The following is a 67,400-nucleotide window of genomic DNA, read 5'->3' on the forward strand; positions in this document are numbered from 1 at the left end:
CATTTATAAAAACGCCCCTAACATAATTTTTTCATACTGAGACTTGAATTCAAGATCTCTAATTAAGGGTGAAAAGATTTATCCATCCGACCACAATCCTGTTGGAAAAAGGTTAGTTTTTGTCGTAAAGAAACTAATGCATGAAAAATAAAAAGCTATTAAGAGTATCGTTTTAATTGAAGTGTCTTGTTTTTATTTTTAATCAGCTTTAAAAGAATACTAGTAGTATCTCTTTTTATATTTGATAACTCTCTAACTACAGTATTTATGTGACTTGCTTAAGACTATAATATTGGAAGAGAATTTTGATATACTTACACACATCTTTAATTTAAAATTATAAAATTCAAAAAAAAAATCTTTTTTATTTTCTTAAACCTCATGTGATTAAAGTCATTTAAATTGAAATAGAATGAATATATTGTAGTTAAAAGCATATAAGGATAAGTGAGCTAGAACAGCCAGCTCATTAGTTAAATAGTTTTCAAGATTACCAAAAAAGTAGAAGATGGACCAATAGTGTGTTCATGAGATTGTCCATTGGTCTCAGATGTAAAGATGAGATTTTAGCTCGAAGATAAAGAGTATATAAACATCACTCAGCTACTTGAGAAGAACTCAAAATTAGCCACATGCACTTACAAGATTTTCAAATGAAACTTGATGAAGTATTTATTTTGAATTCTCAATTTTTGAAACTCTTTCTTTGGTGGGAGCTCGCCAAATTAAAAGGATTGGTAATCCCCTACCAAAAGTAGAATCATTAGACATTTTTTAAAACCTAAATTATAGTTGAACATAATCTTGTTTTAACAGAAATAAGTAGGTAGCAATCCTTTATATTTGCTAATGCTCTTTGCTCTGAAGCACTTACTATGTAATTTTTTGATTAATACCAAGCACACTAGATATGATGCTTTAGAACTTTTTTTTCACCTTTATTAAGCACTCGCAATATTGTGAAACAAGTTAGAATTTACATATTTATATTTTTTATGTTTTTTTTCTCTTTCATTATATATTTACTCATAATATTAGCGCCACAAATTAATAATATCATAGGAAGAGTCATACCATAAGTTTCAAAAGTCTTACAACCACATATATAGAGAATGATGTATTTAAGACTATAAATTTCATTTTTTTCATCTTTTAAACTTTTTATACTTCATCAAATAGGTTTTGTATATTAAAATCGAGAGGGCGGATCGGTGATTTAAATTTTATGGGTTCAATCTTAAGATTTTAGCATTGAGCCCATTAAATTTTTAAACTTAGGGGTTCATATCTACTATTTAATGCAATTTAATAATTTTTTAAACATAAATTTAGGCTCCGCATCGAAAGTTTGGGATTCAATTGAACCCCTCCCTTGTAGGATAGATACGCCTCTTATTGAAATAGAAGAAATTAATTTCTTTTACTTTTCTTTTTTCGTGAATTAAAAAAGAGATGGAATTGCACCACAAGTCTCATTAATCAACAAAATTAGGGGTGCACAAATTTGTTGAAAACTTAAATGCTAAAGCCTAAAAGTAGGTGAACATTAACATAGGTCGTTGGCTCTCCATCCAAAAAATACATTGACTTTTCTGTGAAATTAATCAAACTTCTTCATTCACATAAATTTAATCAAATTGATTTTCCAGGTATATTAGAGAAAATGTAAAGGTTTTTATTATTTTGTTCTTAACACTCTTAACAAATCGTGTTAAAAAATGTAACACGAAAGATCATCATTCAAATTTCAAATACCAGTTAAGACAAAATACTATTTATATATTTTATCTGCATAAGCTTGGGTCATAAATTACTTAAGGTGCCGTTTGGCAATAAATACTAAAAACTTTTTCACTTTTTTTGGAATTTTTGAAATTGGAGTTGGAGTTGGAGTTGTGTTTGGCCATAGTTTTTGAAATTGTAATTTTTGGTGAAATGTAGTGTAAAAAAGTGAAAAAAAATTTGAAAAACAAGTTTTTCTTGTTTTTGGTATTCCGGAATGCAACTCCGGAAAAAAGTGAATAATTTTTATGGCCAAACGCTAAAAGTAAAAAAAAAAAAAAAAAAAAAAAAAAAAAAAAAATGAATAATTTTTATGGCCAAACGCCCACTAAATAACATTCAGACATAGTTAAAATGCACGCAAACTGACAGAAGATATAAATTATTTTGAACAAAAAATATTACTCCCTCCGGATAAAAAAAAGAGTCCACTTAGCCATTTGCACACCCCTTAAGAAAATACTAACTCTTAGACAAAAATAGGTAATTTGACTAAATTACCCCTAATTAAATAGGCATTGAAATTTGATCATATAACACTTAATAGGGGCAAATATGGAAAAATAAGGTTAATTCTTTCTTGATTTGCTAAGTAGACTCTTTTTTTTAAAAGGCTAAGTGGACTCTTTTTTTAATCTGGAGGGAGTACAAATTTTCAGAGATAGTAAGAGAGCCCAAAAGTTACTCCCTTAGTTCATTTTTACTTGTTTAGTTTGTATTTTGTACTTTTCTTTAAGAAAATATCAAGTAAGTGTTTATTTCATTATGCTATCTTTATTAATTTCACTTTACATATTTAACTACTAATCTTTCAATAAATTTAATAGTTAATTTCTTAGGGGTCGTTTGGTAGCTGGTTTGCTGATGAATTATACAGATATTAAATCCTGCATAAGTAATAGTATCATATTTGGTAGCTGGTTAGGAGATAAGTTATTTACGTATAAAACTAATATCATATTTTGGTTTGCAATTTAAAAATCCGCATAATTGATCTATGTATTATTTTATGCAGGGTAGAAGGTAAAATAACTAAGCACATGAATAGCTAAACTTGAATAACTCAACCCGGTATAAATATACACAAATTTCCTCATAACTAATCCCTATGTATTACTAATAGGCATAATACATAAACATGCCATCAAACTTGGTCCCAACTAACAAGTATGCCCTCCAACGTTGGGTGTGCATAAGTAGGCACCTCAACTTATATAAAGTTGAACGCGCGTAAATATAATCACAACAACAATACAACAACGAGTGAAATCTCACAACGTAGGGTACGAGGGAGGGTAGAGTGTCGCGAGACCTTACTCTGCAAGATAGGACGGATTTGTTTAGAAAGATCCTCGGCTCAAGTTAAACATAAATGCTGATGTGCCACATAAATTTTGAAGGTGTTTAGATGATCATTTTGTAAGTTGGAGCGTTCAGCTGACAAAGTGGAGACAAATTGAGGTGCCTACTTATGCACACCAAAAGTTAGAGGGCATACTTATTAGCTGAGACCAAATTTGAGGACTTGTTTATAGATTATGTCATTACTAATACACGCATAACTCTAACCAACTACCAAACAATCCCTTAATGTAAGAGCAGAAAAAGAAAATAATTAATCCTCAATAATTAGGGAATGGAGGGAATATTAATTAAAAAACTATATACTTGAAAAAGTAATGATTACAAGGGTCAACCAAACTAGCTTCTTTCCATTCTTGACTCACTCTCATTTTCCCTAATACTAATACTACTAGTATTTTATGGGACCTCTTTTTTAAAAGACTATAGTAATAATTTTCTCTTAGCTTTGAAAAATCATATGGAATTGATCAGGACTTGATTCCTAACTGTGGATTCTTCTGAATTTGTTATTATCAAGGAAAACCCATGTTAGATATCTGTCTTGGTGGTCTCATATCACATGATCTTGTCTCCTTTTTGCTTCAATCAATTCCCTTGAGATCTGTGATTATGAAGCAATAAAAATTCAGTCTTTCCCTTTATTGGGTATTGCTTAAAAAATCAAGATTCAAGCTTAGGTGAGTTAAAGGTTGAATCTTGACTGAAATTTGGATTTTTTTGCTTCACTTTAAGCTTGATTGGATGATTGATTGAGTTTGGTTAGTAAAGTTTATGTCTTTGTGGTTTTGTGATGTTTTTGTGGTCATTTCTATATTGTTTGTTTGAGTATGTGAATTCAGTCTTTCCCTTTAGAGGGTATTGCTAAAAAAATCAAGATTCTAGCTTAGGTGAGTTAAAGGTTGAATCTTGAATGAAATTTGGATTTTTTTTTTTGCTTTACTTTTAGCTTGATTTTTTGTTGATTAAGTTTGATTAGTAAAGTTTATTTCTTTGTGGTTTTGTGGTATTTTTGTGGTCATTTCTATATTGTTTGTTTGAGTATGTGAATTCAGTCTTTCCCTTTAGAGGGTATTGCTAAAAAAATCAATATTCTAGCTTAGGTGAGTTAAAAGGTTGAATCTTGAATGAAATTTGGATTTTGATTAGTTTTTTTCCTTCATTTCTATGTTGTTTGATTGAGTATTTTAGCTTGATTTTTTGTTGGTTAAGATTTTTTTTTTTTTGATTGATTTTTTTGTTGGTTAAGTTTGATTATAAAAAAGTTTATTTCTTTGTGGTTTTGGTGACCTTTTTGTGGCCATTTCTATATTGTTTGTTTGAGTATGTGAATTCTTGATTACTGAACTAATACTATGTGCTGTGAGCCTTGTTATGAATAATGATTTTGCTTGAGTTTGATCATTGTGAATTCTCTCTTTCCCTTTACTGGGTAATGCTTAAAAATTCAAGATTCCAACTTGGTTTCCTTTAGAACAGTTACTGAGTGAGGTAAAGGAAATTTGATTAAAATTTGATTCATTGGTTCACTTTTAGCTTGATTTTTTGTTGATTGGATGATTGATTGAGTTTGATTATTAAAAATAAACTGCAAAGTGAGGTAAAGGTAGAATCTTGGATGAAATTTGGATTTTTTTGCTTCACTTTTAGCTTGTTTTGTTGTTGATTGGATGAATGATTGAGTTTGGTTAGTAAAGTTTATGTCTTTGTGCTTTGTGATGTTTTTGTGGCCATTTCTGGTTTTGTTTGTTTGAGGAAAGATGGGAATGGTAATATGTGAATCCTTGACTTTTGTTGATTTAAATTATGATGTTGGTTGAAACTAATACCATCTGCTGTAAGCCTTGTTGTGAATAATAATATTGCTTGAGTTTGATTGTTAAAGCTTATGTCTTTGTGGTGTGTGATGTTTTTGTGGCTTTTTGTGTTTTTGTTTGTTTGATGAGAGATGGGTTTCCATCAGAACAACTACTGAGTGAGGTAAAGTTTGAATCTTGGATGAAGATTTTGGTTCTTTGCTTCAACTGTTGATTTTATTTAGTATGATAATGATATGAACTGAGTGAAGAAGTGGTCATTTATATGCCAGTAGTAAGAAGTGTTAAAACTTTATATTTGTCTTGAAATATTTATTGAATATGTATAAATTGTTACTTTAGAACCCGGCAACTTAAACGAATTAAGAATCCCGAACCCATAAGCTTCAAAGTTTAACGAGTTTAACTTGTTTAGGACTGAGGCGTAGTAGTTGTTGTATTTGTTTGTGGATTCTCTCTTTCCCTTTATTGGGTCATGCTTAAAAGTTAAAGATTCCTGCTTGGTTTCCTTCAAAACAGCTGTTGAGTGAGTTAAAGGTGGAATCTTGGATGAAATTTTGATTCTTTGCTTCACTGTTAGCTTGACTTTGATTATCAAAGTTTATGTCTTTGTGGATTCTCTCTTTCCCTTTATTGAGTCATGCTCAAAACATCAAGATTCCAGCTTGGTTTTCTTCAGAACAACTGCTGAGCGAGTTAAAGGTTGAAACTTGAATGAAATTTGGATTCTTTGCTTCACTGTTAGCTTGTCTTTTTTTTGGAAGGATGGTTGCTTGACTTTGATTGTTAAAGTTTGTCTTTGTGGTTTTTGTTGCTATTTCTAATTTTGTTTGTTTGATGAAAGATGGGTTTCCTTCGGAACAGCTGCTGAGTGAGCTTAAAGGTTGAATCATGGATGAAATTTGGATTCTTTGCTTCTGATGATTGCTTGACTTTGATTGTTAAATTTCATGTCTTTGTGGTTTTTGACCTTTTTGTGGTCATCTCTGATTTTGTTTGTTTGAAGAAAGATGGGAATAGCCGTAAGCAATTCTTGATTTTAGTGATTTAAATTATGATTTTGATTGAAATAATACCATCTGCTAAGTGAGTTGAAGGTTGAAACTTGGATGAAATTTTTGGATTATCTGCTTCAACTGTTGGTTGATTTTTGTTGAGTGGATGATTGCTTGAATATATTATTACAGTTTTTGTCTTTGTGGTTTGTGATGTTTTTGTGGCCATATTGATTTTGTTTGTTTGAGGAAAGGTGGGAACAGTGAGTGAATTCTTGATTTTTGTTGAGTTAAATTATGATTTTGATTGAACTAATTAATACTATCTGCTGTGAGCCTTGTTATGAATAATGATTTTGACTGTTTGCTTCCTACATGAGGTTAATTTGGTAGTTTGTGTATGGTATCTCAGAAGAGCTGCTTTTGCTGAGTTATTTCAATTGTTTGGTTTGTGTTGATTGGATAATCATTATCAGTTTGATGTAAGTATTTGTTTACTTGTAGGTTGGATTTTTTTTGGGTAATTTTGGTGATTGTTTCTGGTTTGTGCATCTGTGGACTAGTACGTGCTAGAAGCTGAGTTGGTGTTATATTTTTCTTCCGTTTGCTGGATTTGGGTAGAGTTAATCGACACCAGTATCATCTGTTATCATCCATGTATGTATAATGATTTCTGTAGGACAGAAATATATAATGAGTTTGTTTTTGAGGTCAGTTAAGTGGTGTATAATTCTCAGAAATTGCACATGTTCTTACTAAAAAAAAAAAAAATAAAAATATATATACATATATAACATCTTTATATATCTGATCTGGCTGTACTAAATGTATCTTTTAATTTTTTTGGCACTTCTTAGCTATGCTATGTGGAAAAATCCTTAAAGAGTAACATATCGGCACTACTTAGTTATGCTTTTCTGAAACATGATTTTCATAAATTTGTAGGCCTGTTCATACTCGATATACCAAAACCACTTCATTCGATTATAGCTGTTGCAGCTTTTAAGAATTTGAAAGGAGACAGTTCTGCTTTCCTTGGATATGCAATATGAAGGACGCTGGTAACATCTCTCAGTACCGAGATAAATTGGATCAGACATTATTGTCTCATGATCTTGTAAACAATGATTTACTTAAGAACCTTGTCAAGAATCAAATGCTACGCTCGTCCGAGTGTGATCTTCAAGGTTTGTTCGATGTCACTTCGAATCTGGATTTTACCTCAATAGCCCCCCACCCCCACCCCCTTTTTTTAAGGACAAGTTACACATTTGGCTGGTCAGCCAAAAATATACAATATTATGGATCAAAATGTATACTTTATGCATGTTATACATTAATATACAAAAATTATACATTTGTTGGCTGTTATTTTGGTGGGTGGCTATTTATGTCAATTTCTCTTCTTCTTTTTTGCAGAATGCAGTGACGATCTGGTAGAGAGAAGAACCAAGGAAGTGGCAAACTTCCTGAGCATGTTAAGGAGTACATCTGTAACTGATAGTGAGCAGTCAAAATCTTCGGAAGCAGCATATGGTGCTTGGAAAGTAGGCTATCTGTCACATTCTTAGATTATCTTTTTCTAGTTCTTGAAACTCCCGCTTACCAATGTCATTGTGGCTCTGAAACTTATTTGAAGCATCACGTGCTGGTTGCCTTTAGGGCTGGCAAAATGGTTGGAAAAAAAAAGTAACCATCCGATCCTACCCATTAGATATGGGTGGGATAACTCACCATTTAAAAATGGATCAAATATGGATATTATCCACTAAAAAATGGATATCCATATTATCAATACCCTTTTGTCTGCTTGTTATTCTTCATGAGTTGTTGCTTCTTGGTAGTCTAAGCTTATTCTGGCTTTTAGCTTGTGTTCGCACCTCACTCTTGAAACCATGGATAATATGAAGATCCATATTATCCGTAGGTTAACCCATTTTTTATCCATGTTAAATATGGGCGGGCGAAATATTTTATCCGCTTTTGTTTAACCCATTGTCGACCCGCTCTATCCGATCCAACCAGCCGGTTTGCCACTCCCAGTTGCCTTTAGTAGCACTAAAGTCTGGTGCTTTTTGGAATGCCGATATTTTAGTCTCGCGATTCATGTATGTATTGCAAAAGTATTTCTCCCCATCTGTTATTTACTGTATGACTAATGCTGTCTCTCCTTCTTTTGCAGGTGAAACAAGATACTGAAGAATACCGTGTTATGTATCGAGAGGGACCAGAAGGCACTCCTTTCCATACCCTCCTTGTTGAAGGCTATGTAGACGGCCCAGCAGATGTTTGTAAGATAGATTAAAATCTCAACTCTTTTGCCTTATACTAGTCAAGGTCACCTTCAGAAAGTTCGTGTTGCTTTATTATTGGTCAATGTTTATGATAAGAACTGTTTGTTTCAGGTTTATGCATCTCATGGGGGGCAGAGTTCTACAAGAAATGGTGAGGATCCGGTATGCTAAAGAGACTTGCATTTTATTTTTGAAGGGGATGTACTTCTAAAAACAGTCTAAATATAGCATATTTCCTACATAAAGTGACCAATAGCACACATTTAAATTAATTGAAAGTTAAATGTGCTGAGTCATATATTACAAGGACCAAAATCAGAATTTACCTATAATTGAGGGACTAAAAGTGCGATTATCCCAAAAAAGAATTGATCTGCTAGAAGAAACTTAGAGCCCGTTTGGATTTAGTTGCCTATAGCTGTTTTCAGCTTTTTTGAGTGTTTGAGGGACTAAAGCCATTTTGTGCTTAAAATAAGCAAAAAATTAATTGAGCCCGTTTGGCTTAGCTTATCTAACCAAAAAAAAAGAACTTATTTTTTTTGAGTTGTTTTCTGCTTATAAGAAGAACAGGCTCTTAATGCTAAATAAAATGTCAGTAAAGTTTCAAAATTATCTTTAACATGTGCATTGGGTGATACCGTAATTTTTCTTGGTTCAAGAGATAGTCCCAACAACTTGTGTTAATACCCCCATTTTCAATTCAGGTGGCCTCAAACCGCAATTCCTACATTTAAGATTGTAGCCTCGGAGTGCGTGCAGAAGGTCAGAGAGGGTGAACAAATATGTCTAGTAAGGTCTGTCATCTTATAGTAGTCCATAGATGTTTATTATTTTGTTCTTATTATATCTCTAATATGCTGATATATGTTTAACTACTTGTAAGAAAGGATGAAGCTTTCATGGCCATTGTCAGCAAGGGAGGCCCTTATACATTTCTTTGTATTTGAGTACATTCAAGACGGTCTGATAGTAGTGCTTCTAAATTCGGTAAGCTTGTGAAAGTCCACGACACTTGTCAACGTTTTCATCTTTGATACTCCCTCAGTCCATATTTATGTGACACTCTTTCCTTTTCAGTCAATCCCAAAAAGAATGACATCTTTCCATATTTAGTAACAATTTAAATTCGAACTTCCGATTTTACCCCTAATGAAATGACTTATAGCCACAAATTTCTATGGCTTATTTTAGACCACAAGTTGAAAAAGTCTTCCTTTTTTTCTTAAACTCAGTGCCAGTCAAACACCTTCACATAAATTGGGACGGAGGGAGTAACTATCTATATTTCCGTTATCATATTTTGTTCTCATCAACATTAGAGAAACTGATAGCAAGCTACATTTAAATGTTTGTTTTGTGAACGTCTCCAGATCTCTGACGTAGATAGTGTTGACAGAAGTACGCATGGGTACTCGAAAGAAGGAATACCACTCCCGCAGGATGTAGTACGAATTGATGTGGTGGGAGGTTTCGCTATCCAGAAAGTTACTGATAATCGTAGCTACTTCAGGTATCTTTGAATTACTGCTGAATATTGTTGATATATAATTGAGTTTGCTAGAAGTCTAGTGGATCTAATATATGCCTCATGAATTGATTTTGATGCTGTGAAAAAAGAGTTTAGCTGGGAGCTTTTGAAGATACAAAGTGGACAATCCAAAGTAAATTCTAGAATTTATTGTGAAGTGAAGTTGGGTGAAATTGTGTGTCTGTTGTATAGATCGGATACTGTCTATAGCTATGTGCCCGGACTCTCCAAAAATGTTGCCGTACCCTTGTCGGATCCTCCAAATATTGCTACTTTTGGAGGATTTGACACACACCTGAAGACATTTTTGAAGATGTATAGTATTAGTCGTGATCCTCTACTTCTCTTTCATAAAATAGAACCTAGTTATTATTGAAAAGAAAGAAAAGCTTAAAGCTGCGCGCAGGATAGTTAGGGCGACATCAAATTCAATGTTAAAAAGAGTCTGCCACTCCTATTATTTATTATGAACTCTGTTTTTGTGCTTTCAAATTTTACAGGACTATAGCAAACATGGATATCAAACTGGACTTGATTCCTCCTTCATTCATCAATTTTGTCTCAAGGCAGCTCGTAGGTGCTGGTTTCAAGCTTTATAAAAAGGTTAATGCCAATTCAATTACCACTTCTGTTTCTGATTGTTGATTTTTTTTTGGGAAAATGATGCTGATATAAACCGATATGTAAACTCTCTGGATAGTAATATACTGTTTCATTTTTTTGCAGGAAGTAGCTTCAGTTACCAAAGGTGACGAAGATTTCAGCAAAGCTCTAAAAGATCCACTATATGCTCGCATACGAAAAGCTCTTTATTCGGATAATATACCTAATGGCAACACGGCTTTGGAACTGCTAGACCTAAAGAAAGATGTGGATCAGCTTGATGAAGAGAAAATTAATGGCAATGGGGTTTTAGAATTGCAAGAGTTCAAGGAAGAAACATGTGTTAGTCTCGATGAACGGACAGGAGATGGAAACGGTGCTTTAGAACTCCAAGATCCAATAAGAGACGCCTATGTTCAACCGGGACAAGTAGTACAAACAAATGTTGAAGATAAAATCCCAGAGCACAAGGATGACTTTGGGGCTAAAGATAACAAAATTCATAGTGAAATTGAGGAAATTAATGAAGACACAGGTGATATGATTGAAAGTTTAGATGAGAATGATGAAAAAGTCCGTGATTTTCCAGCTAATCAACTCGTAGATGTGCCTACCAACAAGAAGGAGGTTGTGATTAGCTCTGAGGTTCGACAAGCTCTGGGAACTTTGGAGAAGGCTATCTCTATCATTAGAGATTTTGGATATAATTTGGAAATTAGGTCCGTTCCCAGCAACACTACTGTTAAGTCTGTCGGTGTAGAGGACAACGGACAGAAAGATAGAAAATCATCAGAAACTGATCGAATTCATGGAAGTGGCAGAGCTTGTGCTGAATCGCCCAAAAAAGAATTGTTAGAGGGGATTTTTTATGAACACAGGAACAGCTCTGCTAGTCATGGTTCCAGGTAAATTTTGTTTGCTTAATAGTAAGAGGCTTCATTGGAATAGTGAATGACGCTATGCTTATTCTGTTCTACGCTAAATGTGTTAAATTGGTTTGCGAGAAGTTAAATATTTATTTGCCAAATGGGCACATAGAATTGGCCAAACATGCTAGCCATTTGGCATAGTAACACCTAAGAAATTTCTGCAACTCCTTTAAGAAGGAAATCTCAAAGTTCGAATTATGTATGAAAGAAAGGTTGTTCCGAACTATGTTGCTCGGACTATTCAAAAGTATTGTCTGGTGAGTGTCGGATCTTCCAAAAGCCATTCCTTTTTGGAGGATCTAACAGGGGTGCGCCAACATTTTTGGAGGGTCCAAATAATATAGGTTCCAATTGTTGAAATGGCATGATTTGATGCCTATGCATTTCCTATGATAATGCCTTTGATCTGCTTGATGAGTTTCTACTACATCGATTATCTAAAATTGGGGTAATTCTTTTTTCCAGGCGTACAAGTTCTAGTTTGTGCATGAGGGAAGCTAACCACAACAAGAAGATTGCTCCTGCATCACCGGATGATTATGTTGAAACCTCTGGCGAAGCACGACAAGTTGTTGTACGTACCTCAGTAGACCAAAAGAAGGAAGATATCGTCACAGCTGTCCATGCAGATAGCGTCCACGGAAAAGAGAATGGTAAAAGAAAAAGAAAGCTACCATTTTACTGCTGCTTGTATTTTCTCCCGGGACAAGTCATGAGTTAAGTAAGAGAGCAATTTGTTTATAGGAAAGCAACTATAGATTACCTGTTATTACGTATGTAAAATTCTCATGGAATTAAGGTCAATACCATAGTGTTCTATACAACACAATGTAACTAACATGCTTATATTTATGACACTAATTTGATAGTGACAGTACCACAAATACCTGAGTAAATGTAAGAAATTCAGAATAAGGAAAAGGTAAAAGGGGAGCTAATATTTTACCTTTTTCATTTGCTTGTTATATTCTCAAGAGAAAAAAGAAGTATGACTTTTCTTATGGTACTCAGTTTTTTATTGCATGTTTCTTGGGTATACATTCTTTGATAATATTGTTCCAGTAAAGTTCTGCCATGAAATTGTTTGTTGAGTTGTCACTTTATGAGCAATCTTAGCTAGATGAAATATTTTAGTAAACTTTTTGCTTCCATCTTGTGCACGGTATTCGCTTTGGGACTCGACTAATGGGAATTCATGTCGGGAAATTTCAAGGGAAAATACGTCCTACCAAATGCTACTCTATGCAACCGCACTATCCCACCCCAACTTTTGGCAATGTATTTTAGGACTAGTGAGGTTAACCCGTGCTATGCACCTGGAGTGTGGTGAAACTTTTTCTAGTCCCATTCATAATAATGTAGTATATCTCCCCATACTTGCAGGTTTCCTCTAGGATGCTTTGTTAAAGCAAAGCACCAAAGAGTAATGGGAGACGTAAAATAGTTAACATTCATAATTATTACAGTATTGTCACAGCTTTTTGATTTACATTATGATCATTTAAGAGTATTAACAACATGATTCACTTAATTTAAGAATATTAACAACACGATTTACTTTTTAGTTATTGTTAGCACATATCATAGAGAATCAACTACATGATTCACTTAATTTAAGAATATTAACAACACGATTTACTTTTTGGTTATTGTTAGCACATATCATAGAGAATCAACTATGAAATATATTGCTGCCGTTACGTGCACTAACTAAGGTGGTCATTAACATGATAATTGTAGTAACTTGCATAAAAGATGATGAATGAATTATAGAAAATTAAAAAATAATTTTGTGTTATTCCTTGAAATAGTTTCATTTTGATAACAATATTGCAGGTATGGGGGCCAAGAAACAATCATAAATTTAAAAAATAAAAGAACAAGTATAATGTATCTGGTTGAAAATAAATTTGATGAGCAACACAAACTACTAGTTCTGAAGTGACATCATTTGAAAGGAGGGTTGGTGAACAAATGGCGCCATAAGGAGAAGGATTTTGAGATTACTGTTTGTAATGTTTGTAATTTTTAGCAAGAATTTACAAGTGTTTGGATTTTGCAAAGAGGAGGTTAACTTCATTAACGTGGGCATGAAATAGAAAACGAAATTGCAAGAAAATAACATATTTACTTTTGTCTTTGTTTGGACTCTATCCTCTATTTGTAGATCTAATAAATAATTCTGAAATGCCGCATAAAATCATTCCCAAAGTAATAAAAGTAGCCGCCATTTTGACATTCAAAGATCCTTATCTAGTAACCGTCTTTACTACAGTGGTATTGTATTTGGTACTTGCCAGCTGTAAATCTAGACCGTTATACATAATTTAGGCAAATTTGGATCTTTTCTCTTCATTTAATATTATTTACTTGAATTATAAAATAGAAATAAAAGCATGGAAAAAGTTAGTATAACCTTTTTCGTGTTTGTGCTTATAATTTATAACTATAGTATTCTTATAAGAGTTAAAATCTTCAATAGTTTCAGAACAAACATATATTAGTAATGCTTATTGTAAGAGTTATTCTAAGTTAACAAAATGTTAACCATTTGTTTCAATAAATTACCTTGGTTTTTGTTGTAAAAAAACTCATTGACAAATATGAAGACTTAAAGTTGAGTTCAAAGTTCTAAAACGTTAGATAAAGTTCCACTGTTGAGAATTTAAAAAACAAACATACGTGGTGCTAATTAGGTGTTTTTTTTGTAAAAATTTACTCTCACACACGTTAAGACATGCAATGTGTCACGACCCAAACTGATGAGTCGTGACGAGTGTCTGACCTCTAGTGACCAAACACCCCTGTACTCATATCTAAACCATACTGAACATCATGGCCCATAAAAGTTTAAACCGATCTCATCTTTTGCAAGAAGGGGTGACATCATGAAATCTGTACATTTACATACATAAAAGCTGAAAGAACAGAGCAAGCTAACTAGGCCGCTACATATACTGTACACAAAAGAATAGGAGCCGACAAGGCTACATCATCTGACATACACATAAACTGTAGAAAGGATGGGACAGGGCCCCGTCATACCCATTTCCATATACATCTCCAAAAGAATGGCATACCAAAATAGACTGCAACTCCAGATAAAATGGAGCGCACCAACTACTGCTGAGTAAAGGTCCTACTGAGCGGGACCGCCTGTTTGTCTACCTGTGCCTGCGGGCATGAACGCAGTCCCCCAAGTAATAGGGGAGTCAGTACGGACAATGTACTGAGTATGTAAGGCATAATAATCATGAACGGAATCTGGAACTCAAAGCTAAACTGACTGTTTGCATAGATTTGTATGAACAAGTATCTGTATAACTGACAATGCCTCTGTGGGCGCACAATCTGCATGCTCTCAATGATAATCATGCTCATGTATATAAATATAGGTCATAGTGCTGAGGAATGTTCAGCCCGATCCATATCCCATATAGTAGTGCCGAGGAACGTACGACCCGATCCATATATCATATAATAATGCCGAAGAACGTACGGCCCGATCCATATATCATCTAATAATGCCGAGGAACGTACGGCCCTATCCATATATCATCATCAAGGTGCACCAGCTGATCAGGTGGTAATGCGTATATAACGCCTATCCATTTTCCCATACCTCATGTACATATAATATACGCGTATATAACGCCTTCTGGTCATGGGTCAATATGCATATGTATATGAATGCAATGCATAATTGAAATGTATACATAGAACTCTCGGAGTGACATAAGGTCATATTACCTCCGATGGACAACTTTGAGCTAACATCATCAACATCGTAATCTCAAGACCCATGAACGAAGGAACAATCATACGGGGTATAGGGACATCAAAGACTGAAATACTCCTAGTGCTTCTAAGAGTAGAGTAATATGAAAGCTCATTTAATCGCTTGTTGGCTCATAACATAGGATCATGCCAAAATGAAGAAGGAATAGCCTTAACATACCTTAACGTCTCCTTAATCGTTTAACGTTCTCCTTCCACGTTCACAAGATCTACATTTAAAAGGATCATACTAAGGTTAAGTCTTAAAGACACTCTTAAGTTCAAACTAGAATAATTCATGAGCTAGCAAAAAATCATAAAGCATTTCCCCCGTTTTATCGACTTCCATTATATCATAAAACAACTCCCAATCAACAATGACATTATCATCAATTTCGCAATTAAGAGACTTCATTACATGCCCAAAACTCCTTTTCATAACCAACACACAACGACAATTTTAGTACAACTCTATATACACTCGTATACCACACTTCCTCATCATCATTACTACCATTCATAGCAAGATTATACCCAAAGTACTCCAACAATTACAACTCAAGTCAATTTATTACTCATAACATCATCAAACCCACCTTTGAACTTCCTCTTTTGCTTTCTTTCCCTCAATCAAGTTATTCAACAACTAGACATTCTTAATAACATGGAAACAAGTATAAAAACTCACCTTAATCACACAAAGAGCAAGCTTTGAATCAAATCATTCACTTGAGTGAAACCCCAACTTCAACACCAAAGAAAATCTTGAGTTCTACAAACCCTAGTGAGCCTTCCAACACTTGGATCCCTTGATTCTTGCTATTTGATCTATGATCTCTGTTGGGTTTCTGTGGATATGCTTGGAGGAAGGTTCTAGAGCTTTCAAGACTTGGGGAAATGTTGGAAATAAAATAAATGAAAAAGGGTCTTCCATATATTAAAAAAAAATAAAAATTGGCCCGGTCCATTTATACGGTCCGTATAATGTATATACTGTCCGTATAAATGGACCGTATAATCGCACCATGGAATTACCCTTCTCTGGAAGGGTTATACGGACCATTATACGGGCCGTATAAATTTATACGGTCCGTATAAGTGGCCGTACAACTCAAATTTTTTGGAACTTTCTCTCATCGATTCGTTCAACCTCCAATCCTTATGGAACCTTATTGACACTTATATAACACTTCATTAACCATCTAAGAAGCCCTATAGTTCCTACTCAAGATATTACTAAATAATTATAGCTCACTAAATGCGAAACCTTCCCAAACATAACTTGCGTTTCACTTTCTTTGATGAACTTAGTCTCACTGATTCATATGACTTCAAGATCTTATGGTACGCGCTTAAAGTTATCAAATGCTCTCCTTAGTCTCATAAGAACTTCATGTTAACCTAAGGCTCGCGTTGTTCTACTCACAATGCAACAGTCCGAATCTCCGAGATATAACACAATGTTACGCCCCACACCGTAGCCTAGACGTAACACGACACACGGTGCCTTGGTACATGTGACTGAGCGAACCACATGTCTTGCTTAATCAACATGGGGCATGTACTGATGCGGAATGTAATACCAACATGCGTGGTGACAGTAAAACATGAGATCAAATAATCATAAGTCTGAAAATATATAATAAATACTGAGCTAATACTGGCTATACGACTCTGAACATCTGGCATGACATAATTGAACTAGTCTAGTCTATGAAACCTCTAACATGAGTCTAACGCACTAAATTGTTTACACGGACAAGGCCCCCGGCATATCTTAACTGCAAAACTGACATGAAATAAATAAAGATAAAACCCCGAATGAGATGGAGCTTACCAATAGCTGATACGTGCAAGGTCTTAATGAGCTGATCCGTCATCCTGTAAATCTGTATCGTGAAATGCAGGCCCCCAGGCAAATAAAAGGGGACGTCAGTACATTCGAATTGTACTGGTATGTAAAACAACTGAATGAAATAAGCATGGCACATGAAATAATAGAACTGAAATTGAAACTGAAACTGTATCTGTAAGCTGAACATGAATATGAGTATCATCAATGCAACATGAATAAAACATTTTAAGTGGGAGAGCCTTAGTATAACTGACATGTAACCTACGTATGTGGCGGCTGATCTCTACCCGACCAGCTAAGCCATCCTGTACCTTGCCAGAGTACAAGACATGAACATGAACATGAATGGATCCAATAACCCGCAATGGGTAAACATGAAGGAATCGTCCTAACTGGGCGAAGCGATCCTTATCCTGTGCTGGCATACATAGTTTCAGGCTGTCTGAGCCTTCTCGATAATCTGTGCAACTCCAAAAACATGAACATGGATATAATTGGCTTAGTAGCCTGTGAATTATATAAGTATGATTATAAACATGATTCTTGATCGTATTATAACTTGAAGATAGATATATAGTATAACTTGTATGAAAATATGGAAGCATGTAGAAGTTCATGAAATAAACATAAAAGTTCATATCTTGCATTTAAAAACCCATGGAATGCAAAGTATGGGTTTTCATGGATAACGGTCAGATTCTCAATAACCAAAATGGACTATAAAGAACACAATAACGAATTATTAATACGACATGATATATCATGGTACATGTACTTAGGGTTATCATAAACATGGCTGGAAACCCTAGTTTTGGTGAAATTTGTATAATCATATTGAAGAACGTGGCGTGGGGAAAAACAATGATGTTCCCACACGTAGATAGAAGCCCTACATACCTGTAACGCTCTAAAACTCGTATAAAAGTCTGAACTTTGAGACGAAGTCCAAAAGCCTTAATCTTGAATCCTTGTGATGGGTTTTTATGAAAACCCTAGGTTTAGAACAATGAATTCCTATTTAATACTCAACAATATATGTTGGAATTCACTCGAGATGCTTAGAATAGACTTACCTTAACGTATTCTAATGGTTGGGGGAGAAGTACTTCGTGCTAGGGCTTGGGAATATGAAAAATAAGAAAAAGAACTCAAGTCTCGTATTTATATTAAGAAGTACGGGCACAATGTACGGCCCGTACGTTATTGTATGTCCCGTACATTATGGGCGTACCTCATGTGTCAATTTACAGAAGCTACGATTTTTAGTCTGTCAGGTACGTGATGAAAAGTACAGCTCGTATAAATTGTACGCCTTAAAAAGTACGGCCCGTATAACTTGCCCGTACATGAAATGTCAAATTTCAGTCACTTCTGATTTTCCCTTGTGAGATAGTCCACGAAGTACGGCCCGTACATTTTGATGTAAACGTACTTTTACCATTCCAGGCAAATTTCCAATTTCAACACTTCTTGTCTTGTTTTCTAAGTCCCCGAATCATGAACGTAGCTTAGTTTAAGGCACGAGGTGTTACATGCAATTTCAGTGCAGTAGTTTTTTTTTCCAATCAAGATTAAAGACAAGGATCAAAGATTATAACTGATATCAGAACTCCAATTGACCTTTGTTGTAAACTAAATCTCATTAACATTTTATGACCGTAGAGTAGAGCTGACGAAAAGAAAAGAAAAAAAAAAAAAAAAAAAAAAAAAAAACTGGGAAACTTAGTAAATGTATCATTCGGTCAACTGGTTTATCAAATATGGTCAAAGTATACACTGTCTATACACTTCGATTGTATATGTTGTGTGCATATATGTATATTAAATGTATAGGCATGTATAGTATATGTATTTAGTATAAGCTATACATTACTTATATACTATGTACATATCTTGTAAATTAGATGACCGAATGATATTTGATTGTAATTTTCCCAAAAAATTAAAGAGCAACCCAGAGCATAAAACATCATGCATTAGCAGAGTTTGAAGAAAAGCCGTATAATATAGACAACTACCTTAATAGACAAAAATAAACTAATAGACACAAAGTGAGTGCGTGTCTGCTAGTTAAAACTACGAAACATAATTATTTTCAAAGGTAAATCAGAAATTTGCAGAGAATGCAACAAGGTCAATGAAAATTAAATCAATATCTCAAAAGGTTACTCAAGTATGTTGAGTTATCTAATAAAGTCATTTAATTTAATTTTTTACCAATAAAGTCATTTAGCTTATAAATTCTTTCTTCCAAAAATCTATTTCTCCCCCTGCAAAGTCACTTAAATTAAATTGATTTTCCCACAAAATCATTATAACCAAAAACTAAAAGAGATAATTACATAAGCCTCCCCAAGTTTGGTCATGTAATACTTACTTCCTTTAATCATTAGAGTTTGGTTAAATGTCTCAAAAATATCTTTGTTCCATTTATTGAATAAAAAAACCCTTAACGTATTAAATTCTTTTTGTATAATTTTTATTAAATTTAATAATTAAAGTTTGATAATATCTGATGAAGATCAAAAGTGCTCAATTTTGATAAACTTAAGGGGACCAAAACTTTTTAGTGATAAAGGACTATTTTACCAATAAGGGTTATGGTGTAGTGGCTGGTACTATTTCATCTTTAACCAAGAGGTCTCGAATTCGACGCCCTGCACGGAAGTATCCTTGTTAGGAGTCTTTCTAATGTGGAGTGATTATCGACGAATTTGGATTAGTCGCCCAATACATGATACCGGACCCCGAAAAAAAAAAAAGAAGACAAAGGACTATTTTTTTTTGAACCTACACTCAAACATGAGAGACCATTTTTATCATTTTCTCTCTCTCCTTTTCTATTTCTTCTTTAAAACTTTCTTTGCTTATCCATTATATATAGTTGAAGATTAAAGAAATTTCCACACTTCATCAAATTTCTCCAAAACCTCATTAAAATGTTGATGAAAAAGCTGAGAATTTTAACACCATTTTTATCACAAAAACTATTACTAAAAAGGGAAATAACAATTTCTTCTAAAACCCAACTAGATTTTCATGTTTATTCATCAATATCACCACAAGTAGAGACCCAATTTCCTCATTTTTTACAACCCCAAAGGCTTAATTTTCTTGAAAATAATTTGGGGTTTTCTCAAAGAACTCTTTTTTGTTCTGAAGCTGCTAAAAAAATTTATTGTTGGAATTGTAATTGTGTTTCTTCAAATATAACACCGTTTCTTGTTTGTACTGATTGTGGGAGTGTACAACCTGTGGATCAGTCTGTTGATTATTTCCAGATATTTGGATTGTAAGTTGTTTTTTTTTTTTTTTTTTTTTTAAATATATATAAATTGTGGTATTATAGCTGTAGTTTGTGGGCTCATTTGGTATAAGACATAAATAATCCCGGGATTAAATTTGAGATGAGTTTGTCCCACATTTGGTCGAGATAAAATCGCGGTGTAACTAATTCAAGGATTGTAGGGTTATTTTATACCTATGGGGTGGGATAACTAATCCTGGGATAACTTTTTCCCAACCAAACGACCCCTAAGTCTTTTTTGTTTTTTTAGTATTTGGAGCAAATGCGAATACAAGATTTGAACTTTATGGGTTTGGAATTTGATAATTGTACATACTTAGTAGAATTATTTACTCTCTCTGTCCCATTTTAACTGTCGCTTTAGCTCAAAAAAGTTATCTCAAAATAATTGTTACTTTAGGAATTCAAGACTAAAAATTGGCAACTGTTTCCAACTATACCCTTAACATTAAAAAACTTTCTTGCTGGAATTCTAATGGTGTTTCTTCAAATACGATGCCGTTTCTTGTTTGCACTGCTTGTGGGAGTGTACAACCTGTTGACCAATCTGTTGATTATTTCCAGATTTTTGGATTGTAAGTTGTTACCTTTTTTATACATGGTGGTATTATTGCTAATAGTATATTGTCAATGTTCGGATTCTTTTTAGTATTTGGAGCAAAGACGAATTAGAGATTTGAACTTTATGGGTTCGGGATGGGATACCACTGGAACCCACTGACCATTTTAAGTTACTGGGTTCAAAATTTGATATTTGTGCATATTTAGTAGAATTATTTAGTTGTTAGCTTTTATAAATTGTGGTATTATGGCTATAGTTTGTACTGTGTATATTGTTAGTCTTTTTTCTTTTTAGTATTTGGAGCAAAGGTGAATCAAAGACTTGAACTTTATAGGTTCAAGATTAAGAAATTTATTAAAATATGTATATATATTGAATTTAGACCTGAGTTATTAGCACTTGAAATGATCGTTCTGCGATACAAAACCCATAAAGCTGAAATCCTAGCTCTGACTCTGCGATGAACCCACTGATTGTTTGAGTTACTAGGTTTGAAATTTGATATTTTTACGTTGTTAGTAGAACTATTAACACATATATAGGATTCGAATCAAATCCGAACCAGTAGCTTCTACTGTTTCGTCCTTGATTTGGAGGTTCTAGAGTTCCTGGTACAGTATTTCAGGGTAATTGATTTGGACTTCAAATAGTACATGATACTTGATGATGTTTTTCTCAACTTTGTAACAAATAAATGTAGGGATAAGTATCAGATATGGCTTATTTAAATGGTTAACAGATTTTTGGTGTACTGAGAGGATCTTTAACATCAGGTTATAGTAATAACTCGCGAAATATGTGTGTGTAAATGTATTAATGTCAGTTCTTAACTATTTTTCAGTTTATTGAATTTAGAGCATTTAGGAGAGAGGGCAGAGGTTCCTTTTTATGGCTGTAAAACTATGACTGTATTCATATTGGTAATCTACACCGTGAAATGTTAGAGTTTTTGACGTACTGAATCTTGGTTTCTGATCAATTTACAAGAAGCAGCTTTTAGTTTGGTATACGGGAAAAGTACTAAATATAAACATGATATAGAGAAGAAAAAAGAGTTTTATCCTTGATGGCTGTAGTTGTAATTATAATATCAAAGGGGAGTGGAGCTGCTACAGTTCTGAATATCCAAGGTTGAAAAAGGAGTGCTAGGCACGTTTCCTATCAATTTCTTTTTCAACTTTTTTCTAAAGGTGTTGAAATTCTTTTTTTTAGTTCCATGGCTGGTAATATTGAGATGCTAAAGATTCTCTGCATTCTTACAGGGAAAACAAATATGGAATTGAGGGGGAGAATCTGGAGCGCAAGTACAAAGACTGGCAGAGGAAGCTACATCCGGACTTGGTTCATACAAAATCTCAGGTTCATAGAATTGTGTGTATATATATATATATATATGAAATTTCATTTTCCAGGCTCCCTTGTGGGTCCCTTTCTGCCAAAATTTTGATAATGTTTTCCTGTGGCTTTTTTGCTGATTCTGCTAGAAAGAAAGGGAGTATGCTGCTGAACAGTCTGCTCGTGTGATCGATGCCTATCGCACTCTAACCGACCCATTATCAAGGGCAATATACATTGTAGGTTACCTTTATTTAATATGTACTTATTGCTATTGTAGTTTCATTTCCCATTGGTGATTGTCCCTTGTTCAGAACATATTTTCTGTATGTCTGTGATGAGATATATATGTGCAAGAGACATTTGACAGAAGATAACTTTTATACTGCCTCCTTTTATTTTATTATTATTATTTTTTTTTTGGCTGAAACATGCTTAACAAACTATAAGGACAAGAAGATTGTATAAAGGCTAATGTTTTTATTAGCATATATCATCTTCTGACATATGTTTTTGTTCTTAACGTTTTGTCCTGGCTTCCAGTTGAAGTTGGAAGGTGTGCATGTCGATGAAGAGGAAAAGATTGATGATATAGAGTTGCTGACTGAGGTAAAATTTGTTAAATTGTTATTTTTGGAAACACTTATTGATAAGTGCTGCTGCCGACTGCTACTTGGACATGTTGCCTTTTTTGTGTAAGATAGAAATTGGCCATAGCCTATTGCTGACACCTTTTTTTGTCCCTCCCTCTTAATGGTAAACCTTTGTTGATGCTGGCTTGGTATGTGTTTATTTAGAGAAAATGACAAAAATGGTCCCTTACGTTTGAGGGTATGTTCAAATAGTCCCTTAAGTATGCATTGAACAATATTGGTCCCTTAAGTTTGCCAAAGTGTTAACTTGTAGTCTTCATCAAATAATTAACAATTTATGCTCGTTAGATTTGGGAACCAGTGAAAAAAAAGATTTAACCATAAACACCAACAAAGTCTCATCAAATCCTAAAATATGCAACAGAAAAAACTGCACTAGACACTAAAAAGATATAGCAGGAATTATACATCAAAAAGTTGTACCTCCAAATGTGAGTTCCTGCTAAAAAAATTTCTCATAGTTTCCGTCAAATCTAATAAACATAATTCGATAAATATTTTACGGAGACTAAAAGTGTTATCTTTTGGCAAACTTAGAGGAACATAACCCTTACGCACATACTTAAGGGACTATTTTGCTAGGTTGGTCTAACTCTTCAGAAATGTCAACGGGTGTGTGTGCTCTGTTTATTGCGTTATCTAAGAATTGGGAGTCTTCCTATGTGGGGTTTAACAACATTAGCGTTTATATATGATAGTATTGTAGCAGAATGGTGTTTTATTTTGTTTAATCTTCATAAAGGTGAAAACTTAGCGCCTTCCCCATGGCTTGCCTAAAATCTTTTTCTCTGACTGTTAGTCATCAAATTTTAACTGCAGATGATGGAACTCCGGGAAACTGTTGAAGAGGCTGCTGACTCACAAGCACTAAAACAAATCCAGGGGCAGGTACAAAAGGACTTCAACAATCTTCTTTGAATTTTATGCAGAATACCTAACTGTTTTACTAGCTGTTAGAGAAAGTATTTTCATGTTTTCTCCTTTCCTTTCTCCTCTTTTTTTTTGTTGTTTTTGCGCTGGGTGCACTCTGAGCGTCGGCTGAGTGGGAAAATTCTGGTGAGTAATAGTTTTTTATTGGATGCCTCCACAAAGTTGTCAAGCAGTTGGTGCTGATTGACATTACCTTGATATCATGGTGTATTAATTCTGTAATTATTTTTATGTAAAGCCATCTGACTTTTATTGTGTGAAATGAACTACTGCAAAGGCTTCTGCTAGTTTCAATTGTACTAACATAATTGAACAGTTTTATTTTTTGTATTTATGGTGTATGCGTAGCCTTGCAGTGGTGATAATTCTTAACAAAGCCAATTGCTGATGGCTTGCTTTTTATTCCTTTTGTCTATGCAATCTGGAATGGACTTGGCTTTGCTAATTCTATCTGTGTGGGCTCTACTTCATTTTTTTGCAGATACAAGCAAAGTTCGAACAATCATCCATCTCTTTTGCAGACGCCTTACAAATTAGAAAGTATGAAGAAGCTTTGGCTGCAATCCGTAAGATGACTTACTACAAGCGTGCAAATGAAGAGATTGTGAAGAAGCTCTAGTTCAATGGGTATGGAACCTTTCAATTGTAGCACAAGTATTTATACTTTCGTCCTTGATTATACTTGTTTAATAAACATAAACATCCATCCAAGAAGGGGAACCGTGGAGCAATGGTAAAGTTGTCTCTGAGTGACCTATAATTACGGGTTCGAGCCGTGGAATCAGCCATTGATATTTGCGTCAGGGTAGGCTGCCTACATCATACCCCCTTTGGGTGCGGCCCTGACCCTGCGTTAACACGGGGTGCTTCGTGCACAAGGTTTCCAACCCCCGCCGCGCCCGCCAATTCTTTTGATACATATTTGTTGGTTCAAATGCTTTTCGGATTTACCTGTGCATCTGTTGTGTTTGCTTGGACTTTTGTAGAAGCATGAAGCTGTGGTTTGGGAGTGAGATGCAACTAGACTCAATCAGATGAACGCGGAGCACGAGTAGGGCGCAAAAGACGACAATAAGTTGATCTGATGAAGTTGAGTTCGCTTGTTCCGGTGGATCTAGTCACCTACCATTCTTTCCAACACAACCCCAAAATGTGTACACTATTGAGTGTTGATGCACAAAATAATTGCCAAGAGCGACGATAGCAGTGTGGATACCTGATCTCTCTGTCATTGATGGATGATCCTGGTGGATTTTGGACTCCAATTTATATGAAATGGAAACAGAATAAGAATATATCGCGAGCAGCGATTGAAATGTTACATTTAAATTACTGAAGTTGACTTGGAACTATAGCAACTCCATTTTTATGACTTATAAGCTGGCTTCTATTAGTTTTCTTCCAAGAATATCATGAAATTGCACCTTATTAAGACAACTCAGTAACTCTGTTATCTTTTATGTTAACAGTTGTTCATAGTGTTACTATTTTGAGAATGCGTATTAAAGTACATAAATGATATACGTCCAGCAATCCAAATTGATGTGTGTGTGTGTTTGGGAGTTTATTTGTTTTCAACTCCTTGCCAGTTGCCATTCACATGATCTCAATTTGAACTATCATTAATTGCTTAATTTTGCTTTTATGAACTGCCATGTTCTTCAAGTGAGGAATAGGGAATATGAACCCAGAATTTGCACTTAGCAAGCTTCTAGGTTCATACTATTAGGCTACGAAGTTTGGTGGTGAAATCTTGGCTTTGTTTCTTTATTTTGAAGCACTCAATAGTAGTGACAGAACTAGGATTTTCACGAAGGCTATTCAAATGTAAAAACATAAATACACGATGGAGTCAAGGGGATTTAATATATATACACTCAAATAAATTGATTAATTTACACAATGTAGTTTTCCGGCAAAAAGGTGTCAATCGACTACCCCTTAGATAAGGTAGCGCTGCCCTTGCTCAACTATTTCAAATGATGAACATACTCAAAACGCATGTGCCTATTTTTTATTTTTTCAATTAGCATTGGTATGAATTTATGTGTGATCAAGGACCTAAAATGTCCACAACTCACAAGTCACATCATCTAAAGATATCTTTTAACTGGGACGGTGTAAATGCATCATTTGGAGGTTTAAACTCAATTTTACCCATGGCTATATACTCCACAGCATTTTTCGAAGTACTCCCACATATGGTTGGCTTTACTTCCTTCTAAGTAATTTGCCCGATTTTGTGTGATCTTGAAAGAAACGGAAAAAAAAAAAAAAAAAAGTAATAGCTAAATAAGCTGGATCATAATACAATTATGAACAAAAAATATCAAGTTAGAAACTTTCTTCTCCTTTTCACATCTAACTTCATATGTAATACAGTCTTTGCTAAATCTTGTTTTCCTTCTCTGTTGAGTCCATAGAAGACAGTTCTATAATTAACAGTACTAGGAACAATCCCAATGTCCAACATTTCAGATAAAAGTCGAAGTGCTTCTTCAGAATTACCAATTCTACATAGACAAGAGATGAACATGGAGTATGCCTTGAAATCAGGATATGGTCCATTCCTTTTCATCTGATGAAACACATTCCAAGCATCGGAAACTTTTCCCACGTTCATGTACCCTCTTATTAAAGCTGAGTAGGTTATGATCGTTGGTTCACAGCCCGAATCTTTCATTTCCTCAAAAATTTCAAGAGCCTTTCCGACCTGTTTCGCCCTGAAAAAGTAGCCCATCAAGGAAGTATATACATGAGGTGTTGGATGAACCCCGACCTGCTTCATGGATTCGATTCTTGCCAATGCCTCTTCTAACTGCCCTTTTTGTAGTAGTGCGTGAACTAAACTTCCATATACATACTGATTCAAGATATTTTGCTCGTCATCAACTTCGTTAATCAGTGCTAAAGCCTCTTCGAGCCTCCCTGCTCGACAAAGTGGTCTAATGTACAACGAATAAGTTAAAGGGGTACTGAAACCGAGTTTTTGTAAAGATTCAGCACAGCTTCTGGCATCCCTTAATTTACCGAGTTCACATAAACAACCAAGATAAGCTTCGATTAGTTCTTTATCGGGACTGTATCCAGCTTGAATCATCTCCTGGAATATTTTTACTGATTCATCAATTCTCCTACCTTTTTTCTGACAAAGAGATGTGATCAAAGCTTTGTACGTACTTTCTGTGGGTTTACAACCGCGATCTTTCATTTCTTTAAAAGTACGAACAGCGATATCTGTTAGTCCTGTTTTGCCATACTGCATTATCATGATTGTCCAGGTATGAGCTGTTACTAAGCAACCGTTTCTCCTCATATCAGAAAATAGATTTCTCATCTGAGTGAAGTCCTTGCCCTGTCCTGCTATTTTAATAGCCATATTGTAGGATTCCGTTGTATGTCGATAGTTAGTTTGCTTCTCAACCCAAGAGAAAAATTGCAATGCCATACGACCTTGCAGCCTGAAGTTACGCAAAACTTCCACAACAATTTCTGGCTTGAACCGTATGTCGCATTTCTCCAATTTTTCTTGTATTAAGCACCAATCAGTCGACGATAACAAAATTTGGCAAATCTCATGTACATCACTTTCAATAGACAAATTTGAAGCTGAGGACACTTGTTCTAGGTTTTCTGAATTTAACTCCAAAATTCGTTCTTGTTGACTGCTCGCTTCAAGGGTTTCGTTTTCTTGATTGTAAACTTTATGACCCCACTGCAGAAGCTTGATCCTGTTGATGTTCTTCGTATCTCCTTTTCTCTCCAGGTACGAAAGAACATCCTGGAAGATATCGTTTCCGATAACCATCTTAGAGGCCTTCATTTCATTTAGAACCTTGAAAATATCGTTCGTTCTTGAAACTTTGGAAAGTTCGTTGATAAATATGGTGTATGATTTCCGACTAAAGACAATTCCTTTATCCTTCATATTCTCGAACACTTCCCACGCCTCAGAAATGCGGTTTTGGCCGATATAACCCGCAATTACAGCAGTTGCTGCAACTGTATCCAATTCGACTCCCATCTCTGTCATCTCAGTATAGAGATTCAATGCTTCCTGAAACTCATTAACCCTGAAAATAGGGGTGACAAAATTAGCCCATGAAAACATGACCCGCTCATTTATTAGCACAATCCATTTCAGTCTATCAAAACATTGGGCTGATATGTGGCCCAAATTAACCCATGAGAAATCTTATCAAAATATTTTTCATTTGATATGTTATTTATATATATATATATATATATATACAGCCATAATATAGGGGGAAAAGTTTTATTAGGTATTCAAAGATTATAAAAGAACAAACAAAGAAATTAAAACATAGTAAGAATTGGCAGGTTGGGTTATGGCCTGCTTTTTAGCCCATTTTGACCCGCTCAAATTCAGCCCAACCTGCTCATTTGACACCCCTACCTGAAAAGGTGCTGCATCAGATTAGTATAAGTCGAGACGTTGGGCAAATTTCCTGAACCTTTCATGCTTTGAAATAGATTAAGCGCCTTTGAAATTTCGTTTCTCCTCAAATATGCACTTATAAGGACTGCATAAAGATTCTCAACAGCCCCGTTTCTTTTCTTCACAATTTCAACAATCTCCAATGCATCATCGATCCTCTCGGCCCTACACAGTCCTTTCACCAATGTCGTAAAAATTTCAGAGTCGAGGTTCATATTTTTATTCTTTAAATCACGAATCAATTCCAAAGCTTCTGTAATTCTCCCCGCAATGCAGAAACTCTTCAGCATAAGGCCATACACGTGGTTTTCTGGAATACTAGAAAAACTTATCATGTCGTCGCCAACTTTGTGGACCCCAGCTATATTTCCAGAGTTAGCCAAGCATTTGAGCAACTGTCCAACCATAGCTGCATCCAATATAAAGCCTTTGTGGATCATCTCATTGAAGTACTCCAAAGCAATGTCCGCTTTTCCAGCATTACAAAGAGAACTCAACATGATCTTATAAGCCCTTAAATCAGGCTCATAACCAAGTTTCTTCAACTGTTCAAACATCGACAACGCTTTGCCAATCAACTTCGCGTTCCCATAATGCGATAGCAAAATGCTCCACGTCTTAAGATTCTTCTGACAAGAACTCGTCTCCATTTCCATCACCAATTCGTCAACCAACCGAAACTCCTTAGCTTCCGCAGCCATGTAAATCATTGTGTTATAAGTCGATGTAGTATGACCAAACCCTTTTCTTGATTTCACCCAATTGAAAAACCTCAAAGCTAAATGAGGGACTTTGAAACACCTCTTCAAAACCTTCTCGACGACCTCCTCGTTATACTCAAAACCTTCATTTTCCAACTTTTCCTCCATGGAAAGCACATCACATTCACTCCTCAATATCCCTGTAATCTTATGAACAATAGGACTAACATCACTTTTCACCAAATCTTCCATCTGAGTATTTTCGTGTAAATTTCGCATTTCCAACTCTGTACTCTTCTTAGCATTTGCACGAACATTATCAGAAATAGTCTCTCTGCCTCCCAATGTAGCGGCAAGGTCTGCGTACACGCTACCTTCCCCGAACCCCACTTGTGGGATTACACTCGGTATGTTGTTGTTGTTGTATGATGAATCCTCCAGCTCCTTACTCTGCTTGGCATTTTCACGAACATTATCGGAAACAACCTCTTTGCCTCCCAAGGTAAGGGTAATGTGTGCGTATATTCTACCCTCTCCAGACTCCACTTGTGGAATTACACTCGGTATGTTGTTGTTGTTTTTGTATAATGAAATCTCCATCTCTTTACTCTGCTTGGCATTTTCACAAACACTTTCCGTGCAAGATAATGAATCCTTCAGCTTGGCATTTTCTCGAACACTTAGCGTGCAATTTAATGAATCCACAACTTGGGTGTCCTTTAAATTTGTAGGTTCATATGGGGTTTCATTTACCATTACATTATCTGTACCTAAAATATCTCTAATCTCATTAAAGAGTGAAGTGAAATTCTGGGGTTCATTCTTGTTTTTTGAATTGGTGTTTTCAGTTTTCTTGGATTTGTGAAACTTAGATGACTTAGTGGAAATTGAAGAAGAAAAAGTGTTGAATCTTGAATTCAACAGATTATTTCTAGAAATTAGAAGTCTTTGTTTGTAAATGCACTTCAAAATCATTTTCGTTTGGAACATTGTTTCATAGTAGCCGTGAATATGTTTGTATGTATATAGGCTCTTGTTTTTTAAACCATGGTACACAAATGATGTTCTTTTTTATACCCCTGTTTGGATGGTTGTTTCCCGTGGTTCATTATTGTATTGTTTTTCTACGAAATCATGTTTGTTTGTTTCAATTATTTTTAAAATTATGTTGTACGGTGTCATAAACCTGTTGTAATCATATGATTATCATATGATTATATAACTATGAAAAAGTCTAATTTTTACAATCACGAATTTGGTGATTTTAAATTTGGTTAAGTATCTCATTTCCCCATTATATCCCCACCCCATCCACCCTCCTCTGTCACACACAAACCCACCCCCACCCTTCACCAACACTCCACCCCTACCCTACCATTCCACGCCACCCCACCTCCACCCAACCCCCACTCTACCACCCACCAGCACCCTGCTAACCCACTACCCAAACCCTCACCATCCTACCCCCACCACCCACCCATCCAATGATCACCCTACCCACCACCTACTTATCTTTTAAAATTCCTATATAATTAGCTTTTTAAAAAAAAAATTATTTTACTACATAGGAGGTAGGAGAAGGGGAAATGGGGGAGGGGATTCGAACTCTCACCAATAAGAAGAAAGTTCAGATAGCCAACCAACTGAGCTACTAGATCCCTACTCCTATATAATTAGCTTGTAATAAAGGGTTAAGGGTATTTTAGTAAACTTACATGTTATTATATAGTAATATACAGTCAAACCAAACAATAAAAATATTATTAATCCATAACAAATGATACATCCATCCAAATATTGTATTCATTAATACAGTACAGTATACAATACCATATTGTCCATTATGAACCATATGGGTAACGACCATCCAAACAGAGGTCGGGTAAAATAACTTTTATTATTATCATTAATTGTGGAGTATCTTTCTTTTTAAGCTCTCCCATCAGGAGCTCCCTTTTGGTCCTGACTCGAACTCACAACCTTTGGATTGGAGGTGGAGTTTTTTTCCAGAAAGACTCAACATTTAGGCGAGCAATCTATTTATTTGACACGTAGTGTGTCCACGATCGATTCTTGTACAACTACACTAGTATGAAATCGATTTTGTTCTTCTTAAAATGGGTAATTTTTTATGAAAATACGCAAAACGTATTTGTGAACTGCGATTTATATGCGTCTTAAATTAGTTAAGGTAATAAACGATTTGGGATATGATGCTAGATTAATTACATTTTTTCTAATAAATGCAACTTATAAATCACATGTCGAAAGGACAGGTCGATGCACTAAGCTCCCGCTGTGTCCGGGGTCCGGAAAAGAGCCGGACTACAAGTGTCTATATATGGAATGTCGAACATGCAATTTATAAAAACAAAAAACAAAATGAATAAATTTTTGTGCCGCTTGCAAGATGAAGTAACAGATGATCAATTGTCATTTATGAAATTATTGAATTTGAGGGTCATAACACAGCTGCTCAATAATTACTCAAGTTGAAGCAAACCTACGCGCAATGTCTGTGAGTATTGCATTGAACAAATAGAAATTAGTGTGATTTGTGTGGTCAACCCAAATGTATGAGACATGTATTCCACATTTTTGTTGGTCAACTTTTGTGCATTAATAACAGCAAGGCAGGATCATTAGCTGTCGTGAACATATTTTAAGCTAATTGCATGTCAAGCATTTAAGCGAGGGCTCAAACTAAAATGCTAGTAAGCATAGACGTAGATTGTTGCATGTCGAGTGTTTAAGGGAGGCTCGAGCTAAAATGATAGTAAGCACAGACGTAGAATATAATGTTGCATGTTGTGCATTTAAGCAGGGCTCAAGCTAAAATGATAGTCAACATAGACGTAGAATGTTCAGTGACATTCAAACGAAACTCTCAAACCTATCCTCCCTTATTTCAGGTATTTAACTCATTCTCAAATATGATCCAAAAACTTCAATAATGTTTGCATGATTCAGTTTGTATTCCCACATGAAGGAAGTTATTCACCACCACTATTTTTGGTGGGCGGTAAGTATCTGATCCTTCTATTCTTAATCAAAGGTCTCAGATTAGAGACTTGGAAAAGGGTGTTTTATTCCATAACTGACGCGACTTCGAATTAGTCAAGCTCCACAATGGTAACCAAATTATTATAATATATATCTAAACACACGTAATTATCTTTTTGTTAGGTTTTTACTTCTTCTTCACTTTCTTTTTCACATCATGTTTGCTCTCTTTCCCTGCTTATTTGCTAGAGAAAAGTCTAGAATCAAGAAGCAAGTTCTCTTTTCACTTTGAAGCTATAGTTAATTATTAGCTTCTTGTTTACTCAATTAGTTGAATAGATCAATGATCCAAGAATTTTGACATGGTCCTCTCCAGACTAGTTAATCGAATTTGGTCAAATATTATTTACCTACTTTCCCTTTTGCTATAATTTTTGGATCAACGTGCCGTGAAGTAAAGGGAAAAAACATTAACATAAATTTGGACAATCACTCTTATTCCCAACTATTTTTAATATTTCATCAAGGTATTAAACTAATCTAGCTTCCTAATGGAAAATAATAAGAAGAAAAAAAATTAGAAGAAAAAAACAGAGAAGCAAAGAGGGAATTCATAATGTCAAACTACGTTATTCGTGAGGAATAAGGTACAAATTTTGTTGAAAATCACCGAATAATTAAATTAATTTTGCAAAAATATTTCCTTTTCTCTAGCTATTAGAATAAGAAGATTACTTGTGATCATAGATAATGGAAGCATAGAAAAGGTGGATTAATCATATAATTTCGATCTCTTAAACATGAAGATTGAAGTCTAAGGAAAGTTAAGTCATTAACTAGCTATTAATCTCATTTTATTCTAATAATCAGTAGGTTCCAGGAATTTATATAAAAGGATTCAAGAAAATACTAGAATGTCATAGTTTTTTTTTTAGTTGAAAGTGTCGTAGTTGAGATTTGAAGTTGCTACTTAAAACAACTTTTGAAAATCGCATAGAATTTTTCTCTATGGCAAGGGAATTAAATAGTTCAACGTAATCATTTTTTTTATTTCTTAGTTTATTTGCACAACATAATTTTTTGACAAATGAAATTCGATCGAACATTTTCCTTTTACTAGCTCTATGGGTCGGAGGGAGGAAGGGCTAAGGGGGTTTACCCCTTCGGCGGAAAATTACGCTATATATACATAGTTAAAACTATTTCTTATGTACATATAGTAAACGTTGAACCCTCTTTGGCTTCTTCGTATGCTTACTTTTTCATATTTTAAACCCCTTTAGTAAATATCCTGGCTCTGCCACTAACTCGCCCCAGCTAATCATCTTAATGTGAAAAAATAGGAATCTATCTTTATACTTCACATCAGCCCTACAAAAGTAAAAAAAAAACTCTAATTTTTCTTCTTTCAAATTTTAGCAAGTATGACACGCGTAGTTAACGTATACTCACTATATAATCATTATGGCAGAATTGCCACATATGAAATTGAGCACAACTTGTATACATTGAATATATGTTAATGTCGACTATAAACTATTAGTCTATTACGATCAAACGAGTGAATTTTTTTTAACCGACTAACTAGAAGAGTTGAAATCCCAAAATATACATTTAAGAGAGAAGCCCCGGTGGAGGACGGCGGCCGGCAGCCGGTAACAACTTGCTTAGAATAGTCAAACAAATTCTTTGCATTAAATTAAATTAATAGAATACCAAAAAGACAACCAAAATAGTCCAAAATCCTATCTCTTAGTGGCTTACCACTTCCTAAGACTTGTCATCCTATTTTTCTCTTGTTCTTTTTGAAAAAAGAATAGCAATAGAAGACTTTTAATTACTATCCTTTAATTATTTGAATAATTTTCTTGTACCCCTAAGACTTTTTAAATTATTTTAGGTACATCCTCCAAATTTTAAAGATTAGTCTTTGAGCAACCTAAAGTTTTTAGATGTATTAGGGGTTGAGGAAACTTATTTCTTTTGCACATTTGCATTTCTTGTGACCCGTAAAACTATTGCACCTATTTCCTACACCCAAGTAAACTCAATTTATCTTTTGGGATATATTATAATGTACTCAACACATAAATATGAGGGAATTGGTAAACATCAGTCCATTACAATTCAAATAGAAGAAGTGACCCTACAAATATTTCTCGTACATTATTTTCAGACTTTTTATGTGTAAAAATAAAAAGAAATTATTAAAGAAAAACTAAAAAACAAATTCATAAAATGCTAAAAAATCAATTGACCCACATAAATTCATAAAATGCTAAAAAATCAATTGACCCACATATATAAAATATTCAAAGTTGTGGCACACTATTTTCATTTTACTTAAGTACTCTTTAAACGTTTGACTTTAATTGTAGGTTCTATTAATTCAATTGAAAGTTTTATTTGGATTTACGCAAGCTAAAAAGAAAAATGACGTACTAGGTAGTCGTGGCTAAAGGAGTGTAATAGATGCCAAAAGTGGCTACACGAAATGACTGGATGGTGAAACATTATCGATAGTTCAATTTAATACTACTTCATTTCATATTTAATTTCAGATGATTTAAAATATCAATAGTATAATTTCCGAAATTTCAAAGAATGATTTTCACTTAACGACTTAAAGCAAGTTCATCTGGTCGAGAACCATAAATGAGACATTCCATGTGATTATCGACTTCTAATAAATATAAGTCAAATACATTTTCGACAAAATAGTGTGAAATTAAAATTCTTGATTGCTTTCTGAAAACCAACACGTTATAACTTATAATTTAAAAAAAAAAAAAAACTAGAGGGAATATTATCAATTATCAAAAACCTAAGGGGGGTGAATGAAATTGTTTCCATTTATTTTATTTAGCATTATTACATGTACGCGTCTAACTGAAATAACTACCACTCTTCTGTCCTTGTTATCTCTGTCCTGCTATAAACTCTCATTAAATTTACCAAAATAATTCAACAAGACAATAAAAATAATTTTTTTTTTTTTTTTACGTGCCTTTTATATACAAAAAGGATAGTGAAATGTTTTTCTTCTTCTTCTTCTTCTTCTTCCTTTTCTTTCTTTTTTTTCTTTGAGAGACTGAGTTTGCTGAAGTTTTCTTGTTTATTACTCAATTATGGGTTGGTGAATTTTCTCATTGAATTCTTCAAATACATTATATTACTCTATTTTACATATTGGGTTGTTCTCAAAATCTCATCTTTAAGCTCAGAAGGAATTTCATGGTATGTTCTGCATTACTCTTGTTGTTTGAAGTCTTTTTTGATACAAACCAAATTTTTCGGAATTTTTTGAAGTTGGAGTTGAAGACGGAGTTGTGTTTGACTATAGTTTTTGCAAAGAATATTTGGTTATTTGAACAGACGAAAACAGGGTTTTAGGCTGGTATCCAAATAATGAAAAAGAATTCCGGAAAAATAGTGAATAGTTCTCTTGGCCAAACAGGTCCTTCGTATTAGAGCTGGGTCGAAGATTTGAACTTTATGAGTTCGAGTTTGAGTTCAAAATTTTACTTACTGTGTTCGGAGTCTTGTGTTTGTAGTTATTTAGTGCATCTTTAACACATATACATAGTTTGAGCCAAAGTTAATTTTGTTGAAGTCTTTTTTGGGCTGATTCAATTATGCAGACAAAACTGCATTCATGTATATTCATGCTGAAATTTTTTGTCTGAAATTGTTCCACATTGTTTGCTGGTTATTCTAAATGTCATTTTTAGTTAGCATCTATCTGTGTTTTGTTAAAAAAACCATTTTCTTAGGTGAGTCCAAAATTTGAACTTTATAGGTTCGAGTTTGAAATTCTATGACAACCCCTTTGATTTACTATGTCCGAAATATATTATTTGTACTTATTTCGTGGATTTTTTTAGCATATATACAAAGTCTGAGCCAAAGTTACTGGGATAAGATGAAATCATAACTTGGTACACTAAGTCATTATAGTTGGGCTGATGCAATTATATTCATGCTGATTTTATTTTTATTTTGTCTGAAATTGCTCCAATTTTAATTGCTGGTTATTCTGAATGTCATTTTAGTTGGTATGTATCTGTGTTTTGCTAAAAACCCATTTTCTTATCGAGGGTGGATCCAAGATTTGAACTTTACTGGTTCGAGTTCGAAATACTACCATTGCCCATATGAGTTACTGGCTCGAAATCTACTATTTGTACTTAGTGGATTATTTATGAGCAAAAGTTATTGGGTTCGGATGAACTCATAACTTGTACACTAAGTCCGCCCTTGTTTCTTATAGTGGGGATCATTTGCTTCATTGATGATTTGATTGGGTGAAAAACTGGTTCAAAGTCATGTATTTGTTAAAGCTGGAATCTTTTGAATTGTTCAAGTTTTGTAGTTACTTGGAATTATTAAGTTTCTGGAATTGAAACTTTATTCTGAAGTGTGTGGAGTATGTGTTGATGTTGACTTTTAATTGGTATCTACAAATTTCTAAAGTTGAAACTTTACATGGTCAAGTTTTTTTCTTAAGTATGTGTTGATGTTGACTTTTATTTGATACCTACAAATTTCTGGAGTTGAATTATTACATGGCCAAAGATTTTAGTTCTGAAGTGTGTGAATTATGTGCTGATGTTGACCATAAAACCCCTTCACCACAAATTTACATTGTAACGTTAAAATTATTTTTATGTATATTATTAGATGTTTAATCCCCATAGCTTCTTTGTGCATTTACATCCTAGCTCTGTTACTGATGTTGACTTATCAATTTTTTCATTTTTTTTAATTGTTGTTTGAGTAGGTCGTACTTTTGAACAAGCCATCATCATGGTTTACTACTTCAAATACTTTAAGGTTGAGTTTGGTTTTTTATATTTGAGTTGAAGTGTGAATTACAATTAATTTGCAGATACTGGTGGAGAAAGAGAGTAGTAGTAGATGGGGAATAACTGTGTTAATGCAAAGATCTCAAAGGATGGAATCTTCAGCTACTCTTGGTGGTCGCGATCACCAGAGTTGATCGAGTATGAGAAAAAGGAAAGCACTTCCCAAGCATCTACTAGTCAAAAAGAGACTGAAGGTCCTAATTCCGTTCAGAATAATCCGCCTGAACCGGTGAAGATAGAAAGTAAGCCATCAGATATAAAAGGGCCCGAGCAGGTTATCATTATATTGACGGATGAGAAGAAAGATGCTCGGGTGGTGAAACCAGAAGACATGATCAAGATAATAGTCGAGGAAAAGGAAAAGCCAGCTGAGCCTGAAAAACCGAGGAAGCCTCATAATGTGAAGAGGATGGCTAGTGCAGGACTCCAAGTTGATTCTGTTTTGAAAACCAAAACCGGTCATCTAAAGGAGTACTATAATCTAGGTGAAAAACTCGGTCATGGACAATTTGGTACCACATTCCTCTGTATAGAAAAGGGAACAGGAAAGAAGTATGCTTGTAAGTCTATTGCAAAAAGGAAGTTGTTGACAGATGAAGATGTGGAAGATGTACGGAGAGAAATCCAGATCATGCATCACTTGTCGGGACTTCCAAACGTTATTTCAATCAAAGGGGCTTATGAAGATGCTGTGGCGGTTCATGTTGTGATGGAATTGTGTACTGGAGGCGAGCTATTTGATCGGATTGTTAAGCGGGGCCACTACTCGGAGAGACAAGCTGCTGAGCTTGCAAGAACGATAGTTGGCGTGGTAGAGGCTTGCCACTCTCTCGGAGTGATGCATCGGGACCTTAAGCCTGAAAATTTTCTCTTTGTCAATGAGGAAGAGGATTCGCCTCTTAAGACTATAGATTTCGGGCTTTCAATGTTCTTCAAGCCAGGTACACTGTCTGTTTCCCTTCATATTCTCTACTTTTGTTGCTACACATATTTGGTTTCTCTTACGTCGTACTAATTTACCTTTTTCCAGTTGCCCCACTTTAGAAATATTAGAATGTTTACGGATGGCGCGTTTACATCTGAAGTAGTAAATATTCCCTCTGTCCCGATTTATATGAAGGTGTTTGAGGCACAGAGTTAAGAAAGAAAAAAAGACTTTTGAAATTTGTGGTCTAAAATTAACCATAGATATTTTATGTGACTACAGATCATCTCATTAAGGGTATGGGAAGTTTGAAGTTAAATTGTTAAAAGATATAGAAAAGCGTTTTGGACTGACTAAAAAGGAAAGAGCGTCACATAAATTGAGACGGGGAGTAATAGATTTGGTCCATCAAAACTGAACATTTCAATAAAGTTAGCCTACAGTATTGCTTGATTAGAGTAATGTGATCGTCAAAACTGAATGTTTCAATAAGTTGAAGATGATTAATTTTAAGCTATGAACAACAGGGCAAATATTCGATGATGTTGTTGGAAGCCCTTATTATGTTGCTCCAGAAGTTTTACGTAAGCGTTATGGTCCAGAGGCTGATATCTGGAGTGCAGGTGTTATAATTTACATTCTTCTAAGTGGCATTCCTCCATTTTGGGGCGGTAAGTTGATATTTTAAAGCCACATTTTTCGTAGTTTTGCCACTATGTTCTATGAAGTACAAAAATGAACTTCTCATTATTCTTATGATATTTGGACAGAAAGTGAACAGGAAATATTTGATGAAGTTTTAAATGGTGATATTGACTTCGAGTTGGATCCTTGGCCTAAAATTTCTCAAGGTGCGAAAGACTTGGTCAGGAGAATGCTTGTCAGAGACCCTAAAAAACGACTAACAGCATATGAAGTTTTATGTGAGTCATTATTTATCTTCACCTTTGTATTCAGAATCTGGCGAACTGTAACTGGGAGGACAATTAATTTGCTTAGCAAGCAGGAGAATATGAAAGTTTAGAGTCTTCGTTTTGTTTGTCCGGTAATTGTGAGCCCTTGTAGTATTACTCATCTTTCAGGTCTATAGTTAGTACAGTCAGACCTCTCTATAACGGTCATTCTCTATAATAACATTTAATGGCCAAGTTTTCTGTGGAACCAATTTTCATGTTATGTTCTATTATATATAACAACATTTCGCTATAACAACCAAAAAATATTGGGTACAAACGACGCCATTATAGAGAGGTTTGACGGTAATACTAAAGAAATAATTCTCTGATGGAAGAACGACAAACCGCTCTCCACATGGGGTAGTTTGTTATTCAAGTTGGTTACACTATGCAAGTTTATTCCACATATTTTTAGTTAGATAGTCCAAATTAGTCTTTTTTCCAAAGTTCAATTAGTTATCCCTTTGATTTGATCCATTAATACAAGGGTGATGCTTTGGCATTGAACTTTCTGAAGTTTCTTTTTGCTATTGTTCTATTTACGTTTGTAGGTCATCCTTGGGTGCAGATTGATGGTGTGGCCCCAGATAAGCCTCTTGATTCTGCAATATTTACGCGCTTAACGCAGTTTTCTGCTATGAACAAGTTGAAGAAAATGGCTATCAGGGTAAGGTTAACCTTGAACTCCAATAGTTTCTGTGATTTTGTACACTTGCACTGGAAGTAGATTTGCTTATTGTTTTTCTTCTAATTTTTTTTATAGTTATCCAAGTGTATTAAAATGAATTTTTACTTATGCAGGTTATTGCAGAGAGACTTTCAGAAGAGGAAATCGCTGGCTTGAAAGAGATGTTCAAGATGATTGACACAGATAACAGTGGCCAAATTACTTTCAATGAGCTAAAGATAGGATTAAAGAAATTTGGATCTAATCTTAATGAATCAGAGATACACGATTTGATGAAGGCTGTAAGTAATAGACATGTATTTCCTTTCTAGTTCTAAGAATTTGTGATAAGAATCCACTAAGTGTGTGTAGGCTATTTCCATTATACGTTGTTCATTATATTTACCTCCAAGTTTATTTACTGGAATGCAGGCGGATATTGACAATAGTGGAACGATTGACTATGGGGAGTTTGTAGCTGCAATGTTGCACGCCAACAAAATCGAGAAGGAAGATTATTTGTTTGCAGCTTTCTCATATTTCGACAAAGATGGAAGCGGATATATTACATCTGATGAGCTCCAAAAGGCCTGTGAGGAATTCGGCATTGGGGATGTTCACTTGGAAGAAATGATACAAGAAGCTGATCAAGACAATGTAAGTCGCTTGTCAGCATTTCTATGCTTCTTATGTGCTTAACAACGTGTGAAACTTGTGTTCGCTAATAACTTTGATATCAACAAGAGTGCACAAACCTGTAATCCGAATTTCTTTAAAGAAAAATCCCCAGTCTAAAGAAATATTCAAGACTATTTTTTCTGCTACATAAAATAAGAAAGCTATTTTTTGTGCTAAGCAGTATAGGTTTTAACTAGTATAATTTATGCATAGACATATAGTCTGTTTGGACAAGTTTCCAGAATCTGATTATTTTTTTAGAAGTGTTTTTTGTTAGAATTGCTTTTCTAAAAAGCACTTGGAGAGTAGTCGTCAGTGATGATAAAGTATGATGTTTTTGTTTTGACAAATCTTTTCGGCATCTTTTGAAGGCATAGAATGTGACAAGGGTACCAGCAACTGCATAATCCATAGGGTTGTCTCATCAGTTGTAGAGTTTGGTGGCCCAGAGAGAAGTGTCACTATATGTGTGTGTGTGTGTCTGCATATACATTTCATGTACAGCAACATTTAGACATAATGAGGACCCTACTGTTGAGAGGTCAGCTGATGAAAGTGAATGCTAGATTGTAGTCAAAGTTCATCAAACATGTGCAGTTGTCCAAAAACACAAACTAGATAGTCTTTTGGAGTGTTCATGCATCACACAACACTAAAATTGCAAGTGGCAGATCAAACGATGGGTTCAGGGGTCCAGCATAACCTAGTGTTTCGGGATCGTATATATATGAGTTAATACTTTTGTAATTAGTGTAGAACTGACTAGTTATCTTCTAATCTTTCAGGATGGTCGGATCGATTATAATGAGTTTGTGGCCATGATGCACAAAGGAAATGCAGATTTGGGTAAGAAACGGATGCCAAATAATTTTAACATCGGATTTAGGGAGGCGATGGTGGCATGCTGACAGGCGGATGTAGTCTTTAAGATAACTTCAAATCCAGATCTTATATATTCGTTAAGAAATTAATTAAATATGTATAAAAGTTAAATTCAAAACCAGATTACTAGCACTTGAGGTAACTGACCTAAAATTTAGAACTCATAAAAGTCAAATCTTGAATCCGCTTCTGTTTGCCGATACCGTTATGACCTTTTATTAATTCCTCTGTTTCCTTTTTTATAGTTCCATGTTTTCAAGTTGTATGGAAGTGTAGCAGGTTTAAACATATCATTTGATGCTGGCTCATAGCAAATGCCAGCTCTCTTTCATGGAGTCTGGAGTTGTGACTTATTTGCTTAGCAGTTCAGTGTTCAGTCCTAAAGATATAAGCTACTCAAAAAGATAGGATGTGCTCTTTTGTATTATATTTCAAGAAAGCAAAGATAATGGTTGTCACCATTTCTCCTTTGCCCTTTTTCTAAATTTGTTGTTGTACTGATTATGGAGGTGAGCCTCGGAGCAACAGTAAAGTTGTCTCCGTGTGACCTATAGGTCAGGGGTTCGACTCCGTGGAATCAACCGCTGATGTTTCTTTACACTATGTTGGGAAGCGGCCCTTCCTCGAACCCTGTGCTAACACAGGATGCTTCTTGCACTAGGCTGCCCCTATTATACTGAATTACTGATTATAAAGGGGAACCTTGAACAACAATAAAGTTGTATCTATGTGACCTATAGATCACGGGTTCGAGCTGTAGAATCAGCCACTGATACTTTTGCGTCAGGGTAACTGCCTACATTACAACTCCTTAGGGTGTGGCCCTTCTCCTGACCCTATATGAATGACCCTATGTATTATCAACATAATGTAGTTTACACCTTCTTTATAGTACATTATCTTATTTCCCATATTTGTGGAGCCTCTCTATATCAATTACAACCACATAATTTGCTTCTTCTTAAACAAAGTTATTTAACCACTTGCTGGACTCAGCTAATCAATTATTGATAAATCTAGTATCCTAATCATTATTATACTTACAACAATATATAGACTATTCAAAAATTGAGATGACCAAATTATGGGAAATGACTAATCTTTGTATAACAAGTTAGTATCAGTTTAAGTTGGAGAAATTAGAGAATAAAGTTATCGCAAACTAGTCAATTCTGATAATGCAATCTGAGTGGGGTGTACAAATCTTGCTTTAATTGCACTTTCAAACCTAATTTAGCTTACAGTTGGCGCAAAACCTGTCTAATCAAAGTGATAAACTAGAAGAAATTGTGATGATAAAGTTGGGTCCATTAACTAGGGAAAAAAGGGAAGATATCATCTTTGAAAAGGATAAGTTTATATTCTAGTATTTTTTTTTTTTAATCTTCTCTGTATTGTTCCAATTTTATTGGATGTCCCCGAAAGGGACTATTCTAGTATTGATAATTTATAGTAATTGCAAGTAACAACCTTCATTTTTGTTGGCGGGTGGAAATTTATCTATACTTGATATTTACATCAAATCAAGAATGCGAGACAAGTGTCTTTAACACACATTTATAACCCACTCGAGGTGCATAAACCAACACACACCATCATTATGAAAAATAAAAGCTACTCTATCGAGAAGTGTTTTATTAGTAGAAATTATAAATGTGTTGAAAAAAATAGTAAGTGTAAAATAATTGACTCTAAAGATATGACGACAACAAACATATGATGGAAAATATGGAAGAGAGAGAAGATAAAGAAGAAAAGACACATTGAATCAATAATTGAAATGGAGAGAAAATAATGAATCCAATGCTTCTAAGATTTTGTTATAGCAAACTAGAGCAAGTGATATTAGATTTTTCTACCTTTAATTAGAGCTTTCAAGTTCGAATTTGAAGAATGAAAAATATTCTGATAAATAGTGTTTCTTCTTTTATCGAGAATTCATATTAATCGGGATATCAAATGAATACCGAGTGTGCGATGAATATGATCTCTTCATGCTTGATCAGAGATCCAGAATTGAACTCTAAAAATGAAACAACATTTTGTAAGAAACGCTTCTTCTTTTATTGGGCCTTACACAGCGCAAAATCCCATTATTCAAAGCGACATAATAAGTATCAGACATCAAATGACAAGCGACAATAAATAGGTACAAATAATTCAAGCACATGAGGGATGTCAAAGTTATTCTAGTTGTCATTTGGAAAGTATTGTTATGAATGAAGACAAATTATCATGTGCCTTTAAAACCATTGGCCTTTCTCAATGCTTCTCTTTTCCATTATGGAAAACTTTTTGTTTTCGTCTTACATCTCTTTCTTCTTCCATTTTTTTTTTTATTATTTTTTTTTTTTTTTTTGGGTGAGGGAAGCTTGTCTTTTTGTTCATTTTTGTCTTGTTGTTTGGTATAATTGAAGAAAAAATGATTAATGCTTAGGGATCATTAGGTTTGAGAAAAAAATTATGCTTGAATTATAATAAAAGAATTGATAATCACTGAATAAAGTACATACCATTCTGATGAATATTTGGTTTACTGAGTTCAAATTATAATATGTAGTTTATAATATAAAAGTTCACATTTGCTGGTAAAAGTTAATCCTAGCATAAGTTATCTCATGTTAAATTAGATATTTTCTATGCTTCAATTTGTTTGTCTTAGGTACAATTTCAACAGTCAAAGAATAATTTTTTTTACCATAATTTTTTCTAATACATTTTAAATATTCTGAATTCTTAACTGTAGTAACTTCGAGTACTTTTTATGTAATTTTTAAATATGCAAAAAGTTTTAATAAAAATTTAAAAATTCTATGTCCAAACTCACACCGCACATTAGTTTGATTGACCCTCATGCAAAGAATAATAAAACATCATACAAATTATTTAGCGATAGATTAACGACGAATTTTACAACTATTTTTTATTTTTTTTAATGAATTAAACAAGGTCTGTGGAAAGGAAAAAGGAGTGAGATAGTCGTATATATTTCATATCTTCCTCGTAAATGGAATCTCTGTTTTCCTCTTTTGACATAAAAATAAAATAACTAAAATATAAAATTAGAAACTTTCTATTAATTGATAATAATTCCAATTAAATTATCTCCTCCTAATTTAATAATAATAAATCGTGTGAATACAACGTATTACATACAAAATCCCATACTGCTCCAATTCTTCAAAACGGCAAAAATGATTTGATCCTAAATCAACGGCTGAGATGTGTCCAAACTTAAAGATTAGCCGTTGGATCAAATTCCCGGCACGTTCTGACAGCTCACGTTGAAACGGTAGTTGGAACACGTTGATTTTTGGGGCCCAAATAGAGAAATTTGGGACCCAATCACGTTCTACACGTCGTGCCACGTCGGCTGCATACACGACAAGCCCTTCCAAAACCAAGCTTTTGTCCGATGTGTTGTCTGGTACTCGTTTTGGGGCTCGACTAATTTGAATTCAAATCGAAAAGTCTTATAATAGTGTGAATCATACTCTATCAAAGACGATTCATTTTCAGAGCACGAAACCAGAACCTCTAATTAGAAATTAAGAAATACTTATCACCTCTCTTGAGCCGAGGGTAAATCAGAAATAGTTTCTCTACCCCACAAAGTTAGAAGTAAAGTTTGTGTACATTCTATTCACTACAAACTCCACCTGTAGAATTACATTGGGTATGTTATTGTTGTTGTTACCTTCTGGACATACTCAAATTGACTAAAGAGGTGATTTAAAAGAAAATACATAGAGGATCAACAAAGGGGCAGAAGAAAGGGTATGGGGAAGAAAGACATTTGAATCCATAGTCTGTTTACGGTACCTGTTTTAGGGTTCAATTAATTTGAATCTGCGTCGGAAAATTTCACTTTGAAGGATAGAACGCTCTCTATCTACCAAAATCGATTCCATTTATGAGATTCAAACCTGAAATATATAATTAAGAATGGTGGGATACTTATCGCCATGCTACAACCTTTAGTAATAGAGAAAGGTTTATTGAATCATGCTTTAAAACTAGGAAATGCTCAACATTTTAAGAGGATTTATTTTGGTAAAATGGTTTTGGTTTTGAGCTCCATCTAATTAAGCAACTTGTGTGGTGCTAAATTAGGCAAAATTCGTTCGTATACTTTCATAATTTTGTTCTTAGGAATACAAGGGGATAATTATACTTTAATTAAGAATTTACTCTTAAGGAAAGTCATGGATTAAAATTATACTCAAATTGCTCATTGTTTAAAAGATAGTATTATATTTCATGATAATTAATATGTCAAAACTAAGGATGTTTATTGCTAAATGGAATTGTGGTCCAAATTTTTGTCATCTATGAATTGGCTTTTATTAAATTCTAAGAAAAGAAACTATCAACTCAACAAAATGTTGGTGTCAACATTTCTGCTCCATTTATTCCAAACAGATAGCATACAATTACCACCTTCTTCAGTAGATAAGATTGTGATGAGGGTTGGCACTATTATTTCAAATAGAAAGTTTCATAGTGTGCCAAGTCTTCAAAGATATAATAACATAGTTGACAATATCTCTTGCTTGTTCTTTTTAAACAATTATCTCATTTTCGAGTTTTGTTGATTCGACTAATTTAAATCTGTATTACATATGGTACATTAAAAAGGGAAGCGCTCACTATTATGAATTTTCTCAATTCCCAGGGTTTGAACTTGAGCCATCTAATTAAGGATTGAGGAATTCGATCCATCTCATCACATTCTTTGGTGTTGGACGTGGTATATCTCTTCCTTGTTGTTTTTTGTTCTTTTGGTTTCCGACGTGTGTCCTGTATTCGTATTCGAACCCCGGTTAATTTAAATTCGAGTCGTTGTAAGACTCGTTCCCTACTAAAAAAAATTTCATACCCAAAATCTGAGTTCGAAACCTGTGGTAAAAAATGAAGGAATCATATTTATCCATGTAATTTTCGGTGGTTCTCTTGCCGGTTGTTAGCATGTGATTGAATCAACAAGAAGGTTTAAAACAACTGATTAAGATATGCAATTTTACACAGCATACTTTTAACTTATTATTATAGTAAGATATAGGTAGGATTCCTTGTTTTCTTAGGATTCTCATGTCATCAAATCGTAAGACCATTTCAAGAAATTAATAATTCGAAAATTTGCAAGACCTTGTCCAACAAAATGAAAACATTGACTAATTAAATACTAATATTACCTAATCTTTTATTTTGGAAAAATCTTTTATACTCCTCTTGTCAAGGATATTAGATTACCACCAACGTGTTCTCCACATGCTGACCTTTGGAACAAACTTAATAATAACAACGACAATTATCCATTAATATAGACAATTAGCTACTGATATTTAATTATTGTGACCTATATATAAATGTAGTAGTGTCACTTAACCCGTGCTAAGCCCGGATCCAATACTAACATTAAAATAAAATTTATAATTATTTTTAATTTTTTTCTCTGTCTTTCTGACATTGATTATTGAAGGAGTAGTACTTCGCCATTTTCTACAAAATCTCATAAACTAAATCATAACATAAAAGTATTTGAAAGTTAAAGAAGAATTTCTTTTTATTTTCAAATAAATTCATAAATTAGAGCTCTCTTTTTTTTCTTTTTCTTTTTTTAATTTCATTGAAGGCTTTTCAGAATATAGTGTCCAATAATTCAAATTGAACTTTATCATATATTGAATTAATTTCACTCATTTTTTCCTGAATTAAATCAATATTGACTAACCAACTATTGCAAAAAGATATTTGAGTGCCCAATAAATGCTGGCACGATTTACAACCTCAAATAAATAAAGAAACTATGACTTGAATAGTAGATAAGTGACGTTATAATTAATTGAATATGAACTAAAGCATTCCAAAGCAATAGTCTGTTGATGAAGCTGATCATTTGTTTGCAAATGTTTTTCTTCTTTATTTTCCTTTATCGCACTGGGTATTTCAATATCTATTGTTGAAATTCAACATCAAATAGACCGGTTCATTCTTTTTGCGAAACATTCAAAAAAGAAAGATAAAATGCAACGATCAATTTTAAGCTAGAATTAATAAACAACACAAAACTATATCCATTTATTTTATTAGCTATCCTAAACGCACTACCTTCAATAGCAAGCTCACCATATAAGGGGTCAACAAATTAGTCATAGTAATGTTAAATTTTAAGGTTTTTAGAGGAATGCCACAAACAATATTATTAGGGGAATCTGTATTTTTTAAGCTTAAGATAGAAGAATAAGATCTATAAATAGACTTGTAAATATCTATATTATTTATACCCATATCAAAAGACGGAATCATTAAGCAATGAATATGCAATGTATGATGTGTCTTAGTAGATTTATTATGGCATACTGTAATATGTTTCTTGATTTCATTTTTTTGTTAAGGAAAAAAAGTGTTATTTCCTTCTCATTTTACGTGAAGGTACTATCCTTTGGGTAGTCAGACCATTTTTCTTTTACTATTTTTTCTAATTTTTTTAATCTTTTAAATTACTAACTATGTGGACTTATAGTACTTTATAATCATTAAAATAAAATTTATATATTTGAAAACTACACAAAAAAAAAAATGAAATAATTGCACTCCTACGTGAATTATTATATTTTTAAGATTATTTTTTTGTTGACAAAAGCTTATAAGTAAAATAAAAAAGCAGCATATATTTTTTTTTTTTACCGCATAGAAAATTAGTGATTAAACACCAATACATGCAGCGCAAAAGAGTTGGTGCGGGGGGGGGGGGGGGTGTTGATGGTGGAGATTGAGTTAGAGTCTTGCAAAATATCTCAAAAGTATTTTTTTTCCCTTATTTACCAAGTTATGTGATGGCAATTAAAGTAATATTAAACTAAATTAAGGGCAACATAAAAGAGAAATTAGACAAACTCTTAAAGTTGAACAATAAATGAAAAACACATATCACCTATAAAAGTAGCTCTAAAAATTACAAAAATAACCAACTACAAAAAACTCCCTATTCTTGCTTATATATAGTAGTAATATATCATTTTTTGCTATTCTAAGTGTAAGTTATGCCAGAATTTATGTTGAAACTTTTAACAAAAGAACAGAACATATTTTGAACGTAGCAGAGATGATTTAGGGTTTTAAATACAAAAACTACTCTTAAGATAGCAAAATCCATCCTCAAATTATTATTTATTGTATAACAATCTACATATTTTTATTCATGACATATATAAATGATGCATTATCAATCTCTGCATAAATAACAGTAGAGATTATTGAATATTCTCTGCTTGATCTTTTATGTTTAGTAAAGTTAGCATCATAAAAAGTTTCTCTCTCACTTTCTTCTTTTAGCTCAACAAGACTAGGAGCGTGCATTATTCCTATCAGATCGAAAAATTAAATTGAATCGAATTTAGATATTTTTGAAAAATGATATTATTTATTTCTCATTCTTTATAAATAATATTTATTTTTATGTCATTTAAATATGCTATTCGATTATATTAGATTCGTATTACCTTATATGACACAACCGAATGATCGAAAAATCAAACTGAAAAAAGAAAAACTAAAGCAAATCACTTTATTTTGGTTCGGATTAAATGAAACTTATTAAAATGGAAAATCGAAAATTCAAATCGAAAAATCAACTACACACTACTAATTCCCAAACAAGATAGAAATAAAGGCAAGGGCAGAACTAGAGTGCATGGAGTGAGTTTTGCAGAACTATTAATTTTATCACACGAGTGGGGTTTGAAAAGGATAGAGATATTGTTTCCGATAGACCCTTAGAAATCAAAAGAAAAAAATAATATAAACTTCAAGTTCGATTCGCTTTCTTAATAAAGGTTATTTTAGTCATTCTAAGATTTACCAAATGGAATCAAATCTATAATTTTACCCCCTAAAAATGAAAAAGAAAAAATAACTTCTCTTTTATTGTTTTTTAACTCCCCTTGAACACCACCATCATCTCTCTGTCCTCTGTTTTCTATTATTTCTAACCAACTTTACATTCCAAAGTTAGCATTTTGAATTCTTGAAATCATTATTGATTTGTACCATTCAATAAAAGCACAAATTTTGCCACCAATCAACACTCAAAAACCCCACACAAAAGGTACTATTCACTCCTTTGCTATTTTTTGGTTTTCAAGACTGTACTTTTCACTGTTTTTTTAACTCAATTTTTGTTGGATCTTTGTATTTTTGTTACTTTTTGTGATTTTATTATGTTGGTATTCCATTTTTTGCTTATAGGAAGTGGGATTTAGTTACCCTTTATGCCCTGTTTGGTTGGTTCTTGAATTGAATTGACAGTGTCAAGTTTCTTGATGATTGAAAATTGTGGTAATTTGAGAATAAAGATTGAATTTTGTCATATGGGTTGTGTTTCTTTTTCATCATATTAATGTGTTTTGTCATTTTCTTTGAATTTTTTGTGGGCAAGAAGGAATAATACAGGTTTTTCAAGACTGTACTTTTCACTGTTTTTTACTCAAATTTTTTGTACTATTTATTTCTGCTGGATCTTTGTATTTTTCTTACTTTTATGTGATTTTATGATGTTGGTGTTCCTTATTTTGCTTATGGAAGTGGGATTTACTTACCCTTTATGCCCTGTTTGGTTGGTTCTTGAATTGAATTGACAGTGTCAAGTTTCTTGATGATTGAAAATTGTGGTAATTTGAGAATAAAGATTGAATTTTGTCATATGGGTTGTGTTTGTTTTCATGTGTTTTGTCATTTTCTTTGAATATTTTTTGGGCAAGAAGGAATAATACAGGTTTTTCAAGACTGTACTTTTCACTGTTTTTTTACTCAAATTTTGTACTATTCATTTCTGTTGGATCTTTGTATTTTTCTTACTTTTATGTGATTTTATGATGTTGGTGTTCCTTATTTTGCTTATGGAAGTGGGATTTGGTTACCCTTTATGCCATGTTTGGTTGGTTCTTGAATTGAATTGACAGTGTCAAGTTTCTTCATGGTTGAAATTTGTGGTTATTTGAGAATAAAGATTGAATTTTGTCATATGGGTTGTGTTTCTTTTTCATCATATTAATGTGTTTTGTCATTTTCTTTGAAGAAAGTGGCTTGATTGTGAAGTTCTTTTAGTATGGAAGTGTAGTTCTTTCTCCGTTTTATGGGATTTTATGGTGTGGGTATTCCTTTTTTTTTTTTTTTGCTTCTAGGAAGTGGGATTTGCTTACCCTTTATGCCCTATTTGGTTTGTTCTTAAATTTTTTGTTGAATTTACAGTGTCAAGGTTTTTGATTGTTACAGTGTCATCTTTTTGTGCACTGTTTGGTTGGTTCTTGAATTGTTTATTGAATTTAGAGTGTCAAGTTTCTTGATGGTTGAAAATTCTGGTTATTTGCTGTGTATTTGACAAAGTTGAATACCCTTGAAGTAGAGGCGGATCGAGGATTTTTAGTTTATGGGTTCTGAAACACAATTCGTTTTGCTTACTGGTTACTGACTAGATTATTTGTATTTATTAAGTGAATTTTTTAACACAACTACAGTGTTTAAGCTAAAGTTAGTGGGTATGTGAAAAAGAGGCAAACCAAAAATAGAGAAAATGAAAAATACCAAATTTTAACATGGTTGGGTGCTTGGAGTTCACGACTGACTTGTAGGTATTCAGTTAGTCCGTTGAAGTGGAATTTGGTTACCCTTTATGCCCTGTTTGGTTGGTTCTTGAATTGTTTGTTTGAATTTACAGTGTCAAGTTTCTTGATGATTGAAAATTGTGGTTATTTGAGAATAAAGATTGAAAATTGTAATATGGGTTGTGTTCTTTTTCCTCATATATATGTGTTTTGTCATTTTCTTTGAATATTTTGTTTGAGAAGAAAGTGGCTAGTTTGTGAAGTCCTTTGTATTTTTGTTACTTTTATGTGATTTTATGATGTGGGAATTCCATTTTTTTGCTTCTAGGAAGTGGGATTTGTTTACCCTTTATGCCCTGTTTGGTTGGTTCTTGAATTGTTTGTTTGAATTTATAGTGTCAAGTTTCTTTATGGTTGAAAATTGTGCTTATTTGAGAACAAAGATTGAAAATTGTCATATGGGGTATGTTTCTTTTTCATCATATTTATGTATTTTGTCATTTTCTTTGAAGATATTTTTAGAAGAAAGTGACTTTTTTGTGAAGTTCTTTTCAGTATTTAGGGTTGTGTAGTTTTTCTTACAGTTGTTGATTCAACTTATAGTTTCAATTTTTCTCGTGGATTTTTCTTTGTGTTACTTCAGATATTTTGGATAAATGGAGTCTGAAAATGGGGTTCCGGTTGAAGAGGAAAAACTTCTTGTGCCTGAAAAGAATGTGGATGTGAAGGAGGAGGAGAATGTTAGTGAAAAAACCAATAATGCAAATGAAGAAAAGGCTGATGAAGCACCTAATGTATCTGTAGTGAAAACTGAACTGTCTCGAAATGTTCCGAAGAGCAAAGTGTCAAGTCAAAAAAAGCTTGCTACTGGTGCTACAAATAACAATAAGATGGTGAAAGATCAAGCTAGTTCAAGAGGCACAGCTGCATTGACTTGTTCGAAAAAGGCGAGTATTTCTCAAAGTCTGTCATTCCCTGCACGAGGCGTTAGTTCCGATGTAATGAGGAAGAGCATCGATGTGTATCCAAAGATATCGGATGCCAAGGAATTGAAAACAAAGGGGGTAAAAAATGAGACAAAGGGATCATCGGCTTCTAGTTTGAATCCGTCTAGCAAGGGCGTATCTTCCAGAATCTTGAAGAATGCAAACGCAAACGGAGATGTTGCAACTAGCAGAAGGACAACTATTGCAGCCGTCCCCGGCCTCCGTCAGTCTAAGGTATAGACTTATGGTTGTCAAATGGGCAGGTTGGCCTGAAAATACCAAATAAAATAAAAAATGTTCTTTTAAAATATGTTGATAAGATTTCTCATGGGTCAATTTGGGTAACAGATCAGCCCATTTTTTGATGGGCTGAAATGGGTTGGACTGATGGGCTGAGAGAATAAATGTGCAGGTCAATGATAGCCCAAACTTGGGCAGGTTGGGCGGGGCATGTTTTTATGGGCTAATTTTGCGACCCCTACTCATAGTACATTGCCTTTGCCTTGTTTAATGGATGCTTTATCTTACTGTTTCTCTAACTTGTTTTTTCTCTATCAGTCCGGGAAGTCTCTTTCAGCCAATGGAAGTGCAAAGAAAGCTACATCTGAAGTGTAAGGGAATTTGTTGCTTTGCATTTTTCATGAAGATTTTTTTTTGGTCTACACTTGTTGCCTTTAGCGTGTCGAAATTTTACTTTATATTATGTGTCGTTCGCAAGGAATATTTCTTCTGTTAAGTTATTTCTTTCTACTGCAGATCAAATGACGAAAACAAAAAACCTACTAAAGCTGCATTGCCTCTCAAAGAGGATGAAGATGCTCGTTCTACTACTTCCTCGTACTGTTTTTGTTTTTGCACTATTGTCATTCTGTTGATCCAATTTTTGATGTTCTAGGCCAATTAAATTTACTACTTTTACTTCTTTGTTACCAGGAGTACCACTCCTCGTGGGCAACGAAGGGCCAGTATCGCTGGATTTTCCTTCAGGTTGGAAGAACGTGCCGAAAAGCGAAAGGAGGTTTGTAGTTCTTCACTTGTTTCCTCTTTACCAGTGAAGAAATGTGACTTAATATTCAAAGTTTAAGCGAAACGTTTCTTTCTTCGTTAGTTCTTGGCGAAGATAGAAGAGAAGATACAGGCAAAGGAAGAGGAAAAGAATAACCTGCAAGCAAAATCCAAGGTTGGTTCAAAATATATTGAGTTTACCCGGTTAACTATTTAAAATGTAGTCTCGCCTAAGCCTTTTTTAAAATAAAATTGATACAGGAAAACCAAGAGGCGGAGATAAAGCAATTGAGGAAGAGCTTGAAATTTAAAGCTACACCAATGCCAAACTTTTACAAAGAACCCCCTCCAAAAGTCGAACTCCGAAAGGTAAAAGTATTGATCTTAGATCTCATGTCTCATGTCAAATTTTTGCTTAATTCAAAAACAGAACGGGGATGTTTTTTGTTGACACACTGGTTACTTATTTTCAGAAAACACATTAATGTGTGTTAGCTTTGACGTCCTCTCGTGGAGAAAAATCTTCATCTTCTGCAAATTGACATGACAAGATTGTAGTGTGAGCTTCAGAAATTAACAAGACGTAATTTCTAGTGGAGCATTTTTTACTTTAGGAAATCCTTTTGAGATAGTAGTTCATAGTGATGGCATAGACATAGGCCATGCAAAGGATCCACCCCGCTGGGGGCAGAGCTAGAGTGTAGTAAGCGGGTCCAGTAGAACCCATTAATTTTTGTTCAAACCCTGTTTGTCTTAAGAAATTCATTTAACCCGGTAACTCAAAAGGACTAAAATGATGAAGCCATAAGCTTCAAATCCTGATCCTGGCTCCGCCCCTGTTGCCCCTTACAGGATGCCCTCATGGGTTGGGGGCATTGGGAGCTCTAGATGAAGGAAAGGGGTGCATAAGGTTTTTAGCATAACTGCTGATTTGTACTAGTATTTCTACATGTTCAAGTTCCCCATTACGTGTCCCATTGGTTACGTCTTTCTAATAGATGATTGAGGGAAAATCTGGTGAGATGTGTTGCTCGGACTCTTCAAAAATACCGACGGGTATGTGTTGGATCCTTCAAAAGTAGAGTACTTTTGGAGGATCCGACACGGATAAAACAAAATTTTTGGAGAGTCCAAGCAACGCAGCTGGTGAGAGAGCAGGGATTTGAAAGAGGGGTCTCCATTCCCCCTTTAAGGAAAAAAAATGTGTCTCCAACTAATGTAATACGTATCATCAGTAGGTTTTTGGTAATACAAATTCTTGACCTCGATTAGCAGCGCTAAAAAGATGCTGATTTCATTACTATGCAATTCTTAAGTGTGTTTATGATGGAATGAAAAGATTGGAGAACAATTCACTAGCATGGCACTGCCGGAAATCCTTGTAAGTTCAAAGCTCGTAGATATGGTTGCTCGTTATTATGATATATATAGTACTCTTAGAGGTAACATTCAAAACTCAAATGTGCCCGATTGCACACGGCCTCTGAAATGATATTGTAGATAGTATCGCACATTGACAACCATCAACCAATAAGTAGTTATGCATTTTCTATGATACCTGAAAGCTGCTGCACAAACCTTATTTAGTTACCACATATGCTAACTAACAGAATTGAGGTTTTTCATGATTCATCATGTCGTCTTATACAGATACCGACGACACGTGCTGTATCTCCTAAGCTTGGAAGAAACAAAAACTCCCAATCAACAACAAACAACAGCTCTGAAAGTGGAGGATCGTGTTTCAGTCCAAGACTCGTCAAAGAAGAGGTAAAGTCACCCGGGGCTTTGCTGTCAACTAGCGATAAAGTTACCGGTGTTTCAAAAGGGAGGAAGCCTATTGAAACCAAGAAGCCAATGAAAAATTCCTCAACTAGTAAAACTAAAGGGAAAACTGTTGTAACAAAATCAAAACCCGCTGAAGCAAAGGCGTTGAATGAGAATATTTGTCAAGAGAAATCACAAGAAATGCTCGAACAACCTGATGAAAAGTCCGAGGTGAATCCAATAGATGACAATGCACAGCAACGGTCAAATGTTGTTGTTATGCCAATAGCTCAAGTCACTGTTGAAGGTTGAACTTAAAGGAAGTTCTAACGCGCTGTATTCATATATATATATATAGGTTTCTTTTTTGGGGGTCTGGAAATTTTATGCTTCATTAAGTTGTGAATACTTTGTTGTATGTCGTGTTTATAAGTTGTACATGTTGGTTCAAAATTGTTTGATATGTGTTCTTTCTATTAAGTGCTTTTCAGTACAAGATGTATCATTATGCTCAAGTGACTATGCCAGGCTGAGTTACAACAGCTGTTTTTCTTTGTAAGTATATTCTTAAAATTTACCTTTTGGTTTTACAAAATTTACATTTGGTTTCGACAGTCGCCATCACTTTCAGGAGATTTTCGCAAATAAGCTATTTCGACGTTGTTGTTTAACTTTTGACCCCCGCTTAAATAAGTTGTGCGAAAATAGCCTCCAAACTAGAAGTTGGAGTCAATTTCTGGTGGATGGTTAGAAGACTTGCCTTGCTACAATTCATGGCAGATCTTTGGGAGTTTCATACAAAAATGTCATGGCGGATCACCAAGAATTTCTTATGGATGGGTTTACCAGAACTCTGACGGATCACTAGGAGTTTAGTACAAAAATGTTTTGGTGGATTCACCAGGAGTTTGGATGGACTTGTCATAGCGCTTTAAGCGAATCATTAGGAGTTTAGTACAAAAAATGTGTCGCAACTTTGGAACTAAGTTGTTAACAATTAATTCCTGGCGGATCACCAAAAGTTTATGTGAAATTTCGCCATCACATTTTTGCTTCAAAATTAATCCAAATTTGTTCAAATCAACTCCAATTTTGATATTCAACATTCTAACTACAAACATCAACAATTTATAGTGATTAGAAGATTCAATCAAAATCTCCTAAAATCAACACACATTTTATCTTCTAGGAAAAAAAAATTTCAAGCTCAACAAATTTAGGTGTGTATGTTCATAATTTATTACAAGATTTAGGTGGAGGAGAAAAACAAGATCAAGTTCTGGCTGTGTGTATCGTGGAGGTGACTATTGCACAAATTTATTTAACGAGGTCAAATTTAAACACCAATCCTCAAAGGGGAGGAAATGAAATCTCTTGCCCTCTTATGAAGACACCTGGTGAAATTCTTTATTAGCTTCAACTGCAAACGTCTTCTTTTTTTTTTTTTTCCAAACTTCAACTTGTCCAAGCACGTACCAACTATTTGTCTGGCTTAATTGAAATACATGTGATGGCATTGCATGGTTATTTTGGAGTTTGGAGCCAAGTTCAACACTGAGGTATATTGAGGTTCAAATTTCGAGAAAATATGGGGAAAACGAGCGTCCCACATGGGCAGGCTATGATATTATTTTGTTAAAAATTAATTGCATGATGCTCCAAACATCTGCCGAGTTGTCCTTCTCCTCCATTCCACCCAACAACAACAATAAGTATATTGGGATTTAAGAAAGTTAAAATCGCTTATATAAATCATTTTATGTATTTTTTGATTAAGCTCAACTCATATCATTGTCATTCCAAGGATATAACTAGGCTTCAGCTCCAAAAAAGTTGGGAATTGTTATATTAATCGTGATAATCATATTTCCACAAAAATGTAAAAAATAAGTTAATTAAATACATCCATTCCCTAAACAATGATGACCAGCGTCCCACTCGGTCCAAATGAAATTGAGATTTTGTTAAAAATTCACCCATATTTCGTCATTTAACTCTCATGTTGTCATCATATCAAAAATGGTAGCCGATCATTTAGATACTTTTATTTCTTGCCACACAACCAAACTAGCCCCTCCCCCCAATTGTTATATTAACGGATAATCATATTTCCTTGCTGAAGGATTAGCGACAATACCAACAACAATAAAAAAGTAATAAATTGGGAAGGTTAAAAGTGAAAGATGACATATTGATTTAACTCTCATGTTGTCATCATATCAAAAATGGTAGCCGATCGTTTAGATACTTTTATTTCTATATATATATATCCCCCAAAAAAAAAAAAAAAAAAAAAAAAAAATGTTTGGAAAAAGTAGTATTTGGTTATCTGAAGGAAGCAAAATAGGAAAGTAATGTGGAAGGTTAAAAGTGAAAGATCACAATTGATTTGCTCTTGATAATTCATGACTCATGAGTATCTTGGTTTTACATGTTTGGGAGTAGTATCCGGTTATGCTAGTTATGTATGTAAATCTATAAGCTTGGCACATCTGTATAAATTTCTCAATTTTATTAGCAGATCATTTGTTAGGGTGTCTTATGCTCCTATTTTTTAAATATTTTATTCAAGGGACAAGTTTATATAGTCACATATTGATATCCCACAAGTATGGCTGCATGACTTTTGTCCTTTCAACATAAAAGCTAAAAGACAAAACATTTTTTTCTCTATTCCTTCATCTTCTCCTTAACCATCCTCCATTATTTGGATCATACAACAGTTTATTATTGGACCCAATTTTGAATTTTTTTTTTTTTTTTTAGGGAAGGTAATATTAAGATAGTACGCCCTATAATTACAAAATCACTTGTTTGAAAAAAGTTTCTGAAATTTTACAAAACAGTTTTTCACTAGTTTTCAGGAGAAAATTTCTTCTTTCACTTATTCTAACAAATCAATTAAACTATTACTCCATTACCCAAACACATTAGATCTTTCCATAATTTTTTTTTTTGTCAAAATTAACCACCCTAAATGAAACAATAACGCAAAGACCAATTGACCCCTTTCTCTTTTCATGGGCCTTCAAAAAGTTGGTATAACCCAAATGAACTGAACTTTCAACTCAAAACTTCCTTTGATTCCAATATTTTCAGAGTTCTCTACAATACTTAACAATGGTTACCCTCAGACACTTACTCTCCAGATCATCAACCCTCCAAGTATAAATAGCTGATAGAGTTTTGCAGGGTTTAAAGGGGGGATTTTTTTTAGAGAAAAAAATTGGCCGAACAAGGGTTCGGACAGTAATGGGGGATTCTATCGAAGGGCAAAAATTAAAGACCACCAATTTAGTGAGCAAAAATTAAAGAATTTTAAATAAGGGTATTCCTGCAAATTGGCCAATGAACAACTCAAGGAATGGCAACTCAATGTTTATTTGCAGATCATTTGTTAGGGTCATTGGTACTTATGCTCGAACTAGTTTGTGTTGGTGTCCATCGTGAAAAAACCGAAACCGAAATAGCCGAACCGAAGTTTGATAAAAACCGAACCGAAAAACCGAAGAGCAGCCGAAATTTATACATTTACCTAAAAAAAATTAAAATAGTCCAGGCCCATTAAGTTTAAAGCAAAAAAAATCCAATTGTAATAAGTCCTCTTTTACATTTGTATCCCTAATTTTCCACTTCAATTGAAAAAATCAAATATCCTTAACAAAGAAAGGTAACTAGGATGTCTCTTTAGGATTAATGTATGTCCTTTATGTGTTTTCTTAATTATTCTTACGGTAATGTATATAACACCTAGTAATCTTATGTCATGATTATAGTTTTCTGTTCTTGTGTATCCTATTTGTTTGATTTTGATTTCAATTTATCAATTTTATGTTTTATTGCTTTTGAGAATATGAATTAGTGTCAATGGAATCGCTTCTAATATTATATTAAAAAAACCGAATTGAAAAAACCAAAACCGAAACCGAACCGAACCGAACTTTGAATTAATTTGGTTCGGTGTTTGGTGTCCACCTTCAAAATATTTGAACGAAATAGCCAAACCGAAGTTTGAAAACTCAAGGAATGGCAACTAGTAGGATGAGATTGGCAAATAGCCACTTTTTGAATCGTTAATCAAGATTTAGCAACATTTGAAAACAATTCAATGTTTAGTTACTTTTTAATGCAAAATATATTTATTTATTTTTTAAAAGTTGGAAATTAAATTACGAATTTTTTTTTTGGAAAATGGGTGCGGTGGTTAGCCACTAGCCTTGAGCTTAAGGCTCCTATCTACTTTAATATCATATTGAATTGTTTCAGTAAAATAATTACTAGATACATTATTTAGCTTGTACTTTTTTTTTTTTTTTTTGCACGTTTACCTACTTCAAAATAACTCCGGACATATGATGTCTAAAGTTATAAGACAATTATTTGAAGTTACATATTAAGAAAAAATATGCGAACTTCAGTCATATGTGGCTGAACTTCGGCCATATGAAACTTCAAAAATCGCATGTCTGAAATTGTCTTGAAGTATAAGACTTGCAAATTTATACGCACTACGGGTATAACATAAATGGTGATCTCAAAATCGGATATTCGGCCATTTTATCACCACTTTACACATTTTAAATTGTTAGAAATAATACATTTCCATATACCTCGCTAATAATGTCTGTACAGATCATGACAGAAGTAAGATAAGAAAAAGCAAAATCGTAGTCTAAGAATAACGTGTAAGCAAACTTAATCTTAAAGCATATTACTAGCTGTATTTTAAAGAACCACATGTAAAATACGTCGCCAATTTAAAGTATTTTTCAACTTTAAAGTTACATTTTGTTCACAACGTAACATCACGATGTTTTCTTAAATGAAACTCAAAATAATAAAGGGTGTTGTGAGGACTGACGACAGAATATATATCTAATTTTGTTAAAGTATGAAACGTATTAATTCTATCTTTTTTACGTTATATGACCATATTTGTGAACAAAATATTTTCATTTTTAAGATCCTTGCTTAGCATGAACTGAATTGTATTCTTAACATGTTCTTCAAGTTGTAAATTCCATAAAATTTTGAAATTGCAACTTATAAAGTTGCTAATTGTTTTACCTTATTACCATCACCTCAAGGTGAAAAAATTTCAGGGTGAAACTAAATTAACTTTGTAAACCAAACACTAAAAATTACTTTGTACATGTTGGAAATATAAAATAGTTAGCGTATTTCGTTTTTTCCCCCTTTGTAGTAACACTATTCTCAACAGGTCCTCTTTTTAAATTGTGTGATATTCTCATCCAAAAGCTTAAACTTTTAGAAAGAGTACACTTTTATATATTCAATTATGCTTACCATACACCTCCTTATGCTTGATTCTTTTCTTTTTTTATGGATCAAACATGTTGTAATTTTTTTTCATAATGAGTACATGACAGTGAAAGTCTGACCTAAGATCTATGCATCCTTTGTTATCATGTTGAATTATGTGACATAATATCTATGCATTCTTTAACATTTTGTTTCCAGTTTTAAAGAATGTATTAGGATTTTCGGTTGTAAACTTTTTCAACCTTTGAAATTAAGAATAAACATTATTTTAAGATCGTGATTTTTACACTTGTAAGCTAGGGTAATTTTTCACATATATCGTGTGTGCTTTACTTGTCGTGCTCTTTCATTCTTAGTTAAGCTATAATTAATTGATAGAGACACTCACTGAAGAGGTTCATACAATGGTTTCAATAGATTAAAAAAAAATTCTATTTAAAATTTGAGTTAGCACAAAAATCTGTAACGATTCAATCCATCCCCTTCTTATATGTTGGATAATTATTGGAATGATCACGGAAGCACATATAAATTCTTCAAATCTTGAGACGTGTTGATGACATTATCCTTAAGAACATTTCATCCGTAAAGGTGTATAGTATCACAACAAGCTCTTCTGATATAAATCAGGAGCAGAAACAATAAAACTTTAATTATCGTAGAAAACCCAACAATCATAATAGAGAAAGACGAGTTTCTTGTATTTCTTAAAAAATAAATTAGAACCTGGATATATAGGTAAAGAGGTAACTGTTGGGTTGTAAACCTGTAATAGGCAGACTATTTGACCGCTTTCAATTCTTTCGGGCTTTTATTAATTCTTTACAAACTCAATAAAGGATAACACATTATAAAGTAAAAAATAATGCTCTTCCTAACGAACGACGAACACTTTTTTAAGATATTATTCACAAATTTTCTAATACAGATATTATATCGTGTGGGTGAAAACGAAGAAAAGACCGAATCAATCAAAGAAGGTACTACGAGCCCTATGTGATCCCATTCACCTAATCAGCTCGTGTGATTTACCATTCCACCGACTAAATGTCTAATTCAAAATCGTACGTAACACTTAATATTGTAGAAAGGCTTTTATGGCACTTCATTTCGAGAATATGAGTATTATGTTGGAGATAAAAAGAGAGTCAAGGTGGAAGTGGGAAAATAAAAGAAAGAACGGAAAAGGGTCAAAATTGCCCTTGAACTATCGAAAATGGGCCAATTTTACCCTCCGTTTGTAAGTGGGGTCATATATCACTGTAGTTAATAAATTGGGCCACATATGGGCCTTTAAAAGTTAACGTACCCTATGTCATTATTTGAATCATTTTAAACTTATTTAGAAAAACACTTTGTATCGTGACATGCTTCTAATAATACACGTTGGAATAAACCCACCCCACCTTTTTTATGTCTTGTGTCTTCTTCTCCATGTTAAAAAAAAACCTAGGAGATTTTAAGGTTTTGTCTCTTCCTAAATAATCTCTTTCTTCTTGACTAAAAATTACAGCCTTACTCTATTTTGAACTCAAATCTCACTCAAAAAACGATAAATGTAATCTTCTCACATCCGCACTAATTTTTAGCCTACTTAGCGGAAATAGTTAGAGTTTGGCAAGAGAAATCCTCAATAGTATTTTTTGGCAAAAATATATTACGGGTAAATAATATGATTTACATCAAACTCTCTTCAAATTTTGATGGAAACTTTTTTTCTAAAATTTTAGATTTAATGGTGATTTTATAAACTTTGAGAGATCAATTAACGAAATATGATATTAAGGCATATGGAGCAGTTTTTAAAATACTATTCGGATCTTTACCCAATGCTTGCCAAGGAAGGTACCAATCTTGTCACGATTACAGCCTACCAAAACCCATGCATTATAATTTTAACCAACCCACTTACCATATGCCATATAGTTGGATCTACTTGGTCTCCAGCTGCTTTGCTCCTCCAAAATGTGATATTCTCAAATCGATATATGTTCGAATACTAATGTGCAATAGGTTACACACAATGTCACCATGGTACCGTGTTCTCCATATATATATATATATATATTACTTACCGCAATCGAATATTACTTTGTAATATATATATATATATATATATAATATATAATGAGAGGTTTTTTAAGATGGAGTATAACTTAATCATATAACTTAATATATATATATATATATATATATATATATATATATAGATATATAATAAAAAGTGGGGTGGGTTTATTCCAACGTGGCAGTAACCATGTCACCAAATAAATAAGTTTATAAATGGGTCAAATAGTGACATGGAGGTGTATTAACTTTTAAGGGTATATATGGCCCATAATTTATTAACGGCAGGGAATATATATATAGTTGACCCCATTTACAAACGGAGGGTAAAATTGGCCCATTTTCGATAGTATGTGCAATTTTGACCCTTTTCCGAAAGAAATAATGACCAACAACAAACAAGTTGCAGTTATCTAATACTGACAGAATAGTGCTATTTCTTATTCTTCTTCAACAAATAAGAACATATCTACTACTACTTCTTTTTTCTTGTCATTATTTTCTTTTATTCTAAGAAAAAATATACTTAAGGTTCTTATATTGCATGTTCTTAGATAATCACAATTTACACACACACAAAAATCAGCAAGAAATTAGAGAAAACGCATGTGTTAGATGTAATAATTATCATAATTTGACGTTTTATTCATAATATTTTAGCCTAACCATTAGAATGAGATTCTATAAAACATATTAATTGATCCTTAATTTAAAGCTTATTGATACTCAGATAATACAAAAAAGTATTCCGTCAAAAACGCAATATGTAATAGTAGATATAAAAAGAACGTAAAAGACAAAATTCTCCTAACCCAACAATTTGGTATGATTTTCTTTTTTCTATTTCAATTATAAAATAAAGGTGCATGTATTTTAAAGTTTAAAGAAAAGAAAAGCGGTAGTCTTTAATAGCACCATCTCTTTGACTTCCAAAATTCCAAACATAACAAAATTAAGGTCCAATTTATCATGAAACTCTCATCACCATCATCATTATTATTTTGAGATGAATCATGCAATAATAAAGATTCTATAGAAGGATCTAAATCTTGTTACGACAGAATAATATAGGGCCTTTATTATTACTATATTTAGGGATAATTGCATTCTTGGTTCCTTTCCACCGACGAATTCTGGTTTTTAATTTTTGTAATACCTAATTGAGCACATTTAGTCTTCAATTAACTAAGATATAAGTGTGATTTTTTTTGGTCCCTTTATACAAAAAATATGTGATATTTTAAAGTATTTTTAGAATGTACATTTTTTTTTATTATTATTTATTACATGGGGGTAGGGGAGGGAAAATAGGGAAGGAAATTACAACGTGGGGATTCGAACCCCCCACCAACAAAGTGAGAGTTGAGGTAGTCAATCAACTAAGCTACTAGATCCCTACAAGAGATCGATTCATTAAATTTGTGAAGATTCAAAATTTTGAGGATTCAAAAGTTTACTATCAATCAATTGAAGATAAAATCTGCTTAATCAAAAATCAGAATTTGTTGATATTTGACGGACTAAAAGTGCCAATATCTCTTATATTCGTTATTTCTCACTGCCTCGATTTATGTAATGTACTCCTTTTAATTTGTCTTACAAAGAATGGTATTTTTTTCTATATTTATAATCAATTCAACTTTTAAAAAAAATCATCCTTTTTTTCCCCCACTTTTAATGAGATGATATATGGCTTATTTCAGACCACAAACTACAAAGTGTTTTTTTCTTTCTTAAACTTCGTACTCAATCAAATAACATCAAATATACCTCACGGATTTGTCCCTCCGACTATACCATTATCAACCCTTAAAGCGAGTATACCATGTAAACTTGTGTTGTGCCTTAAATCTCTTTACTTCCCTCTATCTTTCCGATATTAGACTACAAGCATAACAACATGTCTAGTGCAATCTCATAAGTAGGTGTGAAAAGGGTGGGATGTCTTTAGATCTCTACCTACTCATGTGAGATAGAGCCGAGAAAGCATTTTTCATAGCCTTCTCAAATGAATTCCGATATTAGATTAACCTAAGATACATCATGCGCTCCTTCGAAAGCTTATTACGTTGAAGTCTATCAATCCTTCAATCTTATGCATAACAAGAATCGTACAAAAAGATCTAAATCTTACTTAAAAAGAATAAAAGAGGGCCTTAAAATCTTTAATACTAGGGCCAGCAATTATTCTTCCTATTCAATATCAGGAATATCAAACCTACCCAACCAAAACAAGAAAAAGAAAAAACTCAAAAGACTTTAACACAACCGACAGAATGTAAGGGCAATATAGTCGATTTACAGTGGCAAAACTATGGCTTGTCATTCACAATCGTGACAATGACAGCTGACCATCTGGTCATCGGCTGGGATTTTTTCTGTCGCTAACTTGCAAGTATATCTTTTCAGCTCGGCTCAAAGAATTACTTTCTCCGTTTCATAATAAATGTCACCTTAATCAAATTTTTTTATTTTATAATAAGTATCACCTTAAAAAATCAAGACATAAATTGACTAGTGTTTTTCAATTCTATCCTTAGACGATAAAGTAATATCTAAATGATGATTGAAAAAGCCACATAGTAACTTGATATTGTTGGATTCCCTAACGTCAAAGGTTTCTTATCATTTGTAAATGCTCTAATCAAAAGGTAAACGTATTATTTTTATTATATAGGAGTAATTTGGGAAACTTCACATTGCATTATTAATTTCTTAATATGCGTGTTTTTGACTAAAGTGACACTTATTATGGGACGGAGGGAGTATTAAAAAAAAGTTACTTGCATGTGATATTAACACCAAAAAGGTTAATTTACTCGTTTCAATTTTGTGAAACTATTTAAGTGCACAGAGTTTAAGAAAAAATGAAAACTTTGACATATGTATCTTAAGCATTCTATAACATTTGTGCTGGTTAAAATAATATAATTCCGTCATAACTTATAAATGCATTAGTTATGTCGGATTCTAAACTGCAAATCTAACACCGTATTAGGTACTACCAGACATGGTATTAATTATGCAATATTTAATACATGATTAACTTAGCTCCTAACCAGCTAGCAAACGACCCCTTAATCTTTCGGTTTCGAATTTGTAAACCTATTTAATTGTACAGAGTTTTGTTGGGCTAAAATGACCCAAGATACTTTTAATACGGTGTGATATTATTCGATTTGGGCCAAGCCCGCACGATTTTTCCCAAAAAGTCTCACACCATTAAGAGTATCAACACCTTATAAGTAGCTCATTTTTCTTCTTAGTTATCAATGTGGTACTTTATTCACACACCCAATAAGTTTAAGGAAAAAATGAAAACCTTTGAAACATGTATCTCAAAAACTCTCTAGCATTTGTACGGTTATAAAAGTTTTAAAAGACTTATGGTCTTAAACATGTAATAACCTTTGCATGACCATAAAGATTTTCATAATGATTGACTGCTTTTTCCTCTTAAATATTATGCATACTTCGTTAATATTAAGGGTATGATTGAAAATAATTGTCAATTTTAATTTTGAATTCTTATAATGACAGTTATTTTGAAATAAAAGTGTTGAGCTAAAATGACAGTTAAAATGAGAAAGAAAGAGTAGTTGAAACTTAAATGCAAGTAATGCTTTTAGCAGGAAACCAAGAAAGGTGGTATTTCCTCTATTTTTTTTTTTTTGGAACGGGTATTTCCTATGTTTTATACTTTCTCCGTTTCTAAATAATTGGTGTTTTAGACTTTTTATTTTATTTCAAAATAAGTGGTGTTTTAGAATTTTAAAAACAAATTGATCTTATTCTTCCAAAATTACCTTGTTACATATTCAAGAATCATTAAGTAGCTTTTTTCTTTCTAGGTATTTAATCCAAAACCCAATGTCAATGTAAAGAAAGATATAAAATTTTATTACGGGTAAGTTAGTAAAAACACTCCTAATTTTATAGGAGTGAATAATTTATGAAAGCGTGTGCATAAGTTAAAAACATCACTTATTATGAAACGGAGGGATTATTATCCGATATCCTACTATTTTATTTTGAAGTAACTCTAGAATGTAATTACCTTAAAGTAAATATTTTAAACATAAAATCACATTGAAATCACATTGAAACTAACTAAAAGATAATTTTACTTTTTTTTTGGGTCGAGGGAACCTATTTTTTGAGAACATTAAATGTGCGAGCTGAACTCACACCAATTATTACACTACTAATAAATAAATGCAATTTTTTGGCAAGTCTTATATAAGAGTCAATAATGGTATTTATGTCCAAATATTTCCTATTTTTAATTTGTTCAAATTGCTAAATTAGGAAAAGCTAACAAACTCCACAAACCATGCAAATGACATGAATGGCTGTTTAATTGGTTTCCAGCATGTGGACTACATGTTCTGCTATAATTCCATCTAGCAAACCTTATTTCTGTGAAGATTCAAATTAAAAGCCTGTCTGGTTCATAAATTATTTCAAATTGTGATTTAAATGATTTGCAAACAGTGGAAATGAATTATGCTCTCTATAATCTACATTTGTTTAATTTGTCATTGCAACCATTAGACTAAAACGGGAGTACTTTAGTCCATCCCTTCCATTTTAATTGTGCTTTTAGCTTTTTTTACACTCATTAAAAAAAAAATTACAAGGGATAGTTAGGATTGAGCACTATTAAAAAAAAAAAAAACAGCACTTTAATATGTATTCAATTTTTAAAAATTATTTAATCGATACTCAATTTTGACAAACATCATAAATTTTGGCTACTAGCATCAGACATAATACTTCCTTCCTCTCCTCCTTATTTATTATACAATAATGTTTTCAAATCCATAACAATTGAAGTATAACACTTTGAAAAAGCCGGTCTTGAGTTTCTAATTGAAGTGAGTTCCTATTTCAAGTTTGGGACTAACAAGTCAAGATTCAAATATTTTATCCAAAGTTTGATACTGTCAAATCTAAACTTTAGGCAAAAATTTCAGAAGTTTGCTTGCACAAACAAATTTAACTTCTGAAGTTAATTAGAGATCAACACTTATAAATTTTTATGCACTACGAAATAAAAAGTCATCTCAAAATCGGCTATTTGTACCCTTGCCCCATTAATTAGTGAGCGAGGGTATATTAATCTCACAGAGTCAAATCCATATTAACAGCTCTATTATTTTCTTTCTTCATTTTGATGCATAATGTCAAATATAATAATACGGAGTACACAATTAAAATACAAGGAACTATTGTTAATCAATGTTCCCTCCAAAAAAAAAACAGGTGATTTTTGTTGTATGTTCAGTCAAGCCTCGAGAAAAAGAAAAATTAGCATTTTGATCAATCATGTAAAATTGGTGGTTGCATTATTCCACATTCAATGAATATTCCTATTTAAATTCATTTACCTTAAATAAAAAAAGAACAAGACAACACCAAGAAAGCACAAAGACCAATGTATTAGATTTAAAATAATAATATTAGAGAAAGCACCAAGAAAGAAAGAGTTGATAGTACACACGCAAAAAACACAAGGAAAACAAAAAAGAGCAAAAGAAAAAGTTTTTTTTTTTTTTTTTTTAAAGAAAAAATATTAAAGCAAAAAATAATAATAATAATCGGCGTGGCTTAGAGTACAATTCAAAGTGCCGCTAAGCCACCGTCACAGCCCATTGATAATGTCAGTAAACCGTGTGGTCCCCTTTTACAGCCTGTTCCAACCCAAATTATTAAAAATAAACATGAAATTAAAATTAATGAAATAAAAAATAAAAATAAAATTAGCAAGATAATTAACCCCACCTATGATGTGGAGGGAACAAAAAATTTGACAAAACTAA

General features: G+C 33.5%; 5 protein-coding genes across 12 annotated transcripts; 4 read left to right on the top strand and 1 right to left on the bottom strand.

Moving 5' to 3' along the window:
- The first annotated feature begins 3,562 nt into the window (after positions 1–3,562).
- On the top strand, positions 3,563–12,194 carry LOC132043499 (uncharacterized). 6 transcript variants are annotated; one of them, XM_059433969.1, is made up of 11 exons: positions 3,563–3,824; positions 6,902–7,143; positions 7,376–7,503; positions 8,139–8,247; positions 8,362–8,401; positions 8,955–9,044; positions 9,138–9,237; positions 9,621–9,760; positions 10,279–10,381; positions 10,505–11,286; positions 11,776–12,194. In XM_059433969.1, the coding sequence occupies exons 2-11, from the start codon at positions 7,005–7,007 to the stop codon at positions 12,029–12,031; spliced, it is 1,887 nt and encodes a 628-aa protein (XP_059289952.1). In that variant the 5' UTR covers positions 3,563–3,824; positions 6,902–7,004; the 3' UTR covers positions 12,032–12,194. The 6 variants fall into 6 exon arrangements, with proteins under 6 accessions (XP_059289952.1, XP_059289956.1, XP_059289953.1 ...); XM_059433970.1 differs by lacking the exon at positions 3,563–3,824 and adding an exon at positions 3,895–4,034; XM_059433971.1 differs by lacking the exon at positions 3,563–3,824 and adding an exon at positions 4,451–5,124.
- A 7,610-nt stretch (positions 12,195–19,804) lies between these two features.
- Positions 19,805–25,166, top strand: LOC132043494 (iron-sulfur cluster co-chaperone protein HscB homolog). 2 transcript variants are annotated; one of them, XM_059433963.1, is made up of 7 exons: positions 19,805–20,234; positions 22,074–22,170; positions 22,296–22,385; positions 22,690–22,755; positions 23,619–23,687; positions 24,211–24,356; positions 24,716–25,166. In XM_059433963.1, the coding sequence occupies exons 1-6, from the start codon at positions 19,882–19,884 to the stop codon at positions 24,346–24,348; spliced, it is 813 nt and encodes a 270-aa protein (XP_059289946.1). In that variant the 5' UTR covers positions 19,805–19,881; the 3' UTR covers positions 24,349–24,356; positions 24,716–25,166. The 2 variants fall into 2 exon arrangements, with proteins under 2 accessions (XP_059289946.1, XP_059289947.1); XM_059433964.1 differs by lacking the exon at positions 19,805–20,234 and adding an exon at positions 20,705–20,824.
- Positions 25,167–25,833: 667 nt separating this feature from the next.
- Positions 25,834–29,890, bottom strand: LOC132043491 (putative pentatricopeptide repeat-containing protein At5g06400, mitochondrial). Its single transcript, XM_059433961.1, has 2 exons — positions 28,147–29,890; positions 25,834–27,802 (listed from the first exon to the last, which is right to left on the bottom strand). The coding sequence occupies exons 1-2, from the start codon at positions 29,877–29,879 to the stop codon at positions 26,059–26,061; spliced, it is 3,477 nt and encodes a 1,158-aa protein (XP_059289944.1). The 5' UTR covers positions 29,880–29,890; the 3' UTR covers positions 25,834–26,058.
- A 4,954-nt stretch (positions 29,891–34,844) lies between these two features.
- On the top strand, positions 34,845–41,200 carry LOC132043493 (calcium-dependent protein kinase 26-like). The gene is made up of 8 exons (XM_059433962.1): positions 34,845–35,129; positions 36,781–37,698; positions 38,210–38,353; positions 38,453–38,605; positions 39,190–39,305; positions 39,440–39,607; positions 39,738–39,962; positions 40,769–41,200. Exons 2-8 carry the CDS (start codon positions 36,810–36,812, stop codon positions 40,889–40,891), a joined length of 1,818 nt encoding a protein of 605 aa, XP_059289945.1. The 5' UTR covers positions 34,845–35,129; positions 36,781–36,809; the 3' UTR covers positions 40,892–41,200.
- A 7,602-nt stretch (positions 41,201–48,802) lies between these two features.
- Positions 48,803–54,743, top strand: LOC132043500 (protein WVD2-like 4). 2 transcript variants are annotated; one of them, XM_059433976.1, is made up of 8 exons: positions 48,803–48,975; positions 51,114–51,690; positions 52,015–52,067; positions 52,213–52,293; positions 52,390–52,474; positions 52,565–52,636; positions 52,723–52,830; positions 54,112–54,743. In XM_059433976.1, the coding sequence occupies exons 2-8, from the start codon at positions 51,127–51,129 to the stop codon at positions 54,538–54,540; spliced, it is 1,392 nt and encodes a 463-aa protein (XP_059289959.1). In that variant the 5' UTR covers positions 48,803–48,975; positions 51,114–51,126; the 3' UTR covers positions 54,541–54,743. The 2 variants fall into 2 exon arrangements, with proteins under 2 accessions (XP_059289959.1, XP_059289960.1); XM_059433977.1 differs by lacking the exon at positions 48,803–48,975 and adding an exon at positions 49,388–49,537.
- Positions 54,744–67,400: the final 12,657 nt, after the last annotated feature.

This window comes from Lycium ferocissimum, unplaced genomic scaffold, assembly GCF_029784015.1.
Source record: "Lycium ferocissimum isolate CSIRO_LF1 unplaced genomic scaffold, AGI_CSIRO_Lferr_CH_V1 ctg2550, whole genome shotgun sequence".
NCBI classification, from domain to species: Eukaryota; Viridiplantae; Streptophyta; class Magnoliopsida; order Solanales; family Solanaceae; genus Lycium; species Lycium ferocissimum.

What these genes read in the sequence shown, in the direction of transcription:
- LOC132043494 (XM_059433963.1), top strand. Translation starts at nt 19,882, where the DNA reads ATGTTGATGAAAAAGCTGAGAATTTTAACACCATTTTTATCACAAAAA. An exon ending in TATTTCCAGATATTTGGATT is followed by an intron (nt 20,235 to 22,073) that starts GTAAGTTGTTTT and finishes GCATTCTTACAG; the next exon opens with GGAAAACAAATATGGAATTG. An exon ending in TGGTTCATACAAAATCTCAG is followed by an intron (nt 22,171 to 22,295) that starts GTTCATAGAATT and finishes TGATTCTGCTAG; the next exon opens with AAAGAAAGGGAGTATGCTGC.
- LOC132043491 (XM_059433961.1), bottom strand. Translation starts at nt 29,879, where the DNA reads ATGTTCCAAACGAAAATGATTTTGAAGTGCATTTACAAACAAAGACTT. An exon ending in CTGATGCAGCACCTTTTCAG is followed by an intron (nt 27,803 to 28,146) that starts GTAGGGGTGTCA and finishes CCCTATTTTCAG; the next exon opens with GGTTAATGAGTTTCAGGAAG.
- LOC132043500 (XM_059433976.1), top strand. Translation starts at nt 51,127, where the DNA reads ATGGAGTCTGAAAATGGGGTTCCGGTTGAAGAGGAAAAACTTCTTGTG. An exon ending in CCGGCCTCCGTCAGTCTAAG is followed by an intron (nt 51,691 to 52,014) that starts GTATAGACTTAT and finishes TTTCTCTATCAG; the next exon opens with TCCGGGAAGTCTCTTTCAGC. An exon ending in GTGCCGAAAAGCGAAAGGAG is followed by an intron (nt 52,475 to 52,564) that starts GTTTGTAGTTCT and finishes TTTCTTCGTTAG; the next exon opens with TTCTTGGCGAAGATAGAAGA.
- LOC132043493 (XM_059433962.1), top strand. Translation starts at nt 36,810, where the DNA reads ATGGGGAATAACTGTGTTAATGCAAAGATCTCAAAGGATGGAATCTTC. An exon ending in AACAGCATATGAAGTTTTAT is followed by an intron (nt 38,606 to 39,189) that starts GTGAGTCATTAT and finishes TTACGTTTGTAG; the next exon opens with GTCATCCTTGGGTGCAGATT. An exon ending in TGAAGAAAATGGCTATCAGG is followed by an intron (nt 39,306 to 39,439) that starts GTAAGGTTAACC and finishes TTACTTATGCAG; the next exon opens with GTTATTGCAGAGAGACTTTC.
- LOC132043499 (XM_059433969.1), top strand. Translation starts at nt 7,005, where the DNA reads ATGAAGGACGCTGGTAACATCTCTCAGTACCGAGATAAATTGGATCAG. An exon ending in GCAGAGTTCTACAAGAAATG is followed by an intron (nt 8,402 to 8,954) that starts GTGAGGATCCGG and finishes TTTTCAATTCAG; the next exon opens with GTGGCCTCAAACCGCAATTC. An exon ending in GAACAAATATGTCTAGTAAG is followed by an intron (nt 9,045 to 9,137) that starts GTCTGTCATCTT and finishes CTTGTAAGAAAG; the next exon opens with GATGAAGCTTTCATGGCCAT.